General features: G+C 46.9%; 1 protein-coding gene across 1 annotated transcript; it reads right to left on the bottom strand.

Annotated features, from left to right (window-relative positions):
• Positions 1-19,505: 19,505 nt before the first annotated feature.
• Positions 19,506-52,172, bottom strand: LOC147731339 (dispanin subfamily A member 2b-like). The gene is made up of 2 exons (XM_086956390.1): positions 51,745-52,172; positions 19,506-21,950 (listed from the first exon to the last, which is right to left on the bottom strand). Exons 1-2 carry the CDS (start codon positions 51,970-51,972, stop codon positions 21,798-21,800), a joined length of 381 nt encoding a protein of 126 aa, XP_086812516.1. The 5' UTR covers positions 51,973-52,172; the 3' UTR covers positions 19,506-21,797.
• Between the last annotated feature and the right edge of the window lie 19,917 nt (positions 52,173-72,089).

A 72,089-nucleotide genomic window follows, 5' to 3' on the forward strand; every position in this document is an offset into this window, starting at 1 on the left:
TTTGAAACATTCTAACAAAAAGTTCTAACCCCTAGACTACAGTGACTTTTTCCCCCTAAAATTCTAAAGGGATTTAAGCAAGGCCCTGGCAAGACTTTTAGTAGTTTTTTAAAAATGGCAATTTGTAAAAATCAGAATTCTAAAGGCAATTTAAGAGTTCTGCCGTGTGATCAGGTGGTCACCAAGTAGTCCAACAAATGCAAGTTGTGTATACCACCGCTGCCGCCAATGTAAGAAACTGGCTCTATATATACTGTACCAAAGTGAGGTACAGTGTGTATAGAGTCCAAGGGTCTCCAAAGGTAGGCAGTGGTTAAATTAAGATAGAACCTTGCTCTCTAAAGTGGTAGCTTGGTCGAGCAGTAACGATTCAGAAAAGGGGGTGGTGATGAACAAGGTGTCTGAATTAAGCAGACCACTCTTACCCAGTCCAAAGATCAGGGCTTGATCCATCACCGTTATTTAGCTCACTGCACCATCCCAGCTCAGAACCTGGCTATATGCAAATCAGTCTGTCCCTGGCCCAGTGCATCATGGGAACAGGGCAGACTAAACTACCAAGCCAATTCTTCACCAGAAAGGAGTCAAGCTTCCGGGGACCGGTTTCTGGCATTTCAGCCGTCATCGGCCCGGCTTGCTTGGTCGAGCAGTAAGGCAGTATCAGAGGACAGTGTTAAGCATTTGATGTACACACTTAGTCAGCAAATTAATTCATACACTCAATAACTGAACTCTAGGCCAATTGTTTTGTATAAAAAATATGCAGTTTTATTTCTAGAACCAAGAAAGCCTGGTACAGGTAAGCATAAAAATACTTTTCAGGTATAAGATGCTGTTATTGAATATTTTCAAAATACAGTAGGACTTTGTACCAATTCGCGTTTACAGGGGTTGCAATGCACAAACTTAGTAGACTCAGTACGTAGGAATCAATAGGCTTTTTAAGTAAAATGCAATTAATTACTTTTCGGATTACTTTTTATAACAGAGCTGGATCCTAGATTCAGCACTGGGATATTTCCTGAAAACAGTTGAGAAAATGTGTTTAAGTTAGATGTACGATTTTTAAAGAATATTCTTGTATTTCAAAAATTGACACGAAAACTTTTTCACAAAGAACTACCAATGTTATCTTACGGAAGGAAATTCAATTCACAGTTAAGTTACTTCTACGTTTCTTTTCCTACTCAGTGCTGGATACCTAGATTCAGCACTGAGACCTTTCCTGCAAACAGTTGAGAAAATTAGTTTAGGCTATTTGTGCTTTCTTTAAAGAATATGCTTAGTTTTCAAAAGTCGACACTTTGAAACTCTTTAGGAGGAAAAGTGTCAATGTTATCCTATGAGGAAAAACAGGTCATCGGTTTCAAGAGAAGTACTCGGTATTTGGAGTTAGGGTTCTGGGGTAAGACTCAGGGGTCTCCCAGGGTCAGGGATGCATGGTTGTTGCACCCTCAGCGGCACTAGGGCGGCCGGGTGCAGGGTGTTGAGGCCCAATGTTATCCTATGGAGGAAAAGGTGGGCTCCGGTTGGTGGCTGCTGGCAAGCAGGCCACGGCGTTGTGGGAGCAAAGCGCCTAGGGTTTAGCTCAGGGCAAGTTCGGGACCAAAGTAGCACCAAAGATGCACCCTCAGCGGCACCAAGGCGGCCGAGTGCAGGGGTCTGTTTTGAGGTCGGGCGCCCTGTTGATTTCATTGGAGATTCTCTGGGACAAAGAAACACTGCAGGCTCAGGGACGAAGATATTCCAGGAGCGACCACCACTTCAAGGGGTAAGTTGGGATTTTGAGGGTTGGTTAGGCAATGCTGGGTTGGGCACACAAGTCTGTGTGGCGTCGGGTGCAGGGGTGCCTTTGGACGTCCGGTTTAGGGGGGGTCCTCTGGATTGAGGCTGTCGACGTCACCAGTAGGCTTGAGGCAGGTCAAGTGTCGCAGGATCTCGGGTCAGGATCGCCGGCGGGACCTCCTCGTGGTGTTTTTCCACTCGAGCTAAGGCAGCGTTCAGCGAGTGCAGAGCAGGATGAGTTTGCAGTTTCTGGCTAGCACCAGAAGCTGCAGTTTAAACGCATCCACTGTTCACGGGAGAAACAGTCTTGAAAGCGAAGGCAGGCAGGTCCACCGGGATTTGTGAGGTTGCTGACTGCCGGACACGCCAGGGTTTTCGCAGGAGCAGGTTCGAGGGGGAGACAGGCCTGTAGGGCTGGGGCCAAGTCAGTGGGCGTCGTCCTCTTGTTAGTGCTGCACGGCTTTTTGTCCTTCTCTTCTTGTTGTTGCTGGATCTGAAGAAAGAATGTTCAGGGTGCCCATAAATACTTAATTTAAGGGCGTTACAGGTATGTAAAGGGCAGAGACTAATGGGTCCCTTCCCTGGGGTGGGTACACCCCCTATTCTGCCACTCTCCAGTGGGAGGGGGCAGGACCCTGTCCCTGGTTGGCTGAGTCCCACCATCCTTAAGATGGCGGGGACTCGAGGTTGTGCTTCACCTCGCCTCCCCCACTTTGGGGGGGGGGTGGAGTTGGCAGAGGTGGGCACACCTCTCTTCCTCACTTGTTTATCCCGCCGGTTCTCCCGCCGAAAATTTGGGGTTGAACCAGTGGGGATCAGTTGCTGAAAGCAGGGAATGGTCTGGAGAGGCTCTCAAAGGCAGCATGCCTTTGAAGCTTCTCCTTCGTGAACCGTGCCCATCCTGGGGGAGGAGGCTTGGCACCTCGTCCCAGATGTGCATTGCTTCAGACCCCCGGAAAGCAGCACCAAGCTCGACCCTAGGGAGCCACTCAATCAGGTCACTAGAGGTTGGTCGAGTTTCAGGGGGCATCTCTAAGATGCCTCCTGTGGTTCATTTTGCATTAAATCCCACACTGGCATCAGTGTGGGTTTAATGTGCTGAGAGGTTTGATACCAAACTTCCTTTTCTTCAGTGTAGCCATTATGGTGCTGTGGAGTTCGTAATGACAAACTCCCAGCACCATATACTCTTAATGGCCTCTAAGGGTGGCACAATAAGTGCTGCAGCCCGTGGAGGCCTTCCCTGGTCATGGTGCCCAGGGTACCTGTGGTATAATTTACCAGGGGCTGACCTGTGACCAGAGATGCCAATTGGGTTTAGGCTTCAATGCATTTTTAGGGATGGAACATAGTCCCTGGGTACCTGATTGGCAGGAGCCCAGGGGACGCTCAGTCAAAGAATATCAGCAATTCAGCAAAAAGTGGGGGCATACCATGCAAGAAAGAGGGCACTTTTTCACACATGGCCCTCCTTCCCCAGCATGACCAGCACAACCAATCCAGCTCCCCTCCCCGCTCCCGCCTCTCAGTTGTCCAGTCCTCCACCACCCCTACTTAATGGCGGCTGCTGCGGCGGCGACAGGCGAGCAAGGCCACAGACTTATTGTCAGTGAAATTGCTTTCCCACCCTCGCAGCTCCACCATCTAGTGAGGCCTACCTCTGCACTCTAGAGTGTTGGTTAGAGGCCCTCCTCCACACGCAGGTTTACCTGCACCTCATCCCTGGTGGTCCAGTGGACCTCTGTCTCATTCCTCTCACTCCTCTTTCACTTGTTTTTCACTCATTTTTTGCTCTACCCTCCTCTTTCACCCGTCTGCACTTTTACGCATTTCTGCTGTTTCTGCTGTTTTTCTGTGTGTCTCTTCTGCTTTATTTTCCCTTTTCCTTATTTATCCCTTTCCTACTCGCTTAACCCGCAGCTGCTGCCCTTGCGGCCCCTCCCCGAGCATGACCAGCGCTCCCCGACCACCACTTAATGGTGGCCACTGAGCAGCCATACCACTGGTGCCCCGAAGGCATGCCAACCCAGGCCACAACAACAACTGAAAGCAAGCTTCGCCGGCCGACACTCACAGACCCTTTAGCTGTCACCGCTGCCGCCAAACCTACAGCACCGCCAGGATCACAGACCCAGCACAACCCAACCGCAAGAAGGCACCCAAACTGAACACCCTGCAATGCATCCTCCTCAACGTCCGATCACTCCACAAAAACGCCACAGAAATCTGGAACCTCCTCAAAAGCACCACCCCAAACGTAGCATTCTTCACTAAAACCTGGAACACCACCACCTCGGGACCGGACATGGCCATTCCCCAAGGGTACAAGAACTCAAGGAAGGACTGCAACACCTGCCTGGGATAAGGAGAAGGAATCACCATCGTCCACAAATCCACCGTCCGCCTGAGCACACTCCCCGACGAGCCTACAGACATGATGGAACATCTACACTTCGAGATACAGACCAACCCTACCACCAGCCTCCAAGGGACCCTCATCTCCTGACCCCTGGACCCCACGGACCGTTCGCCAACTTCATTACAGACATAATCTCCCTGCATGCCATCGCTTCCACCAACTACACCCTGCTGGGAGATCTCAACTTCCACCTCGACAACCAACTGGACCCCAACACTACATCCCTCCTGGACAACCTCCACAACATTCAACTCTGCCAAATCATGACCAAAACTACGCACTCAGGAGGACACACCCTCGACCCCTCTTCATAACCGGAAACTCCATTACCTTCAGCCACACCACCGAACTCCCATGATGCGTCCACTTCTCCTTCAGAACACCCACCATCTTCAGACATCAGCACCTGCTCCTATGAAGAAGCTGAACCAGAATCACTGATGACCAGCTTACTTCCTCACTCAGCAACTCAACCCCAACCATCGTGGGAAAATGACAACCCCAACACAGCAGCCCGAACCCTGCACAGATGGATCTCCGGCAGCGCCAACATCATAGCCCCCCTCAAGAAAAACAACAACACCTACGCCAAAAAAGCCAATTAGTTCACCACCGAACTCCAAGAGTCCAGATGCGCCTGCCGCCACCTCAAAAAGACCTGGAGGAACACCATATCCACAGAATCTCGCAACTTCAGAGCCCCTACCAACGCCCACTACCAACTCATCAGATAAACAAGAAAACAAGGGATCGACAACAGAATCTCCGCACACAACAGCAAAGAACTCTTCAACATCATCAAGGAGTTTGCCCATCCCACCAGCGAGTCAACTGACATCTCTCCCTCACAGGACCTCTACAACAAACTCAGAACCTTCTTTCACCTCAAAATCAAGAACATCTACGACAACTTTAACATAGACAACCAACATACTGAACCCCCACCAACCACCCCCAACACTCCAAAGCCAACGCATGACAGGTGCACAGCCCTCAACACCTAAGACACACTGAAGATGAGGAAGTCAAACCACTCCGGGGCCCCCACGGACCCCTGCCCCCACCACATCTTTAACAGAGCCACCAACACCATCGCACCCATGCTCCGCCACACCTATAACCACTCCCAGGTGACCACCTCATTCCCCGATGACTGGAAGCACGCCAAGGTCAACCCCTCCTGAAGAAACCCTTGGCAGACCATACCGACCTCAACAACTACAGACCCATCTCCTTACTCCGGTTCCCTGCGAAAGTCATCGAGAAAGCCATCAACAGTCAATTTGCCACATTCATCAAAGAGCACAACATCCTCCTCGACCTCTCCGCGGCATTGGACACAGTCTCCCACCACATCCTAAGATGCAGACTTCATGACGCAGAGATCCAGGACGAGGCCCTCGACTGGATCAGCTCCTTCCTCTCTGGCAGAAGACAGCGGGTCAGACTCTCCCCTTTCCTCTCGGACCCGACTTCAACCACCTGCGGAGTCCCTCAGGGGTCCTCCCTTAGCCCGACGCTCTTCAACATCTACATGGCTCTGCTCGCCCCCATCGTCAGAACCTACAGGCTCCACATTGTGTCATACGCAGACGACACCCAACTCATCCTCTCCCTATCCAACGACCCCAACACTGCCAGACAAAACTTTCAAGAAGGTATGGAAGGCGTCGCCAAATGGATGAAAAACAGCTGCCTACAACTAAACGCCAACAAGACGGAGGTACTCATCATGGGCCCAAACCCCGATGCCTGGAACGACACCGAGTGCCACCCCGCCCTCAGAAACCAGTCCACCCCCATGGACCACTCACGCAACCTGGGAATCCTACTGGCCTCAGAGCTCAAAATGGATCGCCAGATCCACTCTGTCTCGTCCTTCTGCTTCCACACCCTCTGCCTCCTATGCAAGATCTTCCAATGGATCCCCTTGAACACAGAAAGACTGTAACCGACTTCCTGGTTACCAGCAGACTAGACTACGGCAACGCACTCTACGCCAGAATAAACAAAAACCTCTCCCGCAAGCTACAGAACATCCAGAACGCCACTGCAAGACTGGTCCTCAGCCTGCCAAAACACTGCCACATCTCCTAGCACATGCGCACTCCACTGGCTCCCCATCAAGGCAAGAGTCACTTTCAAAAAGCTCACCCACGCACGCAAGGCCCTCCACCACACCGGACTAGCATGCATGAACAGCCGACTCAAATTCCACGCACCCCAAAGGACCTTGCGATCAGCCCAGGTCTCATACGCCGTGGTCCCACGCACCAGAAAAACCAGATCAGGAGGCCACTCCTTTTCCTTCCTCAGGCCAAGGCCTGGAACACCCTTCCACCTCAGACAGATATTATGGATCCCCATCTTTGCAAGAGACCTCAAAACCTGGCTCTTCAAGGGACCACCTCCTTGATGGACTGGAACCTGCACACCCCCAGTGCCTTGAGACCCTTATGGGGGAGTAATCGCGCTTAAAAAACACCGGACTGATTGGGGATGGCTCGCAGATCCGGCGAGTCAAGACACACTCAGAAACTGGGCTGGAACATACCCACGACTGGCCCAGACAGTCTGAACATGCCCTGGAAGCGAGGCCTGTCTATAGGGGGAGTTGGGTGCAGCCGACCACTGGGAGGACTGACTCCGGGCACATTGGGAGGGTAGTGCATTCCATCAACTGCCATTTTGTTTTGGATTACACATGCAGCCCAATGTAGCCCAACCACTATTTATGGGGTAATTTTGGACTTCCTGTCACCATTTTAGGTTCAGGTGACCTGGTGGCTGATGGCAGGGAGAGTTTGGTGTTGGTTTTCTCTGATGAACTTGTTAATGTCAGTGAGACTTGTGCATGGAAATTCGAGCTCATTAAAGAATCGCCTTACTGTTGAGAGAGGTCTTTTGATGTCCGTGCATTTGAGGCAGTACAGCTTCTGAAGGAGTCCGGAAGGCTCAACCTCTTGTTTGGCAGGGAGGCCTCTGGGCCAGCAGCTTACCTGGTATGGCCGGCGTTGGCAGGCATTGCCGTGGCCTTAGTTGCCTGTTCACCATCGTGTAAATGGCGTGCTGCGGTGGTGGACAACATTGGGGTAAGTGGGAGGGGCTGCTCTGTATCAAGACAAGGAGCCCCTTGTCTGCAAGGTGTAGAGCCAGGCCATCTAATGTGGGATGTGCCTCAGCTCCGGAGAAGGCTCCCGCTTTGGGGGTCTTCAGAGTGCAAGACGCAGAGGCCTGTGTAGCTGTGAGGTGGGCGGTGTCTGGGTCAGAGCCGCATTGTCAACCACATCTGGTGGTACAATACAGCGGTCCATTTGAACACATGGTGCATTTATGTGGCCGCCAAGAGCAAGAATGGGCAGAAGCAGGCAGCATCAGCAGAGCTGCCTGCTCGCTCAGAGGTAGGAGGGAAAAGGGGTCAGGCACGGCGAGAGGCATAAGCACTCTCTTTATGTAAGAGCAGGAGGCACCAGGAGGGGGGTGGAAGAGGGGTCTGGGGGATTATTTAAATAACTTGGCAGCGCAGTTATCAGGTGGCAGGCTGTGAGATTTTTACAGCCTGTAGAGACAGAGCCCTTGTCAGAACAGAGTGGACAGGAGAACAATGAGACACCCATGAGCCCTGGTTCGGACTGGGACGCTGCTGATTGGGGGGGAAGGGGCCTAGACAAATTTAGTCACTTGGAGGAGGAGTTGAAGGAAGAGAGGAGGGATAGAGTGGCACAGCTTGATGAATACCTGGGTGTTAGACGGACCGGGAGGGTCGGCCGAGGTTACGGGGAGAGGTCTCCAGGGAGAGCCGTCTCCAACGACTGTACAGATAAGTAACTTCCCCCCCACAGACGGACACCACACAAGGTTGAAGGTTAACGAGACTTTATATGCAATTCTTAGGTTACGATGATGGATACAAGGAGGTCTGGACTCAGGGGTCCCCTCGGTTCTAGTCTCTGGTTTAGGAAAGGGGTAGCGGGACAGTCTTAGTTACCAATGAGTACAAAATAGCTCTCAATCCTCGAGCTCGGCGTTCTAGATGATCGGGCCGTGGAGGAGCCAAGCAGGTCCCGAGATGGATGAAGGAAGGACGACGGTCCGCGGCGGAGCCTGCAGGTCCCGGTGGAAGATGACGGTTACAACGGTCCGCGGCCACGCCAGCAGATCCCGACGACGATGAAGGATGAAGGTTACGACGGCTGTGGCAGCGCCAACAGGCAGGACGATGGTGCACAGGACAGAGCTATGGCAGCGCCAGTAGTCCGTCCAGGATGAGTTCCTCTTTACGTCTCTCGACTCCAAGATACAACTGCCTTCCTGCTCTGGAGCTGCCCCAGTTATAGGGCTGGCGTGCTTTGATGTCCGGACCCTCGCACTTGGAGGTCGGGAGGTCCGGGATGGGGGAGTCCAGACACCCAGCAGGGGGGTGGAGCCAGCGCCCGGGGAGGCGATGGGCGAGCGGCACTTGGCGGGGGAGAGCCATCGGCACCTCTTTCTCCCATTGACTTGCCAAGTAGCCCGCTCACCTCCTGGGTGGAGGGTGGTGCCGGAATGTCTGAGGCCGGGCCAGGCCCAGGGTTGAGGTCGATCGGGGGCCAGGCGGCCTCGTGGTGGAGTGTCCAAGATGGCGCCCCAGGCTGGGCGCGTGGGCCGGCAGTGGATCGGACCCACGAGGTCGGCAGGCTCGAGGGCAGGGGTCCCTGAGGGGACGGAGGACGTGCAATGGTGGTGTGTGGTACTTGCGGGACTGGGCTCAGGCCTGGTTGGGCCGGGGGAGAGCGGCCCTTCATGTGGCCTGTCCAACATGCGTCCCCCCCAGCTGAAGGCGGGGAGAGTTACCCATCCTCTTGGGGACTCTCCTCGTCGAGGCGGAAAAACCGGGACAGGCCATCCGCGTTGGCGTGATCTGGCCCAGGCCGGTGTTCGACTGTGAAGTCCATACCTTGCAAGGAGATGGACCAGCGTAGCAACTTTGGGTTCTCCCCCCGCATATGCATCAGCCATTGCAGGGGTCGGTGGTCGGTCTGCACCCGAAAGTGGGTGCCGAAAAGGTAGGGCCGGAGTTTCTTGAGGGCCCATACCACAGCGAAGGCCTCCCTCTCTATGGTGCTCCAGCGTTGCTCCCGTGGTAGGAGTCTCCGGCTGATGAAGGCCACCGGTTGATCAAGGCCTTCGGTGTTCACTTGAGACAGGACTGCCCCAATGCCCTGGTCGGAGGCGTCCGTCTGGACGACGAACTCCCGGCTGTAGTCTGGGGCCTGGAGCACAGGGGCGGAACACATTGGGCGGAACACAAGGGCGGAACACACTGCCTTTAATTGTTCAAATGCAGTTTGACACTCTGGGGTCCAGGTGACTTTCTTGGGTTGGTTCTTTGACGTGAGTTCTGTGAGGGGCCCCACTATGGTACCATAGTCTTTTACGAACCTTCGGTAGTAGCCCGTGAGGCCCAGGAAGGCTCGTACCTCGGTTTGGGTGATGGGGGGCTGCCAGGCCTGGATGGCGGCAATTTTCAGCTGTAGCGGGGCCACTAGGCCGCTTCCCACCTGGTGTCCGAGGTAGGTTACAGACCCTTGCCCAATTTGACACTTGCTGGCCTTGATCGTGAGGCCAGCTCGCTGAAGGGCTTGCAGCACTGCTCGGAGGTGGTGGAGGTGCTCGGTCCAATGGTGGCTGTATACAGCGATGTCGTCTAGGTAGGCGGCGCTGAATCCTTCGAGCCCCGCTAGGACCTGATTGACGAGCCGTTGGAATGTTGCTGGGGCATTCTTCATGCCGAAGGGCATGACCGTGAAATGGTAATGGCCATCGGGGGTGGAGAAGGCAGAACGTTCTTGCGCCCGGGGTGTGAGGCCGATCTGCCAATAGCCTGCTGTCAGGTCGAAGATGCTGAGGTAGCGGGCAGCTCCCATTCGGTCGACTAGTTCATCTGCCCGGGGGATGGGGTGCGCGTCTGTTCTGGTGACCGCATTCAAGCCCCGGTAGTCGACGCAGAACCGGAGTTCTGGTGTGGTGCCGGGGGCAGCTGCTTTGGGGACCAGTACGACAGGGCTGGCCCAGGGACTGTCTGAGGGCTCGATGACCCCGATCGTGAGCATCTTGGCTATTTCTTCCTGGATGCAGGCCCGTACCCGGTCTGGCACGCGGTAGGCCCGGTGGCGGATAGGGGGGCTGTCCCCGGTATCCACATCGTGCACACACCAGGAAGTGACACCCGGGGTGAGGGAGAACAGGCTGGCGAACTGTGATAGGAGGGCTTGACACTCCTGGCGTTGTTCTCTGGTGAGGGCCTCTGAGAGCCGGACCCCATCCACGGAGCCGTCTTGCTCTTGAGTCCGTAGGAGGTCAGGGAGAGGCTCGGAGTCTTCTTCAACCCCAGTGTCTGTGGCCATCAGGAGGCTGAGCTCTGTTCGCACAAAGTGGGGCTTTAGTCTGTTAGCGTGGAGGACCCGGAGAGGGTTCCGGGAGGATTCCATGTCGATGAGATAAGTGGCAGGACCCTTGCGCTCTATTACTTTGAAGGGCCCCGTCCATTTGTCTTGCAGGGCGCATGGCTCAGTGGGGGACATCACCCATACCTGTTGGCCAGGTTCGAATTCAATGGATGAGGCGTTCTGGTCATACCATTTTTTCATGTCCTCTTGACTGGCCTCTAGGTTGGCCTTCGCTAGTTCTCTGAACCGCCGGGTCTGGTTGCGGAGGGTGAGGAGGTACCGGAAGACATCTGGAGGGTTCTTTAGCGGAGGCATCTCCCAGCCTTCTTTGACGAGACTGAGCGGCCCTCGCACTGGGTGTCCATATAGCAGTTCAAATGGGCTGAAGCCCAGGGATTTCTGGGGGACTTCTCGATACGCGAAGAGGAGGCACGGCAGCAGCACATCCCACTGGCGACGGAGGGGCTCTTCCAACCCCCCGATCATTCCCTTTAGCGTGCGGTTGAACCGCTCAACGAGTCCGTTCCCTTGAGGGTGATAGGGGGTTGTGAATCTGTAGGTGACCCCGCACTGTTGCCAGAGGGACTTCATGTATTTGGAAATAAAGTTCGTGCCTCTGTCGCTGACGACTTCTCGGGGGAAGCCCACACGGGAGAAGATCCCCATCAGGGCCCGGCCGACCACCGGGGCTGTCACAGTTCGCAGAGGAACAGCCTCAGGGTAGCGGGTGGCGTGGTCCACTAGCACCAGGATGAATCGATGGCCTTGTTTTGTGCGTGGGTCCAAGGGCCCCACAATGTCTATTCCGACTCTCTCAAACGGGGTAGTGACCACGGGAAAAGGTTGCAGGGGAGCCTTTAGTTTGCGGCCGCTCTTCCCACTGGCTTGGCACGTGGGGCAAGATCGGCAATGCTGGTGCACATCGTTTCTCATTTTGGGCCAGAAGAAGTGGGTCACTAGGCGACTGTAGGTTTTATCTTGTCCCAGATGTCCTGCCAGGGGGACATCGTGGGCCAGGTTTAACAGGAAGTCTCTGAAACGGAGGGGTACCACTAGTACTCGGTTGCTCCCCAGCTCGGCGATTCTTTGCTCGCTGTACAGCAGATCATTGTCCCAGTAGACCCAATGAGTTCCGGGGGTATCCCCTGCGCTTTGGGCGAGCGCTTGCTGGCGGAGTCCCTCGAGGGAGGGACAGGTCTTCTGTTCTTTGCGAAATTGTTCTTGCGTGGGCCCCCCTTCTTGAGGCCACTGGTCGAGGTTAGCGAGGTCGGTAGGTTGAGCTGGTTCGGCGGGAATGTTACGGTCGGTGTTTTCGGCCGGGGCGACCGGAGGCGGTGGCGCCGGCCATTCGGGTTCTTCTGGCTGGTGGTTGGCACGGGCGGCCATGGAACGGGTGGTGACGCACGCCCAGTCTGGGACGCCCAACATCCCCAGGTGTTCCTTTCGCTCCACGGCGGCCCACGGAGAGCTTTCCAGGTCATTGCCCAGGAGGCAGTCTACGGGGGCATCGTCTCGGACCGTCACTTTCAACATGCCGGAGACCCCCCCCATTCGAAGGGGACGCAGGCCATCCGACACAGGCTCTCTGAGTTATCGGCTGATCGTACAGGGCAGAGAATGTTCGGTAGATACTGTTCTGGGGCCACCAGGTGACAGCGGACGGCTGTTACACTGGCCCCGGTGTCACGAAGGGCTTCGGCCTGGTGTCCATTGATGCTCACCCATTGGCTGTACTTCTGGGTGTTAGCGGGTAGGGGGACCCGCGGGACCATGTCTTTCCCCCCTAAGCAGGCTAGAGTCATGGCGGCTGGCTCCCACTCTTGATGCTCTTGTTCGTACTCTTCCTGTTCCTCGGAGATCTGTTCTTCCCCTAGGGCTGCAGCGGCCACTTGGCGGGGTCTTGGGCTCTGGTACTGCGGGCAGTTTGGGTCGTTCGCATAGTGGCCGACTCGTTGACATCGGTGACACGTGACATTGGCTCTGTACCCTGGTCGCGCTGGGGTGCTGCCCCGGTTGGCCGGGGGGGTGGTGTTGGTAGCGGGGGCGACCGGGGCGTTGTCTCTTCCTCGCCCTTGGCCCCCTCCTCCTCCTCTGGGTCGGTGCTGACCATTGTTGTTCCGGTTCTGTTCGTAGGACCCATTCCGGCCCACTCTGGTGATCTCCCACCGGTCAGCTTCGGCTGCGAGCTGCCGGGGATCCGTTAACTTGCTGTCGAGGAGGTGTTGGCGGAGTTTAATGAAGCAATTGTTCGACAGATGCTCCCATACCATCAGGTTAAATAGTTGCTCGTAGGTCGTGACGTTGCTTCCTCGGATCCAGCCCTCGAAGGCTCGGCTAAAGTATGTTACATAGTCCACCCAAGTTGTACCCGGGATGCGGGTGCAGTCTCGGAACCTCTGACGGTACATCTCGGGTGTGAGACCATAGCGGGTGAGGAGGGCCGCTTTCATATGGTCGTAGGAGGTCATCTGGTGGTCCGGGAGCTGTAGTAGGGTGTCGCGGCCCTCATTGAGGAATCTTCCCCAGAGACCGGCTCCCCAGTCGCTTCTATCGATCCGGTGTGCAGTCATAGCGATTTCATAGGCTTTAAACCATTGCTGGATGTCGTCCTCTCTGAAGTATTCTCGGACAACATCCTTGGGGATGTGTACCTTTTTGTCTGTGGCCCCTGGGGTGGGGGGTCGCTCGGGCACCCCTGCTTCTTTATTCTGCTTGCGTAGGTTGATCTCGGCTAGGTTTCGTTCGTGTTCGTACGCTAGTTTTTTTTCCTCGAGCTCCCTTTGTCTCTGTTTCTCCTCTCTTTCTTCTCGGAGACGCAGGTGCTCTAAGTTGATTTTTTGTTCGGCCAACTTAAGTTCAACGTCCATTTTAAGTCGGGCCATTTCTAGTTCGTGTAGTCGGGTCCTTTCTCTTTCCTGGATCTCGCCTTGCGAGAGACCCGTTCTTTGCCCTTCCGGGGCCGTGGTCGTTTTTTCTACGGTGCTTTGATCAGGGGTTCCGGCAGCCCCGGTTTCTGCCCAAGATTCTAGGGCATGCTTAAAATCGTCCTTGGTACTCAGTCCGGTGGTAGCGATACCCAGTTCGATGCAGAATTGTTTAAGTTCACGATGGTTGTACTCCTCCAATTTCTCCATTTGGAATTTCTCGGTTGATCCGCTCTCTTTCGTGGTCATTGTGACTTCGTCGTGGGGTGAGCTACTCTCTGTACGTTTATGCGGTGATTCGGATCGCGCCGCTGGCCACCAATGTTAGACGGACCGGGAGGGTCGGCCGAGGTTACGGGGAGAGGTCTCCAGGGAGAGCCGTCTCCAACGACTGTACAGATAAGTAACTTCCCCCCCACAGACGGACACCACACAAGGTTGAAGGTTAACGAGACTTTATATGCAATTCTTAGGTTACGATGATGGATACAAGGAGGTCTGGACTCAGGGGTCCCCTCGGTTCTAGTCTCTGGTTTAGGAAAGGGGTAGCGGGACAGTCTTAGTTACCAATGAGTACAAAATAGCTCTCAATCCTCGAGCTCGGCGTTCTAGATGATCGGGCCGTGGAGGAGCCAAGCAGGTCCCGAGATGGATGAAGGAAGGACGACGGTCCGCGGCGGAGCCTGCAGGTCCCGGTGGAAGATGACGGTTACAACGGTCCGCGGCCACGCCAGCAGATCCCGACGACGATGAAGGATGAAGGTTACGACGGCTGTGGCAGCGCCAACAGGCAGGACGATGGTGCACAGGACAGAGCTATGGCAGCGCCAGTAGTCCGTCCAGGATGAGTTCCTCTTTACGTCTCTCGACTCCAAGATACAACTGCCTTCCTGCTCTGGAGCTGCCCCAGTTATAGGGCTGGCGTGCTTTGATGTCCGGACCCTCGCACTTGGAGGTCGGGAGGTCCGGGATGGGGGAGTCCAGACACCCAGCAGGGGGGTGGAGCCAGCGCCCGGGGAGGCGATGGGCGAGCGGCACTTGGCGGGGGAGAGCCATCGGCACCTCTTTCTCCCATTGACTTGCCAAGTAGCCCGCTCACCTCCTGGGTGGAGGGTGGTGCCGGAATGTCTGAGGCCGGGCCAGGCCCAGGGTTGAGGTCGATCGGGGGCCAGGCGGCCTCGTGGTGGAGTGTCCAAGATGGCGCCCCAGGCTGGGCGCGTGGGCCGGCAGTGGATCGGACCCACGAGGTCGGCAGGCTCGAGGGCAGGGGTCCCTGAGGGGACGGAGGACGTGCAATGGTGGTGTGTGGTACTTGCGGGACTGGGCTCAGGCCTGGTTGGGCCGGGGGAGAGCGGCCCTTCATGTGGCCTGTCCAACACTGGGGAAATAATAGTCCCTGCATTGGTCCAATTAGGGGCCTCCAGCCCAGGGTACTGCAGGGGAAAGTGGGGGGGAAACTGGGAGCCGGACACCACAGGGGACCGAGGGGAGATGAGGGGACATATCTGGGGTGGGGCCTTTGTCTGCCATTGAGCCGGCTATGTTAGAATGTAGCGGGGAAAAGGATGACTGGGCCAGCGAAATCCTGGATGGGGCTCTTTTCTAGATAGGGCCAAACTGCAGCCCTGAGGGTGGGACACTGGAGGGAATGGGGGGCGCACGGAATTCCTGGTGTGAGGAGAGGTTAATTTCACTGCTTGAGATGTTCAGAGGAGTGGTTAGGACAGGTGCAAGCAATGCAGGTGAACCCGTCCCTGTTGCTCCACTGAGGCTACCTTCCTGCCTGCTGTATTGCACGCACCGGCCATCCTAGACCTACCACCTGATGGGCCAACCCGGTTGTGCTGGACCTTCTTATGTCAGCTGCATAGGGGTCTCCCGCAGAAGTCAGGCAAACCGCGCTGGGCCCAGCTCTCTATACCGCTCTGCTTTGATGAGCAGCTCCCAGCTCAGCTGAGTCCGGATATCTGCGTTGTGTCATATAGTGCTACATATTTTAAATGTTTTTTGTAAAAGTGACCATGTCTCTGGTCGAATATTGTGCTGAGTTAAGTCAACTTTAACTCCTTGTTCACCTATCTCACGAACAACAATTTTTGCTGCTTTTTGTATTTATCTCATAGGTTATCACCAAGTCTGATACAGTTAGGAGGTAGGTCCTCTGTTTATATCTAAGCCCATCCAGCACTTACTAAGTGCAATGTAGGGGGCATAGATACAGCCCTGATGAATGCCTTTGACCCACGGCTGATTAGAGGCAGAAACATGTTGGCATAATTATTTGTACAGTGATGCATACATGTCATTACACCTAAGTATGCCTCCTGTATTTACCCTTGGTAATCTTTTAATCAACCAGGGATACCACCAAATTAAAAAGGATACTTTAGTGGATTATCCTATGGTTTTTTTAAAGTCCTGAACTGGATCGAAATCATTGTCCTGAGAGAAGAAATAGCTAAGAACTCCCTCAGAAAAGCCCCATCCTGAGGTTGAGTCCGCCTTTGTATTAACATCTTTCCAGGGTGGGACGAGGTAGCTAATGAAGTATAAACAAAACAATATGTTAGGGAAAGGTCCTAGGGAATATTTTGAGACCTAGCATGGACACAACCCCCAATTCTTAACTTTACTACATATGAAATGTCCACGGGTCTAGAGATCAAAAAGAGACTACCTCCATGAAAAAGCAATCCTAACAAACCGGAACAATAAGGAACAAAAAGTCTTTGTGTATGTGAACAAAGAAATCTCCTTGAGAGTAAGGAAACCCATCAGTACCCACTCGATACCGCCCTGCTCATCCTCTGGGACTCCTTTTGGCATTACCATTGTGAAACCTAAATGATGAAAACTATGGCCTGATGACAATGTCCTAAATCAAATTATGCGTCACTAAATGGTCCTCTAGATGTTGGCTTGTAGTAATGTAAACCCCAGGTGAAGTGAAGCGCTTCACTTCACCTGGCGTTTACCTTCGGGGTTTTGGAAGACGATGTGTGTTGAGAAGAGCTATTGGACAGACTGACTGCCTATTTGGAAACCAACTGGAGATCATCCACTACCAAGGACAGTGAGAGGGGACTCTGAAGACAGTCCTAAAGCGACTGTATGACAAAGGTATATGGGGTAAAAAGCCAATTACAGCTGAAATTGTGTCATTGGGAGTAGAAACTAGCAGGTCTACAAAGGCTGGAAGCTCCCTTTTAAGAGGCCCGTCAGAGTATGTTGGAAGCCAGAAGGTGATCGGACCTCTCTATCCAATAGACTGAATGGCCTGACATTAGGAGATTGTCAAAAACGTCACCACAGGTAAGTGAAGAAGCCCAGTAAACTGTTAGGCTTGGGTATTGAAGAGGGAGACAATCATAAATCTGGTGCTTGCTTTACGTCCCCCAGGGGCCTGGCAGATCCACTTCCTACAGACCCCTGACAATGCTTAATTCAGACACTAAGGTGATCTCCACATTATTAGCAAGTCAGCGGAGATCAGTGGTGGGGAAAATAGTACATGAAGATCAATGTGGATTTATCCATAGCCATGAACCTACACAGACTTCCATATCCTACATTCATTGAAAAATAAAGAAGACTGGCTTGCCCGCGTGTCATTAGACATTACCAAGGCATTTGACACGCTGGACTGGATATATCTTGATGTCGCCTTCCGTGGCTGGGTGCAATTATTGTACATGGACCCCAGGCTAGCCAGGAGTAGGTGAATGTTTCTGGAGAATGGGGCGTGGAGCTTTCTCTGCATGCGTCAGGGGTGCCCGCTCTGGCTGCACTTCATTTTGGCCCTTGAGCCATTGGTGATTCAACTCCGGTGGGATTTGGATACCTGAGGTATCAAGATCAGAGATTCCATGCATTTGATTTCACTTTATGCTGATGATGCTCTGTTTTATTTGATGCAACTGAGGGAATCGGTTCTAAGACTACTGACCTACCTGGATAGGTTTGATAACCTCTCAGGCTTGAGAGTTAAACACAAAATCCTCTTGTTTCCGCTGGGGAATCTGACATGGTGTCCTATGGCCCAACTGCCAGATTTTTGGCTCTGTTGGGAGGTAGACCCATTCGGGTACCTTGGGATTATGGCGATCCTGACAGTAGAAAATCAGTCTAAGTACGATATGGGGACGTCCTGGAGGGATTACACTACTCAGTACGGTTTCGCAACACACAACTATTATCAGTTCTGGGAAGAGTGACGGTGGCCAAGACTGTTTTCTACCTCAATGCCCCTATGTAGTGAAGAATTCTCTATCCCCACTGCCCCTTGAAACATAAAACACTACACAAACTTCTGATATCATTGGTGTGGGTGGGGAAATGAACCAGAGTTGCCTTAGCCACAATCAAACTGGACCAAGAGGAGGGTGGGCTGAGTCTATAGGACATGGTAAGCAGCGCACATACAACATGTGGCAAAATGAGCTAACGGAGGTGAACAGCTGGGAGGAGTGTCTACTACGTGGAATCTGCTGAGGCACCTCCTTAATGGAATTACTGATGAACTGGTCAAGGATAGCTGGGCAGTATCCACACATAGTAAGGAACACAGCTGTATGTCTGCGATAGACTTGTCAAAAGAGGTGGCCACCATTTTCTAGTCATTGTAGCATGGAAGGTGTTACAAGCCTTTACGGGCATACCAACAGGCATGTCACTTGCATGGTGGAGGTACACAGGATTATTGCATCAGGTTAGATGATCTATATCCTGTGGACAGATTTATCAACTTCCGTCAGGCACAGGAGATGTTTGGAGTGGAATAAGTAAGTTTTTGCAGTATGCTAGGCTTGTATGGACTGTCAGAGAGATCTTGACTGACTTCCCAATACTCCACCACAGACAGACACCCTTCAGACTATACTTAATCTAGGAACAAGAAGACACTTAGCGTTTCAGCTCTATAAAGCCTTAAAAGCAGACAGGGTACAAATGGCTTGCAATCAGAGCGGTCTGGACAGGACGAAATAGAGGAACCAATCATCGATGAGAATTTAAATAAGACCAGTGCCCTGGTAAAGGGGGTATCTGTAAACGCAAGGTACAAATTGATTCACTTCAACTACCTTCACTGCACATATCTCAAATCTATTATGAAGAGCAGAATCTATCTTGCCCACCTGTCAGAGATGTGGATCGGGGTGCGACACTAATTCACCTAGTGTGCCTCTGCCCGGGAATATTGGCATATTGGTGGGAGGTGATGGCAAGTGCGGAAAGCAATGGGCTTGTGAGTTGATTTGTCACTGTGTGCTAGGAGTATAGCTGAAGCCAAAAAAACAGGGTCTGCTTTTCAATTTCCAACAATAAACACTCCTATTAGCAAAAAGTTGGAAAAAGATGGGTTGGTTGGTTCTTTGGGTCAAGGACACTACTTACAGGGCACTGGCTGAAAAAGCACATTAAATGAACCTGTACAGACGAAAACCTGGCAGACGACTTGGACAATTGGGCAGCAACTTTGGGTGCATTTGAAGGGGAGCATACACCCAGGGGTCCGCTCTCAAGGCTCAGATGAAGGGAGTTAGGCATGGTCCTGTTTGATAGAGCTTAGCGGTGGCTAGGCGGTGGGCATTCTACTGAGGAACCTGGCAACGTCCACGGACTACAAGGCACATGAAGCTTCAGCTATTATGTATGGCACAAGTGGGAGGCGTCTCAACGGTTGGCACTGTAGACTAAAGTATTCTGAGATTAAGGAGATGCATTAACCGTCATGTAGAATTGTAATGCAGATTACACTTCCAGTAAGACTTTAGTTAAAACTCACATTAAAATTAAGCTTTGCATCAAAATTTGGGCCCCCGCACAAGCACAAGTGACCCCCAAATAAACAGGTGTATACGCAAATGCAGAAGTTCAGCCATCATATTGTTCTATTTGACAACTGTACTGCCATTTCGCTGCAGAACATTCAGCAATAAAGCCCCTTGCTGGGGTGATAGGGACATCTTTATTTATTTATTTATTTGAAAAGTTTTATAGAGCGCGAACAAGATCCTTGTGGATATCAGAGCGCTTTACAGTAGATGAAGAAAATTGTATAGGACAAGAAAGCTAGTAGAACAAATACCATAACAGGTTACATAACAAATACCTAACAAATTGAGCGACATAAAGCAAAGCAATAAGGTTCGAAAACATTTGAGTTCGGGTGCGTCATGCCACTGTCAAATACCATGGTTGGGTTGACAAGTTGGACCCTTGTCAGAATCCGGCATAAGGAGCGGGTACGATCGATCAAAAAAAATCTGTAGTCAGTGTTCAGGTGAATTTAGTCATAAGAATCGCTTTTACTTCCTTTTTGAAGGATGCCGTGGAGGGGTTCAGTCTTGTTTCAGGGGAGAGGGCATTCCATATACGAGGCGCCATTCTGCGCCATTCCTGCTTGCTGAATCTTTGTGGCTTCAGTATTAGGTAATCTGCACTACGAGTGGATCTCATGCCACCAGATATTGTCAGTTTCTGTGTGAGATAGCTGGGTGTATTGTGATGTAAGGCCGTATGCGTCATGCATGGTATTTTCAGATGAATTCTGGCTTCAAATGGTTGCCAGTTCAAGGCTTTGAAGTCTGGGGAGATGTGGGACCTTCTTTTCAATCCAGTGATGAGTCTCGCTGCAGCATTAATAGAAGCTCTTAGGGGGGCTGTGGTAGCTTTTGGGAGGCCGCAAAGAGAGACACTTCCATAATCAACCCGCGGGATAACTAGAGCTTGAACTGCCTTGCTGTAGAAAGACAGACAAAAACAAAACTGCTCGGGTCACAGAATGTGGATCAGACAGTCACAAACAAGGACGGCCACAAACATAATAGGAACACATGATAGAAATGTAGATATATTTATTTGTACCAAAAACACCTTACACAGCAAAATCCTCCTTTAACGTTTTAATCTTAAGAACAAGATTATAGTCTGAACATGGAGTGATTTCTCTCCAAGGCTCAGGACAGTCAAAAGTGACAACAAAGCTTTAAGAATAACTACAATTAACATGACATATTCTGGGTCCAGCAAACTTGGGACAGGACAGATAGAACATGCCCATCTCAGATGTCCCCTAAACACCGCTCCAAGCGCCCTCAATTACTGCTTCGATGGAATGACAAACAAGAACTAACAGAACGACAAATAGGAACTAACATATGGATAGAAGGCCTGGTCCAATAGTACTTTGGCATAACTTCCAGCAGACTATGGATTTGTTAAGGCAGGTTTTAACCTCGCCCCTTGACATCAACATCCTCCAATACCTGTGCAGACTCCTTCCCTTCCATGGTGTGTTGAACTGTGCATACAAAAGAGTTGGTTGCCTCATACCCTACTAGGGAGATAACAGCTACCGAATCACAGCGCAACAGAGGGCCTGCCGGTCTGCACCAGCACTTGAATGAGTTACGCCCTATAGTCTGGATGTCTCTGCAAGGGTTCATTGCTAGATTCCATCACAACACATTTTATTAAAGCTTTAATGAGAAAATCCTCAACCCAGGTTTTCCGCACTCTCCCCTCTACACCCAGAGTGCATAACGCAGAGACAGCTCTCACTTGGTGCACACTTCACTTCAGCACTGAAGACCTGGGGTTCCATACTCATGGAAGTGTAAGCAAGCAATCTGGGACAGATAACAAATCCTGCAATGGGGTTCTACCTGCAAAGAGGAGTGCAATTAGGCCTGAGTAGTACAGATGTTAAGACATATCACTGCATTAGAGAAAAGCAAGGGAAAATTACAGTAATCTGAGCAAAAAGTAAAACTTTGGTGAAATAAGAAAAAAACCCACAAATAAGAGCACTTAAGGGAGTTGGAGGTGAAGATGTACTGTGCCAATAATAGAAAAGGGGGGGGGGGAAATCACAGATCACTCAAGATATGTTTGGGAGAAATCACAGGGCCCCAGAACACTTGGGCCACACGTGGGACACATCAAACAGCCCCAGCAAAGAATACAAGAAAAGCTACACTCAGCAACCACATGAGCAGTGCATTGGGGAAGTCAAAAAACAGAACAGGCAGAGGAAATCAGAGTCTTCTGGTGAAGGATGTGGGACGGACATTGCAGACATGGTATCCCTCTACAAGTAAAATCAGAATACTAGAGAAGGTGTAGACATCCAAGGGGTGGATTCACAGTGCTGGACACCATTACTTCATGTCACATTATTTCCCATGTCCGTAGAAGGGGTTTCAATCCGATTGTTCCATTTTTTGAAGGACCATTAATTTAAGAAAGAATCACACCAGTGGCGACGAGAGCGATGATGAGAATGATGAGGAGGAGCAGGGTAAGCACAAGGGCTGCAATGTTCAAGCCCTTCGCAGTCGAGCTGTAACTCCGGGCACCATTCATGTCCCCCACAACCTTTCGGTCCCGAGCCTGGGAAAAGAAGAAAGCAGTTAGAGCCGCAAATACAAACAAAGTAAATCAAGAACACAGGCAATGAACAGGCCAGGCCGGTGGATGCTCAGCCAGGCATTAGTGCACTGGAGTTTACATTAACAGGATGGGTATCCCAGCAGTGCTGCTCGGGTAGAGGATACTAGCTCTCTGAATAGTGTCGAGTTTATCGGAGGAACCGCCACGGGCTTGACCCCAGCTAACCAGTAGTAACGTGCTGGTGTGCCCCTTTCAACATGATACAATTGGTGTTCAGTGGTGGAATCCAGGACTTGTGTTCCGCAGAACAACTCAGTGATTTAAGTAACAAGCGAAATTCCCTTTTTAACGTGACTCCAAGGGTTCATATTAACCCGGACAATGACTGTAACTATTCTTTGTGTGTAGTCACTCACCCCAATTAATAATGCAATTTCTTACTCATTTGGAACTTTGCTTCCCAAGCACTTCAATCACATCTATTTTTTTTACCACAGATTATCCAAGCACTCAAGCAAAGCGTGAAAGCAAAACTTGAAAAAATGCAGTACGGGTTCACCGAACTGGATTGTTAGTTTATTCAAACCTGTCTTTTTCCCTGAGTCCCAGGGCACTCGATGACTACTGGGAAGCATCTGTGTTGTACACCTCTGGTTTTCAAAAGCCTCAGAAATTACTGCCTCATAGGTGGATAACTTTATTCTCTAAAGACATCAAGGGGATATGTACAATGAAGTGGCGGAACATGTTGTTAGCCTCCTTGGCTTAACGACACGCTCCGCCACTTCGGAAACGCAAGTCTGCACAAGATTGACAAGAATGGGGTGCAGCCTTGCGTTTCCCCCTGCGATTGTGCGAAGTTTAACAACTTAGCACCAATGCAGGCACCCTTGCACCAGAGTGCAAGGGTGTCTGTGTGCAGGGGAGGATTGCTTATGTGTAGGAAGAAGTCCCGTCCTGCACATAAACATTCCTAAAAGGCCATTTTGTAACTTTCATGTGTGCTGCTTCATGCAGCACATATGAAAGTTTCAAATAGGCATTTTTTAAAAAGGTTTGTTTATGTACAGGAAGGGACACCTTCCTGTACATACACAAACTATGGCACTTTGCTTTTTCCATGTGTGCTGCATAAGGCAGCACACATGGAAAAAGCATAAGGCAACACACATGGAAAAAGCAGAAAGGAGGAGAAATAATGCATTTCTTCTCACTTCGCCAATTTAAGACCCGGATTTTCCTGGTCTTCATTTTTACGCTGCCTCCTACGTACGCGACTCTTGTACATAGGGGGCAGCATCAAACACAAAGGGTGTTGCAGTGGAACGCCCTCCACAACACCCACTGCACGCCCCTTTCACACCAAGCATAGATTGAAATGGGGCCTTATGTACAAGACAGCGTTAAGCCATGTTAAGTGGCTTAAATCTGCCTTGTACACAAGGCATGACCCTATTGCCATGAAAACGTCACAAAAAAGTGACGTTCCAGTGGCGATAGGGGCTTGTACATACGCTCCCTGGTTTCAATACCCAATGTTTACTCTAGCAGATATAAGTTGTTTTGGAACAGACACAGTTGACCAGAAATCCCACACAAACTTCACTCGTACCAAAGATATTACTTTTAAATTAACAGTCTTTAATTACACACAGCGGCGGCCAGCAGCAAACAAAACTGGTGCGGAGAAAATGTAACCCACTGACAGGCATTGGTTAAAACAACAAAAAACGGAGGCGTGGCCAGGTGCCAGCGAAAATGGCTGCTTAGATCGTAGCTTCGCGGGAGTGTAGCCTGAAACCCCAATAAATCTGTAGCAGTGTCTTGCAGCGGGACCTGTGAGAACCAGGGGGCGGGGCTGCGTTTGCCGACCTCAACACCTAACTTGAGGTCCCAGCTTCGAGGTCCTCAACGGAGCAGAGGGACAGACCTGCGGCCAGACGGCGGCTACCCCGCGGGTCCTACGGTGAGGCGGCAGACAGCACGGGGAGTGCACTGGTCCGGGAGTCTCCTGGTGAGGGCCAAAAACACTGCGGGCCCTGGGCCAGGCCCGAAGGTCGACCTCCGCTAACTTGAAGGCAACAGCATGGTGGGGCGGCCGACAGAGGAACTGCTTCCCCTCTGGCTGTAGACGTGGCGGCAGGGCTGTCAGAAGGGGCGCCTGCCCAGCAGAGGTGTGAGCAAGCCACATTCCAGGGCCTCCATTGGCCTGACAGTGACGAGACCAGGAGCGCCAAGATGTGCATGGAGGACAACGGATGGTGGGAAAGCCTAGGGCAGCGAGACCTGGCGAGGTCCATGCTCGATGGGGCAGCGCTAGACGAGTGGGTAGTGCCCTTAAAACACTACTGCGCAGCCTGCTGAGTACCCCGCGGACCACTGCGGCCTTCACTACTGTGGACGGCGCTGGGGATACATCTGATTGGCAGACTGTGGGGCCCACAAAGCGTGGAAGGAAGAGCCTGTGGGGCCTGGAGGCAGATGTGTACCAGCGCCCGTTCTACTGCTGAAGTGAACGAAGTGAACGGTGCTGGTCACGCACAATCATAGAGTCTGAGGGTAACAGGATTGACAAAGGGCAAGTGACCCATCAGGCAAATACTTGATGCCAGAAGCGGGGGAATGAAGCTCCTTGCACACGGAGGAGGAACAGCCAGACAACCCACGGAGGTGGGAAGTCGAGGCCCGAAGTGGCGGCGTGGAGGTAACCGAGAAGTTGAGGCATCCTAGTGGCCAGCTTCCGAGCGGTGCCAAGTGGTCCAGATATGCCGCCAACCCATTGACGTCCGGGAGGGCAGCACCCGGGAGTGGGACTGGCACAATGAAGCCCAAAATCACTACAGCGGCACAGACAAACAAGCTAGACAAGTACCCGGTCCGGTTCGTGGCCTGCCAGACCGGGGTGCATCGGGAGGAACGTCCGCTCCCGCGGAGCCCTCCCTAACTTCCATCATGACAGCAATTCAAACATTGGGGACCACCATGGAGTCCAAAATCGACAAGATGTCCATTGAGTTGAATCTCATCCGCACGGACCTTCACAAGACCTCGGACAAGGCTAGCCAATGAGACTGATATCCGGGAACTCCAGGCGTCCTCCAAACAGCTCGAGAAGAGAGTCAACGAGCTGGTGCATCAACATACTTCCTTATTGAAATCAAGAAATTAAGAAATCAATAAGGAAGTATGTAGTTTGCCAGTGGTCATCTAAGACAGCGCCCAAGATAGTAACATTAATTAATTTTATTTCAGGCAATAAGCCACACGAATTGAAAGACATTGGAACATAGGCGGACTCGAGGAGTTATCTTACTGATCACAAGGTATCCTTTTGATATATACCCGCGAATCCCCATAGACTTAGTTTAATAATATTAGAGAAATATTAGAGAAATAATTCACTAATTCACCTATCCTTAATTATACAGCTTTGAAAAAAGAAATGTCCGGAGCCTTAAGATGCCGAAAAATCACGAATGATATAATTGATATGTAACCAAGTAAAAAAACAAACATGATAAATGGTTACCGATTAAACAAACATGGTAAAAACTACAAGTAAGGATTAAGAAAATACCCACAAAACTCTAATAGGTGTATAAAAATGAATAGTAAAAAAGAAATAAAATACCTAATAGCTCCAATAGGTGCACAAACATGCGCAGCCATAGAGACTAGCAATAGGATTGGCGGTATTTGTGGGTACCTAAATATCCTTTTTTTAAACACATAAAAATGGTCCCAATCTTGTAAGATGTGGAAATTGATATTTATGGATTTAGCTATAATAATAACAAGGAGTTGGCAAACCATGCAAATGAGGTCCATTTTACATACATCAATAGACCCCGGATAAACCATCTAGATAGACATGGAGGATTAGCAGTGAAACATGAATCCCCATAGAAATCGACTAGAAACAGGCGATAGATAAACACATAATATATAACTCAGTGAGAAAGTTCAGGACAAAGGGTCCCGTGTATAGCACACTCTCCCTATGACTGTTTAGTAGAAGGCAGTTCAGCAAGTAAGAAGTACAAGTAATCACGGTATATAAATTCTCTCAGCATATTATTTACTTCTAGGAAAAATTCAGGACAAGTGGCAACCATCCAGTGCTTAATGTGTAGGAGAGACTAAATGTATGGTCTTGAAAAAGATGGCACAGTATCTGTGAATTGCCATCGAAACGCGTTGACGCAGCTCAAACACAATCAAGAGAACTAATCTAACCTGGAGTCAAGAAAACAACGGGCCTAGGTTTAGATTCAAACAATAGTAGTGTCTCAGATGTGTCACTTTTATGACTGATTGTTTATGTCTTTAGTATGTCTCTCCCTTTATGTAATCTTTTTCCATTGTATTACCCACTGTAAAACACTCAATATTGCTTCTTTTAACAAATGAAATGTGTGATATGATATATATGAACTTTTAAAATGTTATGTACCTTGTTTTAGATTATTGAGAATTTTTCTTTATAAAATGTCAATGATTTTGTACAAAAGTAAAATACTTTTTTAATAAATGTTTTAATGATACAATATATGTGTGGATAGATTGTAATAATTGTGGCCCAGCAGGATTTCATGCAATTAGGCTTGAAAATAGTGTATTAGCCAAGGGACAAACCTTTTCTTTACTTTTGCTCACAGACCAAAATTAGTATTTACGCTGAAGTTGTGCACAATCAAGAAATCCTTTATCAACTAAAATGATATACAATATTGAAGGGTCTATATACAATCTACTGAATCTAGGATACCTAGTATGGGAAGTCTACAGTAAAAGAAATATATAGTGATAAACAAAGAAATCTACACATAAGTAGTTAACAACAAGGCTGTGTTATCCACTGTAGGGCTGTGCGTGTCAACATAGACAAGGAGACCAAAACAAGTAGATGCAACATTGTGGACTGAAAATGGAAATTGCCCCTACGGTGGACAATCTACTTAAATTATTGAAAATAGAAAGCTGGTATTGTCTCAAAGTGTGAAATACAATAGCTATAGCATGGGCTCTTTACAGAGTGACAACATTGTTGTTTACTGCCTTTCACATGCACACATTCCGATATGGGGAAGTAACACATACGTTGTAATTTACCATCATGGCCTGTAGAATAAAAAGACAAGTATTTTTTTCGAAAATTACCTCAGACTACGCAGATGAAAATGTCAAATTCTTTGAACAATATGCGCATAATGCCACATCATATCCTAATACAAAGTGCGCAATCGGTCGAACCTCTTTTCACAAGTGAATAACAAATTAATTCTGCTTAATATAATAAGGCATGTTACAGCTGTTCCCTTCAAGGCTCTCCCGAAGGCGCCGCTAGATTCACTAAACAGAGGGGATTTCTGAGCAATCAAGTCAACCGGCCTCTGACATTTAATAAAGAATTAAGGCCGGGGAAAGTCAATATTCCTCTGTTGGGAAAAACCCCACACTTTAGCACAAAAATCGCTCACAATGACACACATCCCATTACCGTTCGCCCAGAAAAGGATCCCGTTTGAAGCCAGCCCTCAATACTTCTGCGCCACTATGACTATGACCACAAATGATGGAGGCTTGGCACACCTCAGCGAGCGATACCATGTCTGCGCGTTAGTGTTCTGAGGAGTGGTCTGCGGCATGTAAACATAGACTGATGACAAGACCTCTGAACTGAAAGGGTGGTATATGAACCAGAAAGGGAGCAAGATGTGACACATATCTATCACCACACCACTGCACTCACAGCCCTCGGGCGGCATGACGGGTAGCTTTAGGGAAGGGACAAACTCAAGCTGGACAGCCTAACACAAATACATCCAGCAAACAAAAAGCACGCCAATGTGAATCCCAAGATGTAAGCTTCCACCTAAAAATGCCGTCTTCCTAGCTAACGTCACAGGCACTATTAGACTGTGCTATTCACATTTTCGCAAGCATGACCGACTAGCAGGAACTTTGACTTTGCTTAAAGCAGGTCCTTTGTTGGCAGTGTGCACAGTGTGACGCAGACTTAGAGAAAAAACACGTAAGGTTATACTTACGCAGCAGACCACTGCAGGACATCATGGGGTTGGGTCCTAATAGCAGCTTTGGTAAATTGCTTCAGGAGATCTGGGAGTTCAGGCGGAATGTTGATTTGCTGCGCACAGAACATTGTTTCCGGAGGAGGCATGATTTGTGTATAAGCTGGGACCACCACAGCCTCTCACCTCGGGCAAGCCTGGATTTCGCGGACCAGGGCTCCAGCTAAGCTACCTAATAAAAGTCAGATATACATTTAAAAACCATATTCTTTTCAATAGTTCTATTCCTAATTGTATCAGATTCCAACTTCTATTTCCGATTGCCTAGAGCAGAACGCTACCACGTACAGATTAGACCTGTAAATAATTTACGGCGTATGTTTACTCTCACTCACCACACACAGACAGTACTGTCTCCACTCCACACGAGCTGCACACGAGTCGACTCACTCCACACAGTCACAACCACGAGGCGAGTCGGACTAGTGAGTAGTGAAGAACCGTTACTGCGGCGCTTACCGGATCCAACGTACGACGAGTCGACGACAGCAGCGCCGCGCACCAATGGCCAATCACTGCATGACTGCAAGAAGTCAGATACAGTGATTGGCCATTGTGCACTGCGGCTGAGCCACCCACACGCGGCATCCAGTATGGATTGCCCCTGCTCTGCGGAACGGTGACCAGCCAATCCAGGCGCTGCATGCAGCGCCAGGATTGGCTTGGAGGGCACACAAAATGCTCGCCCTGTCGCCCTTTTAACGCAGGGCTGCGCCGCACGTGAATAAACATGCACCCCCCCTAGTCACTATGTGGGGCAGCTTAATATGCGCATGCTCCGGCAAGTTTCTGCCCCAAGCTGTGATGCGCGTTCTGACTCGTCTGTCTTGTGACGTCTCGACGCCTGTCAATCACTGACACTCACACCAGCCCCCCCCTCCCCCCCCCCCCCCCCTGCGCACTCCCGTTTCAGTCGGGTGCTGCCCGGCGGCGCATGATGAGAAATGGAGTCAGGAAGTGTTGGAACATTTATTTTTATTATTTACTGGCAGCCGCGGGTCCATGGGCTGGTGGGGCTCCGCCCCTCCGCCCCAATGGACGCACCGCGGCTGCAGGGGGTATGATCGTTCAGAGGAGGACTCAATCGATCTGCTGACCGATATCAAAATGCCCACCCTCTCCGATGATGAACGAGAGCATTTGGAGGCATCACTAAACTCGGAGGAACTCACTAGGGCCATCCATGACCTCCGGCCTTCCCATCGAGCTCTACAAGCTAAAGCCTGACTGCCTGAGCAAGCACCTAATACACCTGTTCGAAGAAAGTAGGGAGCGAGGTCTGTTGTTGAGAGACCAATGCATAGACAATTGTGACCATTCCAAAGGAGGGGAAACCGAAAGAATTATGTACCTCTTATAGACCAATATCATTGCTAAACACCGAGCCTAAAATCCTGGCGAAAGTACTTGCTAATAGACTCAAGCCGGTACTCAGCAAGCTGGTGCACCCCAACCAATCGTGATTTATCCCCCACCGCAACACGGCGCTTAATCTGCACCATCTCCATGGAGTAATAGGGCGTTGCCATACGTTTTAGGAAGATGCTGTGGTGGTCTCATTAGACGCCGCAATGGCGTTCAACACGCTTGAATAGCCATATATGATGGCGGTTCTTCAAAAACTGGGTTTTGGTCCAAACTTCATTGGCTGGGTGCGCCTCCTCCACACCGAGCCGCTCGCCAAAGGTGGTAGTGAACAAGAAAATTTCAGAGGTTTTTACGCTGGGTAGAGGCAAGCGTCAGGGGTTTCCTCTTTCACCGTTACTTTTTGCCCTCTCCCAAGAACCACTGGCTGCCTGGATACGACAGGATCTCTCTCTAAAGGGGTTTCGATGGGCTGACGGGTGGGAAGACAGGATTTCGCTGTATGCGGATGACATCCTCTTGTACCTGGCAAATCCTCGTAAGTCCCTTATCGTGGCCTTGGACATTTTTAACAACTTTGGGAAGAACTCAGGGTACAGTATTATTGAAGAAAGTCACTCCTTTATGTTCTCCATGGAACCCCCCCAATAATCCCACGCAGCTGCCCAATCTAGGTGGCCACGGAAGGATTCATGTACTTATTATTTTTATATCGAAGGAGAAGGCTGTCAGATATGAGAAGAATCTCCTGCCACCTCCGAGACGGCTGAAGAGAGACACCATTACCTGGAAGACACTTCAGTTGTCCCTATTGGGTCGGGCTGCGCTATTCAAAATGATGGTGCTGCCACGGTTTCTCTACGCCCTCCAAAATTACCCGGACCTAGTTCCGTATAAATATTTTGCTTCCATCTAGGCCACCCAACGGGACCTTCTGTGGACTGGAACTCCCCGGATATCCTTGCAGAAACTAACGCTGGGGTGGTATGATGGAGGGATAGCCCTCCCAGACATCCGGAAATACTATTGGGCGGTGCATCTTTCTGCCATAAACCAGGGCACTTACTGTGATGGAAATGACCCTGGCTATGGGATGGACAAATGGCTCCTCCCGGGCGTAAACTTTGAGGCTGCACTCTATTCTAGGCCCAACAGATACCCTCTCACAGGACCAACGAAACACTCGGTCCAACTCTGGCATATTGTCAACCGAAAATTAGGATGGGCCAACAAACTTACACTGGCTACCCCGCTATGGGCTTCTGAAAAATTAGGTACACTGAGCAGCACCAAAGGCTTTCACAGCTGGGACCTGATAGGGATATCTCACATAAGACCTGTGGGGCCCTGAAGGGGTGGCTCCCTTCGCTTCACTCCAGCACACTTATGAATTGGCACACACTGAGCACTTTCGCTATCTGCAGGTGAGGCATTCCCTCCAGGCGAACATCCCACCGGGGACACAGCTCCCGGAATCCTCCCCCCTCGAGGACAGGCTGTTGGATGGCCACCTCCCAGAAAGGGCTATTTCCATCACATACAAAAAGCTGATTAACCAGACCCCGAACCCCCTGCTGGCTCTTAGGGGGAAGTGGGAGGCGGATGGGCTTGCAATCGACGATGAAGGATGGAGAGAGGCACTTGCATCCCCCAAAGAAATAGCAATCTCGGCTAAACTGAGATTAATTTAGTTGAAAATACTGCATCGAGTATATATCTCTGGCACCAGGCTGATGCTGATGGGTCGCAGTGAGGATGGGCTCTGTAGGAGGAGATGTGGGGAGAGGGGATCCTTTTTTCACATAATATGGGAGTGCCCTGTGCTGCAAACTTACTGGAGGCAGGTACACAACTGTATGCAGGAGGTATGGGGGGTTGAACTGCGCCCAGAGGTTAAGAGGTACCTTCTGAATATCTGGGAGCCCACAGATCTCTCGTCCAAAGGCAAAGCATGGGTAACACTAGGATTAGAAATCGCTAAAAGGAACATAGCTCAACGGACCCCAACCGAGCAGCCATCAACCTCACACAGTGGATCACCACCTGCGCTAACGACCTCGCACCCCTGAAAAACCATCCCAACAGGCCCGGCAGCAAGAAGGCCTCCTGGTTCAATGACTATCTCAAGAACTCCAAGAAGAACTGCCGCACCCTCGAGAAAGCCTGGCGCAAAGACCCGACCACAGACAACATGACTGCCCTCAAGCACGCCACCCGCAAACACCACCAACTGACCACACCACCAAGAAGAAAGCATTCAAGGAACGACTCAACAGCAACTCACACAACAGCAAGGAACTCTTCAGCATCGTCAAAGACCTCTCCAAACCCAGCGCCAGAACCAACGCCATCACCCCCTCACAAGAACTCTGTGACTCACTTGCCTCGTTCTTCCACAGCAAGATCGCCGATATACACAACAGCTTCGGCACACAGCCCACGCACCCTACCACTGAACCAACGCACCCCACCACCACCCTCCGCGCCTGGACCCCGGTCTGCGCCGAAGACACCGTCCGCACGATGAACACCATCCACCAACCGACCCATGCCCCCACCAAGTCTTCAACAAGGCCGCCTCCGTCATCACACCCCAACTCCGAGACGTCATCAACTGCTCCTTCAACACCGCCACCTTCCCGGAGAGCTGGAAGCATGCCGAACTCAGCGCCTTACCGAAGAAACCATCAGCAGACCCCACCGACCTCAAGAACTACCGCCCCATCTCGCTCCTCCCTTTTCCTGCCAAAGTCATCGAGAAGACCGTCAACCGACAGCTTGCCGCCTACCTCGAGACGAACGGATCCCTCGACCCCTCGCAGTCTGGCTTCCGAGCCAACCACAGCACCGAGACCGCACTCATCGCAGCCACTGACGACATCCGTGCCCTGCTCGACAACGGGGAAACAGCGTCCCTCATCCTCCTGGACCTCTCCGCAGCGTTCGACACGGTCTGCCACCGCACCCTAGTACAACGCCTCAGCAACATCGGAATCCAAGAGAAGGCTCTGGAGTGGATCATCTCGTTCCTCGCTGGAAGAACCCAGAGAGTCCGCCTCCACCCATTCAGATCCGAGGCCACCGAAGTCATCTGCGGCGTACCACAAGGATCTTCACTCAGCCCCACCCTCTTCAATATCTACATGAGCCCCCTTGCGTCCATCGCACGCCAACACAACCTCAACATCATCTCCTACGCCGACGACACTCAGCTGATCCTCTCCCTCACCAACGACCCAACTAAGCATGGGCGGAAAATCCGTTACGCTCGCGGATTTTGCGGTTTTTCGGTAAATTCGCAATCCGCGAGATTCGCGAATTTCCCGCAAAATCCGCAAATTCGCACACAGCGGATTTTTTTTCTTTGCGGTGTAAGTTCGCAATTGCGAACATGTAGGTGCGGCGGGCAGCAACAATCTCGCACTCGCGAAATTACAAAAATTGCAATTCCGCACAAGAAATCTACTGAAAATGATTATTTTTATCAGAATAACTCCTCAGGTTGACATTTGCCTGCACTTTTTTAGATTTGAGGCCTTTTGATTTTCTTTGGATAACTTTTGGATTAGAAATCAACTTTCTCATATAAGCTTGGTGGGGCATTAAAGTTGCTGTAATGCTGCTCTGCAGAAAAACGAGTTTTGCAAAAGTGAAAGCAGGCTCAAAAGTTCAAACTCATCATTAGTAACCGTTCCCTGTAGTGCTTCCTGACAAGGGCCCCTCCAAAGTTCAGTTGCTAGTTGCAACAATTGTATGACCCTGCTCTGACCCTCACAGCAGGCTCATAGAATAGCTACAAGTAGGCCACAAAGGTCCTGGAAAAAAAAATTGCACTGCAACAGAAAGCAAATTACAGATAAGGATGCAGGTGCCAGACTGGAATTTTAAAACAGTGACACATTAATAAATCAACCCCAAATTAATTCATGCCAGTTGAAGCAGGCAGGTGTGCTTGCTTTTTCCCCCCCATAATCTACAGTGATGATGAACCAGAGGGTGGCATAAGGCATTGATGTACCAGAGGGTGGCATGGGTAAAACAGAGGGTGGCAGGGGTGAAACAGAGGGTGCTGGGAACCTATGATGATGAACCAGACGTAGAAACAACATAATCGTGACCGTTGCGAGCCGACATGTAAGTTCGCGATTGCGAACTGTTACAAAACCCTCGCGAACTGTCAGAAATCCTTGCGAACTGGCAGAAATCCTTGCGAACACAAAAAAAAATCCGCACATTCGCGAGAATTCGCGGATTTTGCGGATTGCGAGTTTGCAAATTCGCAAAATTTGCGAACGCCAGATTCGCAAAATTCGCCCATGCTTAGACCCAACCACCGCCAGAACCAACCTACACGAAGGGATGAAAGACGTAGCCGAGTGGATGAAGAACAGCCGCCTGAAACTCAACTCAGACAAGATGGAAGTCCTCATCCTGGGACCATCTTCCTGGGACGACTCCTGGTGGCCCCCTGCCCTGGGCAGTGCACCCAAACCAATGGACCACGCACGCAACCTGGGCTTCATCCTGGACTCCTCCCTCTCGATGACCAGACAAGTCAACGTCGTCTCATCTTCATGCTTCAACATCCTACGCATGCTCCGTAAGATCTTCCGCTGGATCCCCACCGAAACCAGGAAGAGAGTCACCCAGGCTCTCGTCACCAGCCGACTGGACTATGGAAACACCCTCTACGCCGGAACCACAGCCAAACTACAGAAGAGACTCCAACGCATCCAGAACGCTTCCGCACGACTCATCCTGGACATCCCCCGGCACCGCCACATCTCCGGACACCTGAGAGACCTGCACTGGCTCCCCGTCAACAAGAGAATCACATTCCGACTTCTCACCCACGCACACAAGGCTCTCCACGACCTGGGCCCCAGGTACCTCAACAACCGCCTGACCTTCTACACTCCCACCCGACAGCTTCGTTCAACCAACCACGCCCTCGCCGCCGTTCCACGCATCCGAAGAGCCACCATGGGAGGAAGATCCTTCTCCTACCTGGCAGCCAAGACATAGAACTCCCTCCCCATCCACCTCCGTCAGACCCAAGACCACCTCTCCCCAAGCACCTTGAGACCCTCCGGGTGAGTAGCGCGCTATATAATATATAATTTTTTGATTGATTGATTGATAGCACGGTTGTGGGGAGCGATAACACCTCTGAAGCTCTGCTCCTGGAAGAGGGATGTGGACTGGTGCCTGATCCAAGAAAATACTGTTTATGTAGCATGGGGCTGCCCCCGGAAATGGGTAGGCATATGGTCCAACTGGAATGATTATCGTGGTCATTTGTGTGAACCCCCCTTATTGCACCCATTGACGATCTAATCACAATGTAAAGAACTTTGCAATGATAGTATCCAATGACACGATCTTCCAGCCATGATGCACTTATAATGTATATATGATGATCTCTTTGTGTAATCTGTGATTCCTGTATGTGATGACCACCCAATTTAATTGTGTTGCCAATAAAAAGAATTATAAAAAAATGAAAAAACACAACAACAGTAGTGCCTAGGCTCAGTGCCAAAGCCCTCAATCATGGTCCGTTTTAAACAGTGTTTATAACAGGCCAGTTACGGGTGAAGGCACTGTGAGTTTCTCACAGTGCCTGTCATTGAGTTAATTTTAATTAAAATAAAGAAATAAAAGATTTACTTTCCTATCTCAGCACTCTGTGGCAGTGGTGGTGCCTCAATGAGGGCAAATGAGCGCCGCCCCGCCGCTGAAAGTGAAGGGAAAAATGAAAAGGTAAACATATTTTATTACCATTTTATTTTTCATTCAGGCAAGTAGCAGAGTCTGAGAGAACAGGGAGGAACAGTTGGCACAGTGCACTTCAGTTTAAAGTGCACATGTCTCTTTAGACGGATGTCTTGTGAAAGCCAGCCTGACATGCGCACTTTAAACACTTCAACCCGTGCTGTCTTAATCAACTGGGTGGAGAACAAGCACGGGCCTCCAGGGCCTGAAGGAGTGTCATACAAGGGTGCCCTCCCGAATCCAGGCGCCGCTCTCGTGCTGCCTGAGCAGCATGAGAGTGGCGCCAGGATTGGTAGGGAGGAGTTGAGCAAAGCTTTGGAAGCTTGTTGCCTGTGCTGGATGAGCCACCAAGTTGTACACATCGGATGTCTTTTAAGCCTAACAGTGTTATACAGCTCAAGTAGTAATGCTCTAGAATTTGATTGACCAGTGTATTTAAACTATTTCGCCTTAGAAGTAGAGTTTTCAGTTCTCAGCCTCCGTTAAAAAACAAAAAACAGACACACCGACACAAATGTTTGAGGAGAACCCTTTCTGTGTCAGTTTTACTATCATTTGTTTCCAGCCCATGCCCAATGTAACTAAAGATGCCAGATAAAATAGTACATTGTTTCGGGTACAACTATGATATAAATGCATTGTCTTGCTGTTTTTCAGCGATCCCGTGCGCAGGATATGAACGGTTGTATACGGAACCACCCATGCCATTACCATGCGTTCATTACAACACATGTGCCTTAACCATGCAAAATGTTACCACACTGCTGGGTGGGAGAGTTTAAAAAGGGAGTTGTTGTACTCCTTTAGGTTTAGGAGACTTCATAGTCGGTTTGCGGCGGGGACCACTAGTCGGTGGTGCGGTGTCGGGCTATTGCGGATCATCGGTTGTAGAGGAGCCTGCAGTCATGTCCAACGTAACCCGGACCAGGTGAGAGAGGCCCTGAGGGTGTTGGGGCGGGCCGGGAGTGAGTATCTCCTCCGGCCTGGTGTTCTAGGTGAGGCTTGGGTGGGGCTCGCCCGCACTCTGAGGGAGACTTCTGCGGGCATTTCCGCAGCGGTGGCGGCATGTATGGAGGAGCCACCACTGCCGGGTAGAAGTGCGGCGGGAAGGTGGAGGGGCGCGACACAGCAAGGAGCAGCGCACGGATGCCAATGGAAGAGCCTGCCTCCGTGCCTGGAAGAGAGTGAGAAAGTGGCAGGAGGGCTTGCGCTGGCGGGGCGCAGAGCTCCTTTGCAGAGGGGAAACGGACGAGATAATGCAGCGGGAGATTCGGGGGGCCCTGGGGAGGTTTTGGTGCCGGCGGGCCATATGAGTCAGCAGGCTGGGGGCAAGGGTGACGTGGTGCTGGGCCGGTTGGTGTCTGGGGGAGATGTGCAGGGGGAAGCCAGTGATGGGGGAGGTGGCCTGCGAGGAGGATGTAGGACAGTGGGAGGATGCACCAATAGATTTTTCTAGGGGATCTTACCCCTGCTCAGGTGGGGAGTGTGGGGAGGGGCCACAAGGCAGTTTTGGAGGCTAGGGGAAAGGGTGACACCTCATTTAAATGTTGGAGCGCCGTGGGGGCATATGCAGCGTTCGGGCCTGGGGGAATTGCCCCCCCCCCCTTGCTCCCCAGGTGGGAGGCCATGGAACTTGAGGACAGGATCAGGGAACAGTGCCTTTTGGTGCAAGAATCAGAGGCGCGCTGGGCTGAGTTGGAGGCAGCCAGGGCTGGGGCGGTCAGGGACGAGGAGGCGGTTGGGCCCCCCATGCCCACCTCGGAGGAGGGACGGTGGGCGGAGCAGGAGGACAGGGATAGGGCAGACAGGGAAAAGTGGGAGCGGGCAGGTGGCAGCAGGGGGGCGGCAGGGGCAGTCAGGGACAGCGGCGAGGCCAGACTATGCCGGAGCTCGTCCAGGTTGGAGCGACCTAGGGGGTAGGGGGGATCCCAGCTTGCGGAGGTCAGCAGAGGGGTGGTAGGCACGGTGGACGCAAGACTGCCTCTGGACACTGCCTTGGAGCAGCAAGGGGGCTGGCGGCTGCCTTCCCTCTAGCGCGGGAGCGGGCAACAGCATCATGTGTGGGGTGGGGGAGCGGTGATGGAGTGAAGTTGAAGAAGGGTGTGAAGAGAGCGGTGCGAGAGGTTATGTGGAAGCCTGTGGAGGATGAACCTGTGTTGGAGTTGGATTACGGTACGGAGAGTGATGAGTTGGAGGATAGGGAAGTGAGGGATGACGATGACAGGACAGGGCGGTGCGGAGCAACAGTGGTCTTGGTGTTTTACAGGCCACACAGAAGGAGAAGGGCAAGGCGAGAGTGGACACCACCAAGGCCGGCACTTCGAGAGGACGGTTGGGAGAGACGCAGACACCCTTGACAGGTGAGGGGGTTTGGTGGTCAGCTTGGGACGAGGGGCAAAAGGAGGGAGAAAGAAGGCCTGTAGGTCGGTGAGTGTTGGCGATGGGTCAGTGAGGGATGCGGGAGGCCAGCACAAAGTGTGTTGGGGGTGGGGACGGCTAAAGAAGAGGTAGGTAAAGTTGTATCGACAGCAGGGGGCTAGACTGACAAAACAGAGGGGAAGGAGGAAAGAGGTGAGAAAGGTGAGGACAAACACCAGAAAAAGCTGCCGTACATGGGTTCGGCTATGCCGCTGGACTCCCATTTAAAGGACAAGATTAAGAACAGGATTTGGAAGCATGAATAAGTAGACGTGTTCAAGCTGTTGCATATGGAGGTGCAGGCAAGGGATTGTTCTAAGGAGGAGGAATGGGAACTAACGAGGAGACCCAGGGTGCCGGTGAATATGAAGAATTGGACGTCGGCCTCTCATTTACGAAAGTATTTATCGCGAAAAGCACTTGGACAGGGTCATACCCCTCTTGAAGTAGGATATTATAAGGAAAGCTCAGTTGCAATTCAGGGGGTTTGCCCAGTTGAGTTACGATGAGGAGTTCCGGGCCAGGGTTAGCATGAACCCTGACAAGCGGTGGGGGGAAATCGATCAGGAGCTGTGGATGCAGTGGATGGCTTAGATGCTCTCGTCGGCGTCCACACACACGGCCATCAATTTGCCGGTTACTTACCGGTCCTTTCCGCCACGGCCCACCCAGTCTGGGGCAGGAGGGTCTGCCGCACCTGCAGGAAGCGCCAGTCAGCAAGCTAAGCCAGGCACCAGCACAACAGGTACGTGCTGGAGCTACATTAGGGATATTGCTCTCGGTACCCCTGCAAGTTCAAACATGAGTGCTCCAAGTGTGGAGGGTGACATGCCCTCACACAATGCTTTACCTTGGTCACGCCTTCAGAGCAGTGGCGAAATGCGAGGGGAAGGGGACAGACTAGACAGAAGGGCGCCTTCACCGGTTAGAGTGGAGGCGATGGCCCTGTGGCTCTTGTGTTACTCGGACAGGGAGGCGGCTTTGAAGTTGCAGTGGGGTTTCACAGAGGGTTTTCGAGTGAGCTATCAGGGACCGAGGGTGTGGAGATGGGCGGACAATCTGAAATCAGCCAAAGAATTGCCAGTGTGGTGGCGGCCAAACTACAGAAGGAGATGAAGGAAGGATATCAGGTCTGTTTGCGGACTGGCCCCTTGACGATTTGGTCATCTCCTCATTGGGAGTCGTGCCAAAGAAGGAGGAGGGTGAGTTTTGCATGATACATCACCTCTCGTGGTCGGAGGGACAGTCTGTGAACAATTTCATCGCAGAAGCAGACTCGAGGGTGCTCTACGCGTCAGTAGATGATGCGATCTGCTTAGTGAGGCTGTATGGGCAGGGGGCAGAACTGGCAAAGTGTGATGTTAAATCTGCGTTCCGCCTCCTGCCGATACACCCTGCGGATTTCTCTCTGCTGGGGATGCAGTTTGCAGGGGGCCATTTATGTGGACATGGTTTTGCCCATGGGGTGTGCTATTTCCTGCATGCTGTTTGAGATGTTTAGCACATTTTTGCTGTGGGATTTTAGACAGATCAGTGGGCATCGAGATGTGACTCACTATCTGGACTAATTCCTCTTTCTGGGGAAGGCTCAATCTGGAGACTGCGGCAGGGCCCTGTCGCAGTTTCAGGAGATGGCACAAGCAGTTCGGTGTACCCTTGGCGCCTGAGAAAACAGCTGGACCCAGCTGTTTGATGTTCATGGGAATTGAACTGGACTCCATTCAATGGATAGCTCTGCTCCCTGAGGCGAAGGTATCAGAAATACAAGCATGCCTCTTGTGGGCAATTGGAGAGAAGAGGTTAGCGTTGAGGGCTGTGCAACAACTGTTGGGTTTTCTGAACTTCGCATGCCGGGTGGTGAGAGCTGGACGGACATTCTGCACACGGCTCGGCATGGTCCTGTCATGGGCAGTCTTACCGCATCACAGGGTCCGGATTTCCATGGTGGTTCAGGCTGACTTGAGGACATGGCTGACGTTCTTGACTGATTTCAACGGGGTGTCACTGGACTTTGCGGACAAAAGGATGGTTTGGCAAATTCAAATTTACTCTGACCCAGCCGGGGCTGCAGGTTTTGGCATCTTTTGGGATGGCAGATGGTGCGCTGAGGAATGGCTGGCCCATTGGGTGAAACAGGGGAGGAGCATTGCGTTTCTAGAGTTTTTTCCCCTAGTTGGTGGCGCTGGAGGTGTGGGGGTCGGAATTTCAGAACAGGTCAGTGTTGTTCCATGCGGACAATATGACTGTGGTCGAGTTGGTCAACCAGCAGAGGGTAAGAGATCTGAGAGTGCTGCGATTGTTGACGAGTTTCATGTTGAAATGTCTGAGTTTGAATGGGGTTTTTCGAGCCAAGCATGTCCCTGGGGCGCATAATGACATTGCGGATGCTTTGTCTCCTTCGCAGTGGCAGCGGTTCCGGAGACTGGCACCTGGAGCGTATCAGTTCAAAACCAGGCTGCCGGCCGGCATCTGGGCCTTGCGGGAGTGAGGGTGTTAGGCCTGGTGGAAAAATCTATAGCCGATTCCACAAGACGGACCTACAGGCTGGCGTAGGCAGAGTTTGGAGCCTTTATGGGATGGCGAAGGGATGCATACTTTGGAGATCGTTTGTCGGTTGAACAAGGGGTGTTGCAGTTTGTATTGCATTGCATTGACAAAGGGCTGTCTTCCGCGACCATTGTGGGAAAGTTGGCAGGGCTGTCTTTTTACTATAGCTTGTTTTTTGGGTTAGACCCTACAAAAGATGTGATTATAGGTAGGGTACTCAGAGGTTGGGGTAGGGAGAAGAGGCGTTGAGGGAGGCTATTTCTTTTGATTTGTTGGTCAGTTTGATTGAGGTTGTGCCGAGTCTTGTTATGACGTTTTTGAGGTTCGAATTTTCCGTTTATGTATGATATGGAAGTTTGTTGGCCCATTTCGAGTCTCCGAGTTGCTGGGGACTAAGTTGAGGTGTGGCAGAAAGTGCGAGGAGGTCAGATTGGATGCGGGTCGCCTGGGGATTTGGTTGGGGCAGTCTAAAACTGATCAGTTGGGGAGGGGAAAGGGGGTGCGGTTGTGTGAGAATGGTTGTGGGGGGGGGGGTGCCCTGTGGCTGAATGGAGGGACTTTCTGCGGACCACGAGGGCCACAGGAGAAATTTTTTGTCATGTGTCTTGGGCTAAGGTCACGGCGGCACAGCTGTTGGTGGTTTTGCGCATGGCATTGGCCCGACTGGGAGTGAGTCCAGTGGGCTTTGGGACGCATTCTTCCGTATTGGGCGGCGACGGCGGCAGCGCGGCTGGGTTGGTGCTGGGAAAGGAATCAGCAGATTGGCAGGTGGAGGTCTCGATGTTGTAAGTGTTATGTCCAGAAATAAGGACTTGGAGCTGGAGTGTGTAGCTCACCCTGGACTATGACTGTAAGAACCCCTACTCTTTAGGGCTGACGGTGTACATCTTTCGACTATGGGGAACGCTTATTACATGATGGAGATGAGAGATGTGGTCAGCAAGTTGTGGAACGAGGCGATACGGTGTCACAGGAATGCTTGAGTGAAGTGGGGGTGAAAGATTCATTGTGGTTTCGGGAGGGGGGGCAGGTAACCGTCGGGGGGTGGAGAGTTTACAAAGGCCACCCACCCACCCCACAGCTATTAGGGTTCTGGGCTAGGGTTGGCAGAGCGTGCCAGTTTAGGACGGGCTGCAGTGTTGGCGGTACTTGGGAGGGGTGGGGGAGTCACTAGCGGGCGCACCCATCCCTCGTGGGGAGGAAGAGTGAATGATGAAGGGGGACTAGAAACATAAGTGTAATGCCAGGTGCCACCGTGGAGGATGCTAAGAGAGAGCTGAAGTAATGGATGAAGAACGGAATGGGTCATGGAGTGGAAAGTGAGTCTGGAGTGTATGGAGGTGGAGTTGATGTTGGGGGTGAGGTAATTCAGTTTTTACTCCATTTTGTATTCCGTCGCAATTTTGTGTTGCCCTCAGTCAGGCAGCTTGGCAAACCAAGTGTTTTTGCCCTTTGTACTGCTATGTGTCAAATAACCCCCCTTCCTTGTTGTGAATTCAATTTCAGGAACTAGCCAAACTAACTAATCCTTGTCTAGACTGACTAATCCTTGTCCCAACTATCTGTTGGCCTTCAGTATTCTTTCCCTGCCCTATCTTATCTGTTGGCCTTCGGTATTCTTTCCCTGCATTATCCTATTTCTCAAGTTGTCCTTAGAAGCACACAAACACGTCCTGCCATTACTGATTGACCTATAGGTGCTGTCATTGATTGACTTATGGGGTTGGGCAAAAACACGACTCAAGGGGGACTGGTTACATGATGCCTTGTTTTGAATATTTTCCTATTGGCTAATATTTGGTGCATGGGGAGTGTTTTTCTTTTGTGGGTGTATATGGTTATAAAAGACTGTGAGCCACGGAGTGAAGTGGCAGTCTCCTGAGAACCTACCATTGGTGTACTTCTGGGACAACTGTGCACAGCTGCAGCTAATAAATTTGGTTTTCTACGCTAACAGAGTATTCCGTGTCTCTGTACTACAAGGCAGGTGAACTCAGATTCCAGGCGTGCCCTGCGCCGCCATGCCCTTCTAGGCCCGGTTCTTCAACTGGCAGCCCAATGTGGGGCGGCTTCAGAGGTAGCGGTCGAGCCCGAGGGTCGTGAGGAGCCCCGCAAGGAAATTCTGGAGGAAGCGCACCACATGATTGACCCCTGCATGTCGAAAGTGGACCGAAGGTCTTTGCAGCGCGACTTCTCCTTTCCAACGGCTGCTGGTGACTGCTGCCCTGACTGCCGCCCTGCCTTGGTCCCTTTGGTGATGACTGGTATTGCGAGACATTAGACGGACCTCTGTTGGCGTAAGAGAACATTTGGTTAAGTAATAATGGGTAGCTCGCTTCTTTGTTTTTGATTTTTGATTCGGCTCTTGCAAAAGCCGAAGCCGAGGGGTGAGTACATTTGTGCTGTGTTGATTGATTAACACCTTGATGTTTGTAAAGAGGCCAGTGAAATAACGATGCCTGGTTTCAGTAAGTTTAGAAGATGGTGTTGTTGTTGTTGTTTTGATAGGGATTCCTGACTGGAGGACTCTTGTCCAATTCCTCCGGCTGGAACTCCCACCTATGAGCTTTATTCTAAACATGGTGTAGGCCCCATCACCTTTAATGAAGTGTGGGTCCGTTATATGAGAAAAGATGGTGTTTTGCAGTGGCCACAGAATGGTAGTTTTGAGCCTGATATATTAGATAATTTGGAAACTACATTGTTTAAGAGAAAAGCCCGGCCAGCTATGTTTGACTCCTTTCGCCTTTGGCGCAAGGAAGCCAAACAGAAAGAAATTAGACAAATGAAAAAAGATAGGAAGGAAAAGGGCATGACTGTTATACGGGCTGCCCAGCAGTTTAAAGATAATGAAACTGATTATGCGATTGAGGTTTCAGATAGACAACATCGAATGGCAGTAGATAAGTGTTATCCGGTGCTGCCAACTCCCCCTGCAAACAAGGATGTTGACCCCGAAAAGGATCCATTAATGTCCCACCTGTTGCGATTGCCCCCGCCTTATGCACAGGGTGCTAATGCACCCCTACTATTGCCAACCGCTCAGCCACTTGTTGTTCCCCAGCCGGTCCCTGCACCTCTGCCACAGCCCCTTCCGGTAATGCCAATCCCGCCACCTCCTTTGCCTCAGACGCCTTTGCCTCAGACTCCCTTTATTCCTGTCGCCCCCTCTTCTGCCCCGCCTAATACCTTGTCCCCTGTCATTATGTTGAATTCCCCCTCAGTTCGTAAGCGGATGGTTGACACGGTTTCTGGCCTTTTGTCCCCTTTCTTTGGGTCGTTAAACAGGACTCCTGTTCTTCCTCGTAGGCAGACCCGTAGTCAGCTCCCAGGTCCCGAAGAGCGAGATGCGTTAGATCTCCTTGCCCGCAAGTGGATCATGAATGGTCCTCAGTATGGTATACAAGATATCATGGACACTTTCCAGCAGTGGGATGCGCCAACGCAAAGACATGTTTTTGATACCATGTGTGTCATTCTTGGACAAGAGTGGGAGGACATGGGATTAGGATTAGCTCCCCAGGGTCTGCTAGATGTTCAGGCTCACTTTAACAAAGGGATAATTGTGGGCGCGGAGGTTGAGGATGCTATAAGGACGCTTGTCACCTTTAGAACAATGTTCGCTTACCGGTCTTTGCCTGAACACGATTCTTCTGTCCGAAGGAAACTAAAACACTATCCTATGAGAGAGGTTCCCCCGGTGTGGAGAGATGCGGTTGCAGCCCAGGGCGCTAATCCCCCTATACACGCTCACTTCCAACGTGTATGGGTACATGTTCCTTGGAAAAGATCTGAGGTTCTGGCCCTCAAACAATCCTTACCAGACCCCCGTAAAAATCCTGCTGGTTATTACAAAGAGCTGTCCCAGACTGTTGATGCATGCATTATGAATTTAGCCGATATAGACATGTTGATGGGAAATGTGGTCCCACAACCATTATGGGCTAGGATTCGGAAAGAAGACCATGCTCAAGAATTGGGGGGTGATTGGGCTGCTATTCTTGCCGCAGATGGACTCCAAGTGGGTGGTGCTAAACCTGATGCTTTAATTGTAGACCTTCCCGCTAGGATCATTGCTTTGATGAAAACTATGATGCCCCCTCTGCGAGTTAATTGGGATAAGTTAGCTGCCTGTAAGCAAAAGAAAGATGAAAGCGTTACCGACTTCTTTACTCGATTTAAGGAGACGTTTCTTGATCACAGCGATCAGGATATGAGCACGGAAGGTGGCCAACGATTATTTGTAGATAAATTTGTGTTTAATTTGCTCCCCGAACTTTCCAATAAACTGAAGGATTCTGAAAGTTCATCGGCAGTTTCTTCTTCTGCTCAGATATTGGCTACTGCTCAGTATTAGGAAAATAGGTATAAAGAGGAAAAGGACAGACTTGATTAAAAAACTAAGGAATTAAAAATTAAAGTTCTTTTGAAACAGGCTTATCTCCCTCGTCTTGGTCAGCACCAGTTCCAGACGCTTCTCCAATTCCAGAAGCTGTTACAAAAACCTGAGCCCTTTGTTCCCCGGCCCCCATTGGGTCCAAATCAATGCGCTTATTGTAAGGAGGAAGGTCACTTCAAGAATAGTTGTCCGGTTTTGTTGCAGCGTGCTGGTAGTATGCCTGGGCCGCGAGGCCGAGGTGGCTACCAGTCAACACCTAGGGGTAGGGGGCGAGGTACATCATCTCAAGACCAGCGTTCCTTTCCCCTCAAAACTCCATGAATTATTTTGATCAGCAGAATGCTCAGTCTTCCCATTATTACAATGATGATTATTATACCGAGGAGAGTCAAGGTTTTCATACTAGCTAGGACAGCCATAGACAAAGTGAGGGAGTCATATCAGTTCCAGTGGACCAAAATGGGCCTTATATTGAACTCATTGCACTAGGTGTTTCAGAGCCATTTCTATTGGACACTGGTGCAACAAAGAGTTCTATCATCCACTCTAAACTCCCTGGGGCACCTTTGTCTGGCTTAACAAATGTTTCTGAAGGATTTTCTGGCGCCCCAGTTCATAACCCAGCTTCTTGTCCTCTGCCCATCTCAATAGGTCCTTATGATTTAGAGGCTCCGCTTATTTTAACAACTGGTTGTGCTGAAAATTTGTTAGGTCTGGACTTATTAAAAAGACTGTACGCAACATTGCATTGTTCCCCTTCTGGTGTAAGCCTCACTTTAGGTAATAAATTGATTTCCCCGGCGTATTTGTCTAAAGACCAACTTCCCCCTGAATTGCGCTCTCTTCCTGCCACCCTCTGGGCTACAGGCCCCAATGATGTTGGTTTTCTGCAGATCCCGCCCTACATCGTCACCCTCAAATCTAATGTTAAGTTACCCCGCATTCCCCAGTATAAGATTTCCAGTGATGGTGAAAGAGCTCTATTGGCTATTTTTTATGATTTGGTTCAGAAAGACGTGGTTGAGGAGACAAGGGGAAATGTATGCTATAGTCCGGTTTTACCTGTTCTTAAACGTACTGACTCTTCTCAGCCACCCGTTTATCGTTTTGTGATTGACCTCCGGGAGGTCTACAAGATTGTTGTACCCCAATTCCCTGTTGTTCCAGATATTACTGCCCTATTGGCTGCTTGGTTTTCTGTTATTGACCTCAAGAATGCTTTCTTCAGCATTCCCATTGCTGAGGAAAGTAGGGATATTTTCGGCATCTCTTTAGGAGGCCGAAGCTTCCGGTTCAAGCGTGCTCCTCAAGGCTATTGTGAGTCCCTCCATTTATAGTCAAGCTTTGAAAACTCAGCTCGATGCTTTCACTTTGCCTCCAGGTGCCACCCTTATTCAATAAGTAGATGATCTGTTGGTTGCTGCTGATTCTGAGGATATTTGTAAACAGGTTACTATTTCATTGTTACGTCACTTGTCTGACCTTCATCACAAGGTTTCACCCTCTAAATTACAATATTGTCGCCAAGAGGTTACCTACTTAGGTCATCTCTTGTCGAAGGAGGGGGTCGGGGATTGACCCCAGAACGTATCCAAGCAATTGCTCAAATGTCTGTACCATGTACACAAAGGGAGGTGCGTGCCTTTTTCGGCATTACCTCTTATTGTAGGCAGTGGATTCCAAATCTTTCTTTGCTAGCAAAACCTCTGTTGGCACTCACTCTCAAAGATACATCCCAACCTCTCCCTTGGACTGCGGAATGTCAGGAAAGTTTCACTGACTTACGCACTTCTTTATGCTCTGCTCCTATGTTAGGTACTCCTGATTACAGTAAGCCTTTCACACTCTACGTTCACGAGAGAGAAGGTTGCGCATTGTCAGTTTTAACGCAACAATTTGGAGACAAGCAGCGCCTATGTGCCTATTTTTCGGCCACATTAGACCCAGTGGCCAAGGCGTTACCTAGTTGTCTGAAAGCCACAGCAGCAGCAGCAGTTTCCATTTGCCAGTCTGCTGGATTGGTATTGGATAATACTCTGATTGTTATGGTACCACATGCAGTAGATTCCCTCTTAAATAGAACAAAGACTCAGCACCTTAAGAGTGCCCGCTTGTCAGGGTACGAGCTGACGCTTTTGGCCAGCCACATACATATCAAACTATGCGATACCCTAAACCCAGCCACGCTGTTACCGATCCCACTAGAAACAGGTACTCAGAAACAGCATGATTGTTTCCTCCGTACAGAGGAGGAGACAAAAGGTAGAGTCGATCTAAAGGACACTCCACTCCTGGACCCGGATGGGATCCTATGGGTGGATGGTTCTTGTTTCAAGCTCCCCAATGGTGAGACGACTTCGGCCTATGCAGTCACTACTTTGTACACAATTGTGGAAACAGCACGCATTAGGCACAATTCAGCCCAGGCAGCTGAATTGATAGCTCTGACTAGAGCTTGTGTATTGGCTGAAGGAAAAAGAGTGAATGTGTACACTGATAGCCAGTATGCGTTTGGAGTGGCCCACAGTTTTGGCCGTCTGTGTATATACATACACACACACACACACATTTTACATTATCAACCCAACCCCTAAATTCTTCCCCACCTAAACAGACCCTTGCCACACAGGATTTCCCTCATTTCCCGGCCCAAGGGGAAACACAGGACAGCAGGGGCGGCACTACCATGTCTACGTTTCACGTTTCACCCGGTTAGCCTAGAGGAATCCCGGACAGCTATCTTAGCAATCAAATCAGGCTCCCCTTTTGATCCCTGTCTGCCTCTTGTCCTTCATACAATGGTGGATATTGTAAATCCCACAATTAATAGCATTATAAATTCCTCACTTCATCAAGGTTCAGTCCCGGAGGAATGGAAACTAGTAGCAGTAAAACTTACAGAAAAAACAGATACCAGACCCAACAACTTTGACAAATCTACGACCCATCTCCCTGCTCCCGACGCTTTGCAAATTAACTGAGAAAGCCGTGAATAAGCAGCTCACTGGTTTTTTGGAGGATAACAACATCTGGCACCCCAACCAAGCAGGTTTTAGGGCCCAACACTCTACGGAGTCAGCCCTGATTTTCACCTCTGAAACCCTACGAGCTGCAATGGATCAGGAAAAAAAGCGGTCCTAGTACTCCTGGACCTGTCCGCGGCGTTCGATACGGTCTCACGTTCCATCTTGGTGGACCGTCTAGCCGTGGCCGGGATAGCTGATGATGTACTGGGCTGGATAAAAAGTTTCCTAGCAAATAGGCGACAAGTAGTCACCTTAGGCCATTTCAGGTCAGAAGAAAAACGGCTCAGCTCAGGAGTACCGCAGGGCTCATGCCTGAGCCCGACGCCTTTCAATATATTTATGGCCCCCCTGATTGCTCTTATATCATCCTTTAATATCAACACCATCTCGTATGCGGATGATACGCAGCTCATCCTGGTGATGGATGACGACACCAGTGAGGCTGAAATGAAGCTTAAAGACTGCCTCAAAGCCATTTTCCAATGGATGAGCATCAACCATCTTAAATGCAACTCAGGGAAAACCGAGATCTTGCCATATGGAAAAGGTAACTCGTTTAGCCCCACTTTATGGTGGCCAGAGGACACTACCGTCCCCCCAAACACTGTCACGTCAGTCAGAAATCTAGGGATCAGGTTTGATTCTTCCCTGGCTTTCTAACAACAGGCAGTGGCCGTAGCAGGAACCTGCTTTGGAATCATAAAGGAGCTTAGAAAATTATTTGACCTAATACCACTCCCAGCACGAAAAATGGTTGCAGTAGCACTTATCACATCACGCCTTGACTACTGCAACAGCCTCTATGCAGGGAAAAATAGGACGGTCGGCCACAAGCTGTAAATGGTGCAACATGCAGCGGCAAAACTTGTGCTGAGATGGAACAGAAAGACGTCCGCCACAGCAGCAATGGACGCCCTACACTGGCTGCCGATTCTCAAACGGGTTCTCTTTAAAATCCTCCAGATCACCTTTAGGGCCTTTCATGGAAAGGGACCTAGCTATATCCAGAGTATGTTTAAACACTACACCCCCACACGAAACCTGAGATCTGTAAATGCGAATCTCCTCAACGTCCCCAATTTCAGACTAAAAACCAGAGGAGGAAAGGCTCTGGGAGTCCTGGGCTCAAAAGCCTGGAACAAACTCCCCCTGTCCCTATGCCAAATCACATCAGAAATAGTCTTCAGAAAAACTCTTAAAACATGGATATATGGACTATCTGATGCCTTTTGCAGAAACCTAATCTGAACATATATACCTAAACCCATCTTCAGCGAGGTCTTTGCTACCCCTGCCGAGCCTTTTTAAGCGCCAAGATGCTCCCTGGAGTGAAGGCTGCACTATACAAGCAACCCCTTACATTTACATTACAATAACCTCACCCACTTCTAAACCCTAAAATAGATATGCATCTATTTCTCTATATACATATATATACATATACACTCATATATACAAATACACACATACATATATACACACACATACATAAATACACAAATACGAGAGATATTTAACACACTTACCTGAGAAATACTTACATTTTCCTTGTAAATGCATACGCGTGGTATAGGCATAAGTGTGGCTTCATTTAGCCGGGTAAATAGATGCATGTTTTAAGGCTGTTTTCGGGTACGAACTGTTGCAGAATCAGAACGGCCTGATCTAATAGGACACTGTCCTGAAGATTTTAATGCAGAAGACGCACATTGTATGGCTTCCTAAAGGCGGAGGATATTGAAACATTTCTCAGACACTTTGGCAATTACCAGGAGACTTACTAGCACAGAGATAAAACAAAGATAGTGAGAAAGGAGCCCGGCAGCATAGGCTGCTGTTAACACTGAGCAGCAGCACTGCAGGCACTGACTGAAGAAATCATGCATTTCAAGCTCAGCTGAGTTGTGGGCTGGGCCGAGCGGCAGGCGCCGCCATAGGGATTCTCTGCATGGAAACCATAACCCAAGCCACATGGTGTCCCATGAAGGCCGCCCGGAACTGAATGCAGCAAGCACGTGTGGTGTTAGGTGCACAAACATGCAAGGGGGTGTTAGGAAAATGGTGTGGGTGTGCGGGTACCCTTGCCAAGGCTTTAAATTGACCGGGTCCTGGCGGTACTCCGTCCCCAGAGCTCTAAAAATCAGGTGCTGAGAACGGTCCCTATCGGGCTCTCCACTGCTGCCCTCACCCACAGGGTGAAAAACAAAATCTCACCTCTACAGCAGTGCCACCCTTCACTGATTTTGCAACTCCAAACAGACTCGTCACAGTTCTTTCACAGGCTCGTCATTTCAGAACCTTTCTTTTTCTGCGGGTTTATATAGCCTCGAATTCGACCTGAGGGTATCGGAGCGCTTTACATGAGCACCAGTTCTAATACACATGGACACACATTCAATCATTTCAGAACTTTATTGTTGTTTCAGAACTTTATTGTTTTTTGCGGATCTCGACCTGAAGGTATGGGAGCGCTTTAAATGAGCACCGACCAGTTCTCTTATACAAGGACACACTCATGTTTTGAATCACAGGCTGCAGACTCCATAGGAGCAGCTGCAGAGAGGTGTTTTTGAGCTGACCTAGGAATGGTACCCAGGATCTGGAACTCACTCCCTCCTGAAACCAGGCTCATCTCCTCCATCACACTCTTTAAGAAAGAAGTAAAAGCTATCCTCATGGCTAAATACACTTGAACTATTACCGTGGATTTTTAAAGACTCTGCACCGATCTGTATTATCTGTTCGATCCCTTCGATTATTTGTATTACTTGTATTACTGACTTACTTGACTGTCTATGCTCACACTTACTTGTACTATTTGCATTATTGATTTACCTGTTTTCTATGCTCCCTCATGTACCTACCCCACCCCACTTATTACCTACAACTACTCTATACCTAATGGCCTGTTATTCACTCTCCTGTTTGTATACCCTGCTATGTAAAGCGCTCTGATATCTGCAAAGATCTTGTTCGCGCTATATAAAACTTTCAAAATAAAAATAAATAAAATAGGGACATCTGAAGAAAGGGGCTGTGGAGTGCCACTTATGTTGAAACTACATTCAATCAGTACAGTTAAACCTACTTATTTTTTTATTTGCCAGGAAAGTTGATATTTGTCACTGTCGTTTTGTCAGATTATTATTATTTTTTTTACTTTCTCCTCCAGATGTTACTTCCATTTTAGACAAATGGTCGCCGGTCTGGACGGCCTCCACTTATGACCTTGAAAGGGAAAACAATCTTGTCGCCTTCGGGCTGAAAACCGGTTATGTCACGCCTGTCAAAATCTCATTTGGCCTCAAAAACACAGGTTAAATAAATCCTTTAAGACGGCGATCCCATAAAAGGTAGATGGGGAATTAAAGCTTTAGGGAGGCGATATATGTTTGAAAAGTGGGCGACTACATGAACGCCTATGGAGACATTCTGTTAGTCAGGCTGAACAGAACTTAACAGCAGTTGACAGGTATCTTGTATGGGCACCTACAGAGACAGGCTTTTCAGGGGGTGGGCCACGGCAGGTGCCTCGCGTTCAGTCCTGGGATGTCTCGTGCAGACCCTCGGGCCCCTAGTGGAGCAGATCTCAGAGGCTCGGATCTGGCACCCGAACTCCAAAGCCCTATTGGCTGCCGCGCAGATAAATACAGCGAGACTACCCCGCTCAGTTTCAGTCGGCTGAGCCTCAGTCCTCCTGGTCGCCTCAGCGCTGGGGTGACCGGATTTTGAAAACAGTCTTATTACAAAAACGTTTATTTTGGTACTACCGTCCTGGATTGACCGAGGGCTGCCTATGACTTCGCCGACAGAGCTTACCAAAACAAATGTAAAAGTAGGCAGGACAAATGAATGCTACTTTTAAATACAGTATAATCGGTGTTAATTACATTGCTTTTCCTGTAAGAGTGGACAGCTGACCATGTACTGAAGGACATTCACACAAAGCAGGGTGCACGGAGGGCAAGACGCAGATAGCGTTCACGGTAAACACATAAGGTAAACACAAACGGGCACTAGAATTAAATAGATAGGGGGTGCAGGTTCGAGGCACGGGGTGTTAAATATATTGGGTCAATTTCCCGGACGGGGATTGAAATATCCAGCGACACTTTCAGAGCCACGGACGAGACACCTCTCGATGGGACTGGGAAAACGCGGTGCGGACTCACCTTGACGGAGAAGACTAGCGCCATGAAGCCCAGGCAGCAGAAGTTCATGTAGATGGTGTTGAAGATGGACCAGATGAGGTGGTCCCTGGGCGGGTTTTGGTAGGTGGTCACGTTCACCACGGTGGAGTTGACGGACGACCCCTGGGGGTGCGGGAGGAACCCCACCTCCTCCTCCAGGGGCTCGTACGGGTAGGTGCCGGCCGGCATCTGAAAGTTGCCGTTATGCATGGACTTAGAGGACGGGGTCTGGTCTGCCGCTCTGAAGTTTGTGAACCTCCCACTAAAAGCCGCCCGTGCGTCGGTCGGAGTGCCCAGCGCTGAGGCTCAGGTTAAGGGGAGACGCGGTACACACGCGGCAGGTGAAATCCAACTTCAGAGGAGGGGAGAGGGAGGCGCCTCAACAGACAAGGAAGGAGAAAGCCCAGCACGACAGGTCGAGTGAAGAAAGGGCGTGGCGCGGGTGCTCACGAAACCACTACCACTAAGAGAGTCGGGGTTGCCAGCAGCAGGGTAGGGGAGAGGGAAGGATGGGCGAGTGATTGAGAGCAGCGAAAGGGGCAGTAAAATCGGCCGAGACACTGATTTATCACACCGGTCCATCGGTCACGGCCTGATCGCCCTGGAGCCTAGGCCAGTCCGACCCTCAGTGGGGAATCTGCGATGGGCGATAGGGTGGAAAGAGGAGAAATTGCTGCACTTTAGACGTTAAAGTGAAGAACGGGCTTAGATATTACAGCACTTCCTATTTACTTGGGAGTACCATTTTTGTAATCAAGAAAGCGGCTTTATCTCCTCCAACTGAGTACAAGTTAATGGCAAAATTAGATTGTCTCAATTTTTTTGAAATGTTCCTTCTTTTCTGTCCTCAAATGGCCTGTGAGGTCCAACTCACATTTGTTTTCCTATAATGCTGGGCTGGCATCACCTGCTGTCTCTCTTAGCAGTCTCTTCAGGGAGTTCAATACAAAGCAGAAAGGGAGGTCTCCTCTCAGAACCAATCCAGGGACGAGGAGTGAAGGGAACAGAAGAAAACAAGGAAGTCCCTCTTGTTAACTCAAGAAAAGGGGATAGGACTTGCTTCTATAATGCCACTATAGCTCACGAGATCTTAACAATTGAAGCCACTCATAACAGTTTGTAACAAATTATAAAAATCAACAATTCAAATAAGATATCTTAATCATTTATTAAAAGATTTTTTTACAATGTTAAACATCAGATAACTGTGCCACAAAAAAATATTAAAAAAGAGTGTCAGCATCATGCAAAAATGATGTACATCTCTCAGGTATATACAATACAAAATTTAAAAACAGCAATTTTAAAAAAACAAGTTGTCGACGCAGCGTTTCGGTTCTTAAGTTGACACCTTCATCAGGACAGGGTTCTATGCAATAGAGAAACAACAAATTAACACCACATATTTCTTTTACAGTTCACAAACTTCGTATATCTACCAACCCATTGCTATTTTTTGCAGCTTATCTAGTTCTTAATTACCATCATCTGTTATTATAGCAAAGGGGCAATTTTCTCTCAAATATATTTCGTTTCTTATGAGCAGATAGTTTTTTTTAGGACATCTTTAGGACAACAATCAAAAAACAAAGTGACACAAACAACCGTGGCTACTAGATCTCATGAGCTACATGGACAGGTCTCATAGTGGGTGCTCCATGAAACATTAGGTATCTAATGGCAATGCAAGAGAGGAAATAATTTAAGTCTATTCTAACTGCCGAGATGAATATGCAGCTAAAGGTGTTCTATGAACTTACTTTTTATTAAAAAAACGGACTCGAGTTGTCTTCCTCTAGTTTAATTTGAAGGAGACAATTCTTGGTTCATGGCAGAACATCACATGAAATTCAAATGAATTATGACAGTTGAAAAAAGGGGTCTCCTTATATCTGAAAACACATAAGACCTTCCATTAGAAAAATAGGTGCACATTTCAGTTTGATGCCAGTATGTGTGCATGACCCATTATGTAAGAGAATTACCTTAATACTTTAAAGGAGTTTTCATTCAATGGAGGAAAAAGGAGCCACCGGTATAAAGGACAGTTTTTTTCAAAGGCTACCTTTGGGGAATTAAAAAAACAGGGAATTCGAATTAGGTCCCTAGGTAGTATAGTACTATAAAGATTTACCACTTCAACAATCAATTGTAAAACTCACCCCTTTCAATGAGGTACCAACGAGAAATGAAGCACGTGACTGGATGGCGTCAGGCTATTTTCGTTTTGGAGGGATTAATTCCTTATCAGTATTCTTGTTTTTTTTTTCACATTCACCACCCTAAAAACATATGCAGTAATGAGGCGTTTATCTATCAGCCGCTACATTCGAGTATTTAAATCATTAACAGAATCTATGGTCAACTATCTGGATCTATGGTCAGTTTGTCATTCTCTATGCTGAATGAAATTAGTGTTATAAAATTATTAAAAAGAAACCGGTCCTAACCTAACAATATCGGGGTTCTTTTAAATCACGGTGTTTATGCGTGTGTGATCGCTTATATCAGAGATACGCTATTAGTTATTTAAATTTGGGGTTTTGATTCAACATTCTTAGTCCATTATTAAGCACATCTTCGTGCTTCCTTTATTAAATTACTCGTCGGTGTGGATAGTCTAACTGCCTAAATTTAAAGTGCAAATACTGGGTGCAATACTACCCACTATTGAAAATAAGCTGTTATCAGTTTGTCGGGCCATCAGTCAGGACGGCACCCTTCCCTCCTTAAATACAGCGGGAAATAATCTACGGTATCTAATTTCTCTTGACAGCGGTTCACGCTTACCTTGCGTCCGGGATTCGGCCTCCTTGCTCCTTTTTACCTCCAGAATCATCGGGTTGTCGTTCCCTATGCGAGCACCTATGTTTATTTAAAGGGTAAAATTTCGCGCCATAATCTACAAGCCTCGCGGGATCATGAATATTATTTACGTGTCATTGGGTGCGACGTCATTTAATGGACTACTGGAGTAGTTTTTTATTAAATGTGACCATTTTTTTATTGCAATGCGTCCTTTTTGAGGTCCTACACTGGTAGTTTGTTATTAGTTCCAGTTTTCTTCTGTTAAATTATATACTTGTCGTTATACGTGTTATTCGATACGACGACGTATATTGGACTACCGGAGTAGTTCTTTGACAAATGTGTCCTTTTTTTATTGCAATGCGACCTTTTTGCGGAACTACAATGGTAGTTTGTTTGTTAGTTCCAGCATTATTCTGATTAAAAAAATGTGACTATGTTTAGTGGACTACTGGGGTAGTTTCTCAATCTAATGCGACTTTTTATTCCGACTTGTCGCAGTTGTCTAGTTTCTGCCTGATTAATGCTAGGCCACCGTGGATTGTTTCATATCTATCAGTATTAATTTGGGATAATATAAAAACGCATCTCGATCTATTGCCATATACTCTTGCCGCTGTTTAATTTAATCGGTATATCCTATTTTTGTAATTACACAAGACCCTCATATTTTTCATGGGTTCATATGACTAGATTAAGGTGTTGTCCCCACATTTAAATTATACTTTTTCTGGGTTTTTCTTTATCTGAAGGTTACTATAACCCAGAAGGCCTGTTTGCCAAAGGATTTAGAGTATTTTTGTAAATCATATATAAACAGACTCGAGCACGAATACATTGTCTCAATAAAATTATTATTTCTATAGCAGAAGGCGCTCCCAGTCTTCTTTGCTATTTAATCCGGTTCTCACAGTGTTGAAGCGGGACATGAAGAATTGTTCCAGTTTTTTTCTTTTAAGGTCTATGTCGCCACCTCTTAGGTTCATTTGGATACTTTCCACGCCACACCAGGCAATATCCTTAATTGTGTGGTTGGCCTCCTGCCAATGTTCAGTTAAGGGGGCTCCTCGCTTCTTGGTACGAATCGCTGATTTGTGTTCAGTTATTCGTAGTCGTATTTCACGACTGGTTTCTCCTACATATATTAAGTTGCATGGGCATCTAATCAAATAGATGAGGTTTTTCGACCTGCAGTTGATAAATGAGTTTATCTTGTGTTTTGTCTTATTGTGTTCTATGCAGTCTCCCTTAATGATGTTTTCGCAGTTGCAGCAGTTTCCACAAGGAAAAGTTCCAGTGGGGAGAGGTGCATTATTAATGCTTAATTGTGTAGTGTTTGGTACCTCTCTATAAGTGTGAACCAAGCTTTTCTTTATGGTTGGGTTGCGTCTAAACGCAAACATCGGTTTGGCTACTCTCTCTTTATTTGGTTTGTTTATCAGCTTCCAATTGCGATTTATTATATTTTTAATTTTGTTGCTGATACTGCTGTAGTTAGTCACAAAGACTAAGCGTTTTTCTTCTTGTGCATTGTCTTTCTTTGAGAAAAGATTCTCCCTGTTATAATATTTCGCTCGCTTGTGGGCATGTTTGATCATGCGCTTAGGGTATCCTCTTTCAACAAATTTTTTAGTTAACACAGCTGCATGTTTTTCAAAGTCCTTCATATTGCTGCAGTTACGTTTTAGTCTTAAAAATTGCCCGAAGGGAATGTTGTCCTTCTGGCAAGGCGGATGGTGGCTGGAGTAGTGGAGCATGGTGTTCCTGTCCGTCTTTTTTGTAAAAAGCTCCACTTGGAGTTTGTTGTCTTCATGTTTAATAATGATGTCAAGGAATTCGCATTTATGAGCATCATAATTCGCTGTAAACTTCAAATTGGGGTCTCCCAAGTTTAACCACAAAATACATTCTTTAAGGGTATCCTGAGATCCTGACCAGATAAAAAAGACATCATCAATATATCTAGACCACTCTGATATATTTTCATAAAAGGGGGCTGTGGGGTTAAAAATATGAATGTTTTCAAATTGAGATACATAAAGACAGGCCAAGCTTGGAGCGCAGGTGGCTCCCATACTGGTCCCCTTTATTTGTTTATAATATTCCTTATTAAAAATAAAGATATTATTTTTCAAAACGAGGCTGACACAATCAATGATAAATGTTTCTTGTGAGTTGAAATCCCTGTCTATTGGGCAGAGAAGTTCCTTAATCATATTTATTGTGCTATCTTGAGGTATGTTTGTGTACAGTGCCTCAATATCGAGGGTCACTAGATACTGGGTCTCTGGGTTGAATGGTAATTGCTCTACCTTTTGGATTATTGCTCCTGTATCTTTGATATACGCCTGTTGTTTTGTCACGTACGGTTGTAGGAAGACATCCGCGTATTTACTGAGAGGCTCAGTCAATGAGCCGATGCTTGCCACAATGGGCCTCATCGGAGGGTCAAGGATATTTTTATGGACTTTGGGTAGTCCGTACAGGGCAGGAGTGGTTGGGTTACTATTCCATAAAAATCTGTACTCTTCCTCACAAATGGCAGAATCTTCCTTTGCTAGGTCTAGTGTACGTTTGATCACATCTTTTAAATGGATCCAATCTTGCCTACTCACTTTTTGATAGTGGTCCTTATTTTCAAGCATTAGAGTCATTTTATCATTATATTGGGCAGTATTCATAATTACGATACTCCCGCCTTTATCGGCAGGTTTAATGGTTATTTTAGGGCAGTTTTCCAGATGTTTAAGAGCCTCTTTCTCATCTTTGCTTAAGTTAAATTGAAGCCAGTTTTTCTGATCTAAGAGATCCATTACACTTTTTTCTACAATCCTTTCAAAGGCCTCTACGTCTTTATTTGTTTGGCCAATGTGAGGAGTCCATGTTGATTTTGGTTTAAGACCAGATTTATTGGAGGATGGAGCTCTCTCTTTTCCCTCAAAGAATGTTTGCAACCGGATTTTTCTAAAAAAGTTTTGTAAATCTCTTTCCAAATTGAATCTATCTATTGGACATGCTATGGCAAAGCCTAGACCCTTTTCTAAAAGTTTAGTTTGTGTTTCCGTGAGGGTAGTTTCAGATAGATTGATAATAGGGGCTTTAGTTACTTGTTCCATGTTTTCTGACTCCTGGTATAGGGGCGTTGATATGGTTGAGGTTGAGGGGCATAGCTCCCTCTCCCTCTGCCTCTCCCTCTCTGTTGTCCGTAGGATTGGCGCTGTGCTAAAAAAGGAAGTGTATCTTTTGTATTGCCTGATGCTCCTTCTCTATCTCTGTTAGTGGTTCTGCTGTCCTCCTGATTCTCTGCCTCAGAATCCGTGCTAGAGTAAGACGTATCGAAAAATCTTACTTTTTTATTTTTTTGGAAATTTTGATTTTGATTTTGCTGCCACGGTCTACGATTAGCAAAGGACTCTCTCGGGCGGTCGTAAAAATCTTTTTGAAGATAGGGATATACATGTTCCGGATTGTATTTATCAACATCTTTCGCAAATTTATTGCTTTTTTTATTGAATAGGTAGTCCCTGTAGCTATTAACATCGTTCTGAATATCGTCTAATTTTTTCCGGGCGTCATCTAAGGCTGTGCTGTCAGAGAGTTTTTGCTCTAGATCTTTTATTTCTTGCCTTTCCATGACTAGGATGTCTGTAGCTGTTTCTATAATTAAAAGCATCCAGTCACGGCTGCACCTGTTGGCCACAAGGGTCCAATTCTCTATGAATTTTTGATTATTGATGAATATGCCGGGTTCGTTGTTCACTTGGAGGCCTTTGGGAATTATACCTCTTTTACAATAATCGATAAGAAAATCTGAGTGTAGCTCAGTTCTTATCGTTTTCTTTTTGGCATTCCAAAGATTGCGCCACTCATCTTCATTTGTGTTATCTATTCTGACGGTGGAGATATTTTTAACCGTCCCATTGATAATTTTGTTAAATTGTTCTTCATTATAGCTAAGGGTTTTTATACCTTCCATAATGACTGTGGGGTATGATTACCCAGAGGTTAAAAACACAACCTCCCCGGTTAACAAACCGTGAATACAATACAAAGCAGAAAGGGAGGTCTCCTCTCAGAACCAATCCAGGGACGAGGAGTGAAGGGAACAGAAGAAAACAAGGAAGTCCCTCTTGTTAACTCAAGAAAAGGGGATAGGACTTGCTTCTATAATGCCACTATAGCTCACGAGATCTTAACAATTGAAGCCACTCATAACAGTTTGTAACAAATTATAAAAATCAACAATTCAAATAAGATATCTTAATCATTTATTAAAAGAATTTTTTACAATGTTAAACATCAGATAACTGTGCCACAAAAAAATATTAAAAAAGAGTGTCAGCATCATGCAAAAATGATGTACATCTCTCAGGTATATACAATACAAAATTTAAAAACAGCAATTTTAAAAAAACAAGTTGTCGACGCAGCGTTTCGGTTCTTAAGTTGACACCTTCATCAGGACAGGGTTCTATGCAATAGAGAAACAACGAATTAACACCACATATTTCTTTTACAGTTCACAAACTTCGTATATCTACCAACCCATTGCTATTTTTTGCAGCTTATCTAGTTCTTAATTACCATCATCTGTTATTATAGCAAAGGGGCAATTTTCTCTCAAATATATTTCGTTTCTTATGAGCAGATAGTTTTTTTTAGGACATCTTTAGGACAACAATCAAAAAACAAAGTGACACAAACAACCGTGGCTACTAGATCTCATGAGCTACATGGACAGGTCTCATAGTGGGTGCTCCATGAAACATTAGGTATCTAATGGCAATGCAAGAGAGGAAATAATTTAAGTCTATTCTAACTGCCGAGATGAATATGCAGCTAAAGGTGTTCTATGAACTTACTTTTTATTAAAAAAACGGACTCGAGTTGTCTTCCTCTAGTTTAATTTGAAGGAGACAATTCTTGGTTCATGGCAGAACATCACATGAAATTCAAATGAATTATGACAGTTGAAAAAAGGGGTCTCCTTATATCTGAAAACACATAAGACCTTCCATTAGAAAAATAGGTGCACATTTCAGTTTGATGCCAGTATGTGTGCATGACCCATTATGTAAGAGAATTACCTTAATACTTTAAAGGAGTTTTCATTCAATGGAGGAAAAAGGAGCCACCGGTATAAAGGACAGTTTTTTTCAAAGGCTACCTTTGGGGAATTAAAAAAACAGGGAATTCGAATTAGGTCCCTAGGTAGTATAGTACTATAAAGATTTACCACTTCAACAATCAATTGTAAAACTCACCCCTTTCAATGAGGTACCAACGAGAAATGAAGCACGTGACTGGATGGCGTCAGGCTATTTTCGTTTTGGAGGGATTAATTCCTTATCAGTATTCTTGGGGGTTTTTTTCACATTCACCACCCTAAAAACATATGCAGTAATGAGGCGTTTATCTATCAGCCGCTACATTCGAGTATTTAAATCATTAACAGAATCTATGGTCAACTATCTGGATCTATGGTCAGTTTGTCATTCTCTATGCTGAATGAAATTAGTGTTATAAAATTATTAAAAAGAAACCGGTCCTAACCTAACAATATCGGGGTTCTTTTAAATCACGGTGTTTATGCGTGTGTGATCGCTTATATCAGAGATACGCTATTAGTTATTTAAATTTGGGGTTTTGATTCAACATTCTTAGTATATTATTAAGCACATCTTCGTGCTTCCTTTATTAAATTACTCGTCGGTGTGGATAGTCTAACTGCCTAAATTTAAAGTGCAAATACTGGGTGCAATACTACCCACTATTGAAAATAAGCTGTTATCAGTTTGTCGGGCCATCAGTCAGGACGGCACCCTTCCCTCCTTAAATACAGCGGAAAATAATCTACGGTATCTAATTTCTCTTGACAGCGGTTCACGCTTACCTTGCGTCCGGGATTCGGCCTCCTTGCTCCTTTTTACCTCCAGAATCATCGGGTTGTCGTTCCCTATGCGAGCACCTATGTTTATTTAAAGGGTAAAATTTCGCGCCATAATCTACAAGCCTCGCGGGATCATGAATATTATTTACGTGTCATTGGGTGCGACGTCATTTAATGGACTACTGGAGTAGTTTTTTATTAAATGTGACCATTTTTTTATTGCAATGCGTCCTTTTTGAGGTCCTACACTGGTAGTTTGTTATTAGTTCCAGTTTTCTTCTGTTAAATTATATACTTGTCGTTATACGTGTTATTCGATACGACGACGTATATTGGACTACCGGAGTAGTTCTTTGACAAATGTGTCCTTTTTTTATTGCAATGCGACCTTTTTGCGGAACTACAATGGTAGTTTGTTTGTTAGTTCCAGCATTATTCTGATTAAAAAAATGTGACTATGTTTAGTGGACTACTGGGGTAGTTTCTCAATCTAATGCGACTTTTTATTCCGACTTGTCGCAGTTGTCTAGTTTCTGCCTGATTAATGCTAGGCCACCGTGGATTGTTTCATATCTATCAGTATTAATTTGGGATAATATAAAAACGCATCTCGATCTATTGCCATATACTCTTGCCGCTGTTTAATTTAATCGGTATATCCTATTTTTGTAATTACACAAGACCCTCATATTTTTCATGGGTTCATATGACTAGATTAAGGTGTTGTCCCCACATTTAAATTATACTTTTTCTGGGTTTTTCTTTATCTGAAGGTTACTATAACCCAGAAGGCCTGTTTGCCAAAGGATTTAGAGTATTTTTGTAAATCATATATAAACAGACTCGAGCACGAATACATTGTCTCAATAAAATTATTATTTCTATAGCAGAAGGCGCTCCCAGTCTTCTTTGCTATTTAATCCGGTTCTCACAGTGTTGAAGCGGGACATGAAGAATTGTTCCCGTTTTTTTCTTTTAAGGTCTATGTCGCCACCTCTTAGGTTCATTTGGATACTTTCCACGCCACACCAGGCAATATCCTTAATTGTGTGGTTGGCCTCCTGCCAATGTTCAGTTAAGGGGGCTCCTCGCTTCTTGGTACGAATCGCTGATTTGTGTTCAGTTATTTGTAGTCGTATTTCACGACTGGTTTCTCCTACATATATTAAGTTGCATGGGCATCTAATCAAATAGATGAGGTTTTTCGACCTGCAGTTGATAAATGAGTTTATCTTGTGTTTTGTCTTATTGTGTTCTATGCAGTCTCCCTTAATGATGTTTTCGCAGTTGCAGCAGTTTCCACAAGGAAAAGTTCCAGTGGGGAGAGGTGCATTATTAATGCTTAATTGTGTAGTGTTTGGTACCTCTCTATAAGTGTGAACCAAGCTTTTCTTTATGGTTGGGTTGCGTCTAAACGCAAACATCGGTTTGGCTACTCTCTCTTTATTTGGTTTGTTTATCAGCTTCCAATTGCGATTTATTATATTTTTAATTTTGTTGCTGATACTGCTGTAGTTAGTCACAAAGACTAAGCGTTTTTCTTCTTGTGCATTGTCTTTCTTTGAGAAAAGATTCTCCCTGTTATAATATTTCGCTCGCTTGTGGGCATGTTTGATCATGCGCTTAGGGTATCCTCTTTCAACAAATTTTTTAGTTAACACAGCTGCATGTTTTTCAAAGTCCTTCATATTGCTGCAGTTACGTTTTAGTCTTAAAAATTGCCCGAAGGGAATGTTGTCCTTCTGGCAAGGCGGATGGTGGCTGGAGTAGTGGAGCATGGTGTTCCTGTCCGTCTTTTTTGTAAAAAGCTCCACTTGGAGTTTGTTGTCTTCATGTTTAATAATGATGTCAAGGAATTCGCATTTATGAGCATCATAATTCGCTGTAAACTTCAAATTGGGGTCTCCCAAGTTTAACCACAAAATAAATTCTTTAAGGGTATCCTGAGATCCTGACCAGATAAAAAAGACATCATCAATATATCTAGACCACTCTGATATATTTTCATAAAAGGGGGCTGTGGGGTTAAAAATATGAATGTTTTCAAATTGAGATACATAAAGACAGGCCAAGCTTGGAGCGCAGGTGGCTCCCATACTGGTCCCCTTTATTTGTTTATAATATTCCTTATTAAAAATAAAGATATTATTTTTCAAAACGAGGCTGACACAATCAATGATAAATGTTTCTTGTGAGTTGAAATCCCTGTCTATTGGGCAGAGAAGTTCCTTAATCATATTTATTGTGCTATCTTGAGGTATGTTTGTGTACAGTGCCTCAATATCGAGGGTCACTAGATACTGGGTCTCTGGGTTGAATGGTAATTGCTCTACCTTTTGGATTATTGCTCCTGTATCTTTGATATACGCCTGTTGTTTTGTCACGTACGGTTGTAGGAAGACATCCGCGTATTTACTGAGAGGCTCAGTCAATGAGCCGATGCTTGCCACAATGGGCCTCATCGGAGGGTCAAGGATATTTTTATGGACTTTGGGTAGTCCGTACAGGGCAGGAGTGGTTGGGTTACTATTCCATAAAAATCTGTACTCTTCCTCACAAATGGCAGAATCTTCCTTTGCTAGGTCTAGTGTACGTTTGATCACATCTTTTAAATGGATCCAATCTTGCCTACTCACTTTTTGATAGTGGTCCTTATTTTCAAGCATTAGAGTCATTTTATCATTATATTGGGCAGTATTCATAATTACGATACTCCCGCCTTTATCGGCAGGTTTAATGGTTATTTTAGGGCAGTTTTCCAGATGTTTAAGAGCCTCTTTCTCATCTTTGCTTAAGTTAAATTGAAGCCAGTTTTTCTGATCTAAGAGATCCATTACACTTTTTTCTACAATCCTTTCAAAGGCCTCTACGTCTTTATTTGTTTGGCCAATGTGAGGAGTCCATGTTGATTTTGGTTTAAGACCAGATTTATTGGAGGATGGAGCTCTCTCTTTTCCCTCAAAGAATGTTTGCAACCGGATTTTTCTAAAAAAGTTTTGTAAATCTCTTTCCAAATTGAATCTATCTATTGGACATGCTATGGCAAAGCCTAGACCCTTTTCTAAAAGTTTAGTTTGTGTTTCCGTGAGGGTAGTTTCAGATAGATTGATAATAGGGGCTTTAGTTACTTGTTCCATGTTTTCTGACTCCTGGTATAGGGGCGTTGATATGGTTGAGGTTGAGGGGCATAGCTCCCTCTCCCTCTGCCTCTCCCTCTCTGTTGTCCGTAGGATTGGCGCTGTGCTAAAAAAGGAAGTGTATCTTTTGTATTGCCTGATGCTCCTTCTCTATCTCTGTTAGTGGTTCTGCTGTCCTCCTGATTCTCTGCCTCAGAATCCGTGCTAGAGTAAGACGTATCGAAAAATCTTACTTTTTTATTTTTTTGGAAATTTTGATTTTGATTTTGCTGCCACGGTCTACGATTAGCAAAGGACTCTCTCGGGCGGTCGTAAAAATCTTTTTGAAGATAGGGATATACATGTTCCGGATTGTATTTATCAACATCTTTCGCAAATTTATTGCTTTTTTTATTGAATAGGTAGTCCCTGTAGCTATTAACATCGTTCTGAATATCGTCTAATTTTTTCCGGGCGTCATCTAAGGCTGTGCTGTCAGAGAGTTTTTGCTCTAGATCTTTTATTTCTTGCCTTTCCATGACTAGGATGTCTGTAGCTGTTTCTATAATTAAAAGCATCCAGTCACGGCTGCACCTGTTGGCAACAAGGGTCCAATTCTCTATGAATTTTTGATTATTGATGAATATGCCGGGTTCGTTGTTCACTTGGAGGCCTTTGGGAATTATACCTCTTTTACAATAATCGATAAGAAAATCTGAGTGTAGCTCAGTTCTTATCGTTTTCTTTTTGGCATTCCAAAGATTGCGCCACTCATCTTCATTTGTGTTATCTATTCTGACGGTGGAGATATTTTTAACCGTCCCATTGATAATTTTGTTAAATTGTTCTTCATTATAGCTAAGGGTTTTTATACCTTCCATAATGACTGTGGGGTATGATTACCCAGAGGTTAAAAACACAACCTCCCCGGTTAACAAACCGTGAATACAATACAAAGCAGAAAGGGAGGTCTCCTCTCAGAACCAATCCAGGGACGAGGAGTGAAGGGAACAGAAGAAAACAAGGAAGTCCCTCTTGTTAACTCAAGAAAAGGGGATAGGACTTGCTTCTATAATGCCACTATAGCTCACGAGATCTTAACAATTGAAGCCACTCATAACAGTTTGTAACAAATTATAAAAATCAACAATTCAAATAAGATATCTTAATCATTTATTAAAAGAATTTTTTACAATGTTAAACATCAGATAACTGTGCCACAAAAAAATATTAAAAAAGAGTGTCAGCATCATGCAAAAATGATGTACATCTCTCAGGTATATACAATACAAAATTTAAAAACAGCAATTTTAAAAAAACAAGTTGTCGACGCAGCGTTTCGGTTCTTAAGTTGACACCTTCATCAGGACAGGGTTCTATGCAATAGAGAAACAACGAATTAACACCACATATTTCTTTTACAGTTCACAAACTTCGTATATCTACCAACCCATTGCTATTTTTTGCAGCTTATCTAGTTCTTAATTACCATCATCTGTTATTATAGCAAAGGGGCAATTTTCTCTCAAATATATTTCGTTTCTTATGAGCAGATAGTTTTTTTTAGGACATCTTTAGGACAACAATCAAAAAACAAAGTGACACAAACAACCGTGGCTACTAGATCTCATGAGCTACATGGACAGGTCTCATAGTGGGTGCTCCATGAAACATTAGGTATCTAATGGCAATGCAAGAGAGGAAATAATTTAAGTCTATTCTAACTGCCGAGATGAATATGCAGCTAAAGGTGTTCTATGAACTTACTTTTTATTAAAAAAACGGACTCGAGTTGTCTTCCTCTAGTTTAATTTGAAGGAGACAATTCTTGGTTCATGGCAGAACATCACATGAAATTCAAATGAATTATGACAGTTGAAAAAAGGGGTCTCCTTATATCTGAAAACACATAAGACCTTCCATTAGAAAAATAGGTGCACATTTCAGTTTGATGCCAGTATGTGTGCATGACCCATTATGTAAGAGAATTACCTTAATACTTTAAAGGAGTTTTCATTCAATGGAGGAAAAAGGAGCCACCGGTATAAAGGACAGTTTTTTTCAAAGGCTACCTTTGGGGAATTAAAAAAACAGGGAATTCGAATTAGGTCCCTAGGTAGTATAGTACTATAAAGATTTACCACTTCAACAATCAATTGTAAAACTCACCCCTTTCAATGAGGTACCAACGAGAAATGAAGCACGTGACTGGATGGCGTCAGGCTATTTTCGTTTTGGAGGGATTAATTCCTTATCAGTATTCTTGGGGGTTTTTTTCACATTCACCACCCTAAAAACATATGCAGTAATGAGGCGTTTATCTATCAGCCGCTACATTCGAGTATTTAAATCATTAACAGAATCTATGGTCAACTATCTGGATCTATGGTCAGTTTGTCATTCTCTATGCTGAATTAAATTAGTGTTATAAAATTATTAAAAAGAAACCGGTCCTAACCTAACAATATCGGGGTTCTTTTAAATCACGGTGTTTATGCGTGTGTGATCGCTTATATCAGAGATACGCTATTAGTTATTTAAATTTGGGGTTTTGATTCAACATTCTTAGTCCATTATTAAGCACATCTTCGTGCTTCCTTTATTAAATTACTCGTCGGTGTGGATAGTCTAACTGCCTAAATTTAAAGTGCAAATACTGGGTGCAATACTACCCACTATTGAAAATAAGCTGTTATCAGTTTGTCGGGCCATCAGTCAGGACGGCACCCTTCCCTCCTTAAATACAGCGGGAAATAATCTACGGTATCTAATTTCTCTTGACAGCGGTTCACGCTTACCTTGCGTCCGGGATTCGGCCTCCTTGCTCCTTTTTACCTCCAGAATCATCGGGTTGTCGTTCCCTATGCGAGCACCTATGTTTATTTAAAGGGTAAAATTTCGCGCCATAATCTACAAGCCTCGCGGGATCATGAATATTATTTACGTGTCATTGGGTGCGACGTCATTTAATGGACTACTGGAGTAGTTTTTTATTAAATGTGACCATTTTTTTATTGCAATGCGTCCTTTTTGAGGTCCTACACTGGTAGTTTGTTATTAGTTCCAGTTTTCTTCTGTTAAATTATATACTTGTCGTTATACGTGTTATTCGATACGACGACGTATATTGGACTACCGGAGTAGTTCTTTGACAAATGTGTCCTTTTTTTATTGCAATGCGACCTTTTTGCGGAACTACAATGGTAGTTTGTTTGTTAGTTCCAGCATTATTCTGATTAAAAAAATGTGACTATGTTTAGTGGACTACTGGGGTAGTTTCTCAATCTAATGCGACTTTTTATTCCGACTTGTCGCAGTTGTCTAGTTTCTGCCTGATTAATGCTAGGCCACCGTGGATTGTTTCATATCTATCAGTATTAATTTGGGATAATATAAAAACGCATCTCGATCTATTGCCATATACTCTTGCCGCTGTTTAATTTAATCGGTATATCCTATTTCGTAATTACACAAGACCCTCATATTTTTCATGGGTTCATATGACTAGATTAAGGTGTTGTCCCCACATTTAAATTATACTTTTTCTGGGTTTTTCTTTATCTGAAGGTTACTATAACCCAGAAGGCCTGTTTGCCAAAGGATTTAGAGTATTTTTGTAAATCATATATAAACAGACTCGAGCACGAATACATTGTCTCAATAAAATTATTATTTCTATAGCAGAAGGCGCTCCCAGTCTTCTTTGCTATTTAATCCGGTTCTCACAGTGTTGAAGCGGGACATGAAGAATTGTTCCCGTTTTTTTCTTTTAAGGTCTATGTCGCCACCTCTTAGGTTCATTTGGATACTTTCCACGCCACACCAGGCAATATCCTTAATTGTGTGGTTGGCCTCCTGCCAATGTTCAGTTAAGGGGGCTCCTCGCTTCTTGGTACGAATCGCTGATTTGTGTTCAGTTATTCGTAGTCGTATTTCACGACTGGTTTCTCCTACATATATTAAGTTGCATGGGCATCTAATCAAATAGATGAGGTTTTTCGACCTGCAGTTGATAAATGAGTTTATCTTGTGTTTTGTCTTATTGTGTTCTATGCAGTCTCCCTTAATGATGTTTTCGCAGTTGCAGCAGTTTCCACAAGGAAAAGTTCCAGTGGGGAGAGGTGCATTATTAATGCTTAATTGTGTAGTGTTTGGTACCTCTCTATAAGTGTGAACCAAGCTTTTCTTTATGGTTGGGTTGCGTCTAAACGCAAACATCGGTTTGGCTACTCTCTCTTTATTTGGTTTGTTTATCAGCTTCCAATTGCGATTTATTATATTTTTAATTTTGTTGCTGATACTGCTGTAGTTAGTCACAAAGACTAAGCGTTTTTCTTCTTGTGCATTGTCTTTCTTTGAGAAAAGATTCTCCCTGTTATAATATTTCGCTCGCTTGTGGGCATGTTTGATCATGCGCTTAGGGTATCCTCTTTCAACAAATTTTTTAGTTAACACAGCTGCATGTTTTTCAAAGTCCTTCATATTGCTGCAGTTACGTTTTAGTCTTAAAAATTGCCCGAAGGGAATGTTGTCCTTCTGGCAAGGCGGATGGTGGCTGGAGTAGTGGAGCATGGTGTTCCTGTCCGTCTTTTTTGTAAAAAGCTCCACTTGGAGTTTGTTGTCTTCATGTTTAATAATGATGTCAAGGAATTCGCATTTATGAGCATCATAATTCGCTGTAAACTTCAAATTGGGGTCTCCCAAGTTTAACCACAAAATAAATTCTTTAAGGGTATCCTGAGATCCTGACCAGATAAAAAAGACATCATCAATATATCTAGACCACTCTGATATATTTTCATAAAAGGGGGCTGTGGGGTTAAAAATATGAATGTTTTCAAATTGAGATACATAAAGACAGGCCAAGCTTGGAGCGCAGGTGGCTCCCATACTGGTCCCCTTTATTTGTTTATAATATTCCTTATTAAAAATAAAGATATTATTTTTCAAAACGAGGCTGACACAATCAATGATAAATGTTTCTTGTGAGTTGAAATCCCTGTCTATTGGGCAGAGAAGTTCCTTAATCATATTTATTGTGCTATCTTGAGGTATGTTTGTGTACAGTGCCTCAATATCGAGGGTCACTAGATACTGGGTCTCTGGGTTGAATGGTAATTGCTCTACCTTTTGGATTATTGCTCCTGTATCTTTGATATACGCCTGTTGTTTTGTCACGTACGGTTGTAGGAAGACATCCGCGTATTTACTGAGAGGCTCAGTCAATGAGCCGATGCTTGCCACAATGGGCCTCATCGGAGGGTCAAGGATATTTTTATGGACTTTGGGTAGTCCGTACAGGGCAGGAGTGGTTGGGTTACTATTCCATAAAAATCTGTACTCTTCCTCACAAATGGCAGAATCTTCCTTTGCTAGGTCTAGTGTACGTTTGATCACATCTTTTAAATGGATCCAATCTTGCCTACTCACTTTTTGATAGTGGTCCTTATTTTCAAGCATTAGAGTCATTTTATCATTATATTGGGCAGTATTCATAATTACGATACTCCCGCCTTTATCGGCAGGTTTAATGGTTATTTTAGGGCAGTTTTCCAGATGTTTAAGAGCCTCTTTCTCATCTTTGCTTAAGTTAAATTGAAGCCAGTTTTTCTGATCTAAGAGATCCATTACACTTTTTTCTACAATCCTTTCAAAGGCCTCTACGTCTTTATTTGTTTGGCCAATGTGAGGAGTCCATGTTGATTTTGGTTTAAGACCAGATTTATTGGAGGATGGAGCTCTCTCTTTTCCCTCAAAGAATGTTTGCAACCGGATTTTTCTAAAAAAGTTTTGTAAATCTCTTTCCAAATTGAATCTATCTATTGGACATGCTATGGCAAAGCCTAGACCCTTTTCTAAAAGTTTAGTTTGTGTTTCCGTGAGGGTAGTTTCAGATAGATTGATAATAGGGGCTTTAGTTACTTGTTCCATGTTTTCTGACTCCTGGTATAGGGGCGTTGATATGGTTGAGGTTGAGGGGCATAGCTCCCTCTCCCTCTGCCTCTCCCTCTCTGTTGTCCGTAGGATTGGCGCTGTGCTAAAAAAAGGAAGTGTATCTTTTGTATTGCCTGATGCTCCTTCTCTATCTCTGTTAGTGGTTCTGCTGTCCTCCTGATTCTCTGCCTCAGAATCCGTGCTAGAGTAAGATAAAGTAAAATGGCCAAAAAGATCGTCAGCCTCAGGGGCATTAAAAGCTCTTCATTGGCTTCCCATTGTAAAAAGGATCCTGTTCAAGGTTTTGATTATAACATTTCGAGCAATGCACAAAACAGGACCATTATATCTACAGAAAAAATTCAAGAGATACTGCCCAACCAGAAACCTACGATCATCAAATTCCAATACTCTGGTGATTCCTAGGTTTCGTTTAAAAACCCGTGGAGGAAAGTCCCTGGCAGTACTGGGTGCAAAGGCTTGGAATACTCTGCCTCTTGCCCTGAGAACTCTGGATAAAGAAACAGAGTTCCGCAAAGAATTAAAAACGTGGATATTTAAACTGCAAGATAGCATGGCCAGAACTCTAGTTTGATGCTTGCCTCTGTTTTTGGTCCAACTCTGAGTCAATTTGTCATCTGGTAATTTGCCGGAGGTAGCGCCTAGATGCTCCATTGGAGCGATTGCTGCGCGATATAAATAAAATTTTACATTACATTACATTACATTACAAGACGTATCGAAAAATCTTACTTTTTTATTTTTTTGGAAATTTTGATTTTGATTTTGCTGCCACGGTCTACGATTAGCAAAGGACTCTCTCGGGCGGTCGTAAAAATCTTTTTGAAGATAGGGATGTACATGTTCCGGATTGTATTTATCAACATCTTTCGCAAATGTATTGCTTTTTTTATTGAATAGGTAGTCCCTGTAGCTATTAACATCGTTCTGAATATCGTCTAATTTTTTCCGGGCGTCATCTAAGGCTGTGCTGTCAGAGAGTTTTTGCTCTAGATCTTTTATTTCTTGCCTTTCCATGACTAGGATGTCTGTAGCTGTTTCTATAATTAAAAGCATCCAGTCACGGCTGCACCTGTTGGCCACAAGGGTCCAATTCTCTATGAATTTTTGATTATTGATGAATATGCCGGGTTCGTTGTTCACTTGGAGGCCTTTGGGAATTATACCTCTTTTACAATAATCGATAAGAAAATCTGAGTGTAGCTCAGTTCTTATCGTTTTCTTTTTGGCATTCCAAAGATTGCGCCACTCATCTTCATTTGTGTTATCTATTCTGACGGTGGAGATATTTTTAACCGTCCCATTGATAATTTTGTTAAATTGTTCTTCATTATAGCTAAGGGTTTTTATACCTTCCATAATGACTGTGGGGTATGATTACCCAGAGGTTAAAAACACAACCTCCCCGGTTAACAAACCGTGAATACAATACAAAGCAGAAAGGGAGGTCTCCTCTCAGAACCAATCCAGGGACGAGGAGTGAAGGGAACAGAAGAAAACAAGGAAGTCCCTCTTGTTAACTCAAGAAAAGGGGATAGGACTTGCTTCTATAATGCCACTATAGCTCACGAGATCTTAACAATTGAAGCCACTCATAACAGTTTGTAACAAATTATAAAAATCAACAATTCAAATAAGATATCTTAATCATTTATTAAAAGAATTTTTTACAATGTTAAACATCAGATAACTGTGCCACAAAAAAATATTAAAAAAGAGTGTCAGCATCATGCAAAAATGATGTACATCTCTCAGGTATATACAATACAAAATTTAAAAACAGCAATTTTAAAAAAACAAGTTGTCGACGCAGCGTTTCGGTTCTTAAGTTGACACCTTCATCAGGACAGGGTTCTATGCAATAGAGAAACAACGAATTAACACCACATATTTCTTTTACAGTTCACAAACTTCGTATATCTACCAACCCATTGCTATTTTTTGCAGCTTATCTAGTTCTTAATTACCATCATCTGTTATTATAGCAAAGGGGCAATTTTCTCTCAAATATATTTCGTTTCTTATGAGCAGATAGTTTTTTTTAGGACATCTTTAGGACAACAATCAAAAAACAAAGTGACACAAACAACCGTGGCTACTAGATCTCATGAGCTACATGGACAGGTCTCATAGTGGGTGCTCCATGAAACATTAGGTATCTAATGGCAATGCAAGAGAGGAAATAATTTAAGTCTATTCTAACTGCCGAGATGAATATGCAGCTAAAGGTGTTCTATGAACTTACTTTTTATTAAAAAAACGGACTCGAGTTGTCTTCCTCTAGTTTAATTTGAAGGAGACAATTCTTGGTTCATGGCAGAACATCACATGAAATTCAAATGAATTATGACAGTTGAAAAAAGGGGTCTCCTTATATCTGAAAACACATAAGACCTTCCATTAGAAAAATAGGTGCACATTTCAGTTTGATGCCAGTATGTGTGCATGACCCATTATGTAAGAGAATTACCTTAATACTTTAAAGGAGTTTTCATTCAATGGAGGAAAAAGGAGCCACCGGTATAAAGGACAGTTTTTTTCAAAGGCTACCTTTGGGG

This window comes from Lissotriton vulgaris, chromosome 2_1 (assembly GCF_964263255.1).
Source record: "Lissotriton vulgaris chromosome 2_1, aLisVul1.2, whole genome shotgun sequence".
NCBI classification, from domain to species: Eukaryota; Metazoa; Chordata; class Amphibia; order Caudata; family Salamandridae; genus Lissotriton; species Lissotriton vulgaris.

What these genes read in the sequence shown, in the direction of transcription:
- LOC147731339 (XM_086956390.1), bottom strand. Translation starts at nt 51,972, where the DNA reads ATGCATAACGGCAACTTTCAGATGCCGGCCGGCACCTACCCGTACGAG. An exon ending in CGCTAGTCTTCTCCGTCAAG is followed by an intron (nt 21,951 to 51,744) that starts GTGAGTCCGCAC and finishes TTCTTTTCCCAG; the next exon opens with GCTCGGGACCGAAAGGTTGT.